At 38.3% G+C, this 72,089-nt stretch overlaps 2 protein-coding genes across 2 annotated transcripts; one reads left to right on the top strand and one right to left on the bottom strand.

The window, feature by feature from the left end:
• Nucleotides 1–6,527: 6,527 nt before the first annotated feature.
• LOC123609384 (olfactory receptor 2B11-like) lies at nt 6,528–7,664 on the top strand. Its single transcript, XM_045500398.1, has one exon. The coding sequence runs from the start codon at nt 6,711–6,713 to the stop codon at nt 7,662–7,664; it is 954 nt and encodes a 317-aa protein (XP_045356354.1). The 5' UTR covers nt 6,528–6,710.
• A 32,907-nt stretch (nt 7,665–40,571) lies between these two features.
• On the bottom strand, nt 40,572–41,516 carry LOC123609382 (olfactory receptor 2H2-like). Its single transcript, XM_045500397.1, has one exon. It carries the CDS (start codon nt 41,514–41,516, stop codon nt 40,572–40,574), a length of 945 nt encoding a protein of 314 aa, XP_045356353.1.
• Between the last annotated feature and the right edge of the window lie 30,573 nt (nt 41,517–72,089).

Below are 72,089 nucleotides of genomic sequence, written 5' to 3'. Positions count from 1 at the left end.
AGCAATGCAACAAATAAGTGATCTAGAAGACAAAATAATGGAAAATAAAGAAAATGAAGAAAAGAAAAAATAATTATGTGACATGAGATGAGAATATTCTCTATACGAGAATAGACTTAATACATTTGTATTACAGGAGTCCCAGAATAAGAAAAGAGAGAAAAGGAGACAGAAAATTTATATGAGGAAATAATAGCTGAAAACTTCCCTAATCTGGGGAATGAAACCCATATCCAAATCCAGGAAGCACAGAGAACTCCCATCAAAAACAACATAAAAAGACCAACACCAACACATACTGTAATTAAATTTGCAAAATATAGCAATAAAGACAAAGCCCTAAAAGCAACAAGACAAACAAAGTTCCTAACTTACAAGGGAAGACCCATAAGGCTGGCTTCAGGTCTGTCCACAAAAACTTGTTAAGCCAGAAAGAGTTGGCCTGATATACTAAACATGATGAATGGAAAAAATCTGCCAGGAATACTCTCCAGCAAATCTATCATTCGGAAAGGAAGGAGAGAAAAAGATTTTCCCATAACAAACAAAAACTACAGGATTTTATGACCACTAAACCAGCCTGAAAGAAATATTAAAGAGCACACTTTCAGTGGAAAGACCAAAAGTGATAAAGACAAGAAAGGACAGAGAAACTCTCCAGAAACAATGAAAAAAAAAAAAAAAACAACAGGTAATAAAATGGCAGTAAATTCATATTTACCAATAATTACTATGACTATAAATGGGCTAAATACTCCAATCAAAATACATTCAGTGTCAGAATAGATAAAAAAAAAAAAAAATGAGACCCATCAATGGTGCCAACAAGAGGCTCATTTTAGGCCTAAAGACCCCTGCAGATTGAAAGTGAGATGATGGAGAAACATTCATCATGCACACGGAAGTCAAAAGAAAGCAAGAATAGCAATAGCTACATCAGACAAACTATATTTTTTTTTTAATTTTTTTTTCAAAGTTTATTTATTTTTGGGACAGAGAGAGACAGAGCATGAACGGGGGAGGGGCAGAGAGAGAGGGAGACACAGAATCGGAAACAGGCTCCAGGCTCTGAGCCATCAGCCCAGAGCCCAACGCGGGGCTCGAACTCACGGACCGCGAGATCGTGACCTGGCTGAAGTCGAACGCTCAATCGACTGCGCCACCCAGGCGCCCCCAGACAAACTATATTTTAAAGCAAAGAATGTAAAAAGTGAAGAGGAACACTATAGCATAATAAAATGGACTATCCAACAAGATCTAACAATTGTAAATATTTATGCCATCCACATAGAAGCACCCAAATATATAACACAATTAATAATAAGCATGAAGGAACTCATTGATAATAATACAATAGAAGGGGACTTGAACACCCCACTTATATCAATAAACAGAAAATCTAAGCCAAAAATCAACAAGGAAATAATTGCTTGGAATGGCACTATGGTCCAGATGGAGATAACAGATGTGTTCAGAACATTTCATCCTAGGGCATCTGGATGGTTCATTTGGTTTAGTGTCCAACTTTGGCTCAGGTCATGATCTTGCAATTCATGAGTTTGAGCACCACATCAGACTCACTGCTGTCAGCCTGTCAGCACAGAGTCTGCTTTGGATCCTCTGTCCCCCTCTTGCTGCCCTTCCTCCACCTGCACTCTCACAAAAATAAATATTAAAAAAATTTTTTTAAGAACATTTAATCCTAAAGCAGGAGAGCCAAATTCTTTCCAAGTGCACATGAAACATTTTCCAGAGCAGATCACATATTGGGTCATGAATCAGCCCTCAACAAGTACAAAAAGATTGAGATCATACTATGTGTCTGTGGAGAATAAGTTTAGGTGTTCCCTGAGCCTGCACTGATGGGTTAATAAGGCATAAAGAATCACAAACCCATAGGATGCTCACACCCAAGTTTGGTTAAACAAGATTAGGTGTATGAGGATAGAGAAGGGGGGCTAAGTCCCCTAGAATAAAGTGGGGGGGGGGGAGGGCAAAGGCCCCCAGTACAAAGATACATGAGGTAAGCAAGATTAGGTATTCAGGAGAAAAGTGCCCACCAATTTAGTACTACAGCAGAAAGCAGCTTTCACAAAAAGGAAGGATCAAATTACGTAAACAGGTAAATAGAGCTATAGACCGCTGCCCTGTGAGTGATACTGCCGTGGCGGAGCTGATTAGCAAAAGAAAAGGTGCCTTGTTAAACCTGAGGTTACTTGCTCAGTCTTATCCCCTAGGCTAGCTAAGATAAACAGAGGTGGAGCCTCATGTCTTCCTATAAAGAACCCTCTGCCCAGCCGCCAGGCACCAGGATTTTGTTTTGTATTAACCCAAACCCCTAACCCTGAATATCTTCAAGACCCCCTTTCCCTCACATTCATGAGTTAATGTTAACAGTTTCCTTGTCTCTTTGTGCACATCCATCACCATGTTTGCAAGGCTTCTGATCCTAATAAAAACGGGGCAAGGACCCTTATTCAGGGCTCTTATCTTTTCCTGGACACGAATCATCTCTCACATTTAATCCTGCATCCTGCTTTCTTACTAGACAAGGAAGAACTCTAGACCCAGAGTTTACAACAGATGGTGACCCCCACGTGACAGAAGGAAAGGGGACACAGGCCAACATGGACAAGGAGCCGACGTGGCCAGGAGGCAGTGCGACACAAAGGACTGCAGGACATAGCAGAACAATTAAGGAGCTCCAAGAAAAAATAAAAGCAAAAAACACACTGGGTACAGTCTCTACCTGACGAGGTAAGGGATAAAGCAAAACTATATAAGGATTCGCTGCTGTGAAACTTTTTGAGAGATTTATCATGGGAAACTCCCTAGCCCTTGAACAAGAGTGCTATATTTTAATTCTTCAGTCACTAGGAGAGACAGCAGAGACAACTCTAAATTATAAGGCTCTCCTTAAATTATTGCTGGCTGTCCAACAAAATTACCCTTGGTTACCAGAACAAGGAACTTATAATCTTGAAGTATGGGAACGAATAGAGAAAACACTGAAGGCCAGGCATTCAGAAGGGGCTAATGTCCCCCCCTGAGGTAATCCTCACCTGGTCCATTGTCCCCACTACTACTCTCCCCTTGAGCTCAGATGATGTATACTATGGTATGCTTGTGAAATGAGACCTGTCACCAACTCAACCAGGACTGGGCCCTACAGAACTCTTGGTCAGCAGACATTATGTGTGCAGGGTTTGTTCTGGTCTTCTGGGCAAGGGTCTCACTGCACTTGGACTGAGGTAAGTGTAACTGAGAAGTCCCACCACAGCGCAGCAGTGTGGGGCTTCGTGTATGCAAGATAAGCAGCCAGTGTGAATAGACATTTTTTACAGAAAGATGTACAGATGGCCAACAGGCACATGTAAAGATGTTCAAAATCACTGATCACCACGGAAATGCAAATCAAAAGCACAACGAGACATCACTTTACAACTGTCACAATGGCTAAAATGAAAAGACAAGAAATAAATGTTGGCAAGGATACAGAGGAAAAGGAACCCTCCTGCACTATTGGTGGGAATGTAAATTGGTGCAGCCACTGTGGAAAACAGTATAGAGTTTCCTTGAACTATTAAAAATAGGAATAACATACGATCCAATAATTCCATTCCTGGATATTTACCTAAGAAAATGAAAACATTAATTCCAAAAGACATGTGCACCTTATGTATATTGCAGCATTATATACAATAGCCAAGATATGGAAGCAGCTTAAGTGTCCAGACAAATGTACAAGGAAGATATGGTATGTATATACAATAATTTATTAATCAGTCATGAAAAAGGATGATATCTTGCCTTCTGTGACAACATGGGTGAACACAAAGTGTGTTATACTAAGTGAAATAAATGAGACTGAAAAAGACAAATACAATATGATTTCACTTATATGTTCAATCTGAAAAAAAAAGAATAAACAAACATCAGACCCATAAATACAGAGGACAGACTGTTGGTTGTCAGAAGGGAGGGGGTTAGGGGATGGGAAACGTGGATGAAGGGGCATTGGAGGTGCAGGCTTCCAATTATGAATAAGTCACAAGGATAAAAGGTACAGCACAAGGAATATAGTCAGTGATATTGTGATAGCATTTTGTGGTGACACATGATGACTACATTTGTTGTAAACATAGATTAATGTATAGAGATGGTGACTCAGTATGATGTACACCTGAAACTAGTGTAACATTGTGTGTCAGTGTTAGTTAAAATAAAAAACAATCTTGCAAAACTTAAATTTTTCCACCCATGAGTTTTCAGCACTGTAAACTACGGCATGAGTGTTACAATTATTCTGAAGCCAAATCCACTGAGACACTGACAATAAGCACAAATATGTTATTCCCCTGTTACAATATAAGTTTCATTAAAGCGACTTTTTATCTGTTATTGATCATTGTTATGTTTTGAAGCATCGACAAAAGTGACTAACACAATGGGCACTCAACAAATACTTTTTGACTGAATAAATAAGAGAATATTTTAACTTTTTCTTGCCATTATGATTTATTATTTAACCCAAACGAGGGACTATTTTTTATGTAGTCCATGTTAGGTGAGGTAAAAAGTCTATACTGTGCGAGGCTATTTTGGAAGAAATATATGGAGACAAAAGCCCTTTGGTTCCTTAAAAATCAAATTGGAAGGTGACCACTGCTTTTTTCCCTGTATAGAACTAGAAATATTCCTACTTTTACTAGAGCAAGAATCTGAAGAAACAATAGCCTGAGGAAAGTGTAAAAAAAAGAAAATTCTATCTTGACAAGGTAGATGAGTTTTCTTGGATTCTTTTAGTCCTGAGTCCATTTTCCACAACAAGGAAAATGCCAAAATTTTTCCTTCCATTTTTATGGCAAGAAGTAAATTAGAAAGTAGTATTCCCACTAGGGAATTTGTACAGTGTTTCTTGCCAAGAGATGTCCACTGAGGTTCGTTATCTGTATGAAGAAAATGTCCCACCCCTTTATATAAAGAGAATCACTCCTTAACGAATGTTATTTTACAGGAAAATTGGTTTCCACATATAAACATATTTGGGATTTTTCAAATCAAATACACAAATTATATTAGGGAGTTAGGATATGATGCGAAGCCACTGAACACAGACTATTCAATCCTTAGCTCCAATTAACACTTAGTCCTGTTGGAAAGAAAAGATCAAGTTGGATTTGCAAGAACAGGGAGCATAAATATCAAATACCTGCAATAATGTAAGGTAGGTGTTGTATGTGGGTAGGAGTGATCTCTTCAGCTTCATGATTTTATCTTTTTGTAATTCCATGTGAGTTGTGACCTCTCTCTGCTAAGTTCTGTACTAAAAAATGTGTAAATAAATTGAAACCCTTAATAATGCAATATTATAATTTAAATCATTAAGACATGTCTCCTTTAATGAAGAATGACATAGGGACACTGTTTGCATTAGTGGGCCTTTCTATGAATTAAAATATATGTGTATTTGCATAAAATCTTAATAAAATGAACCCCTGGATTCAAGCCACATGGTAGGAGTGATTCAGGGAATTGAAGAAAAAGCAATCTTTGTGAGGCATCTATCTGGTGGGGTAAATACACTGCTAATATTTGTATGCAACCAGAACGAGGACTAATGAATCAATATGGACTCACTAGGCACTACACTTCCTAAAAGTAAGTACCACAACATTAAGTATTACACTCAGTGTAGTCACAGATACTGGGTGAATTAATCCTCACAACACAGCTGGTAAGCAATGCCGAAAAGGCCAATGTGTTAACTATCCCAGTCGACAGGATCCAGGCTCTCTGATTTCACATCCTCTTTTCTACTACGACAGTGTTTTTCAAACTTCTTATCATGGCCAATAGCAAGATACATGTTTTATATCATAACCCACATCACATATCTACACATACACTCACACATGTAATGGAAACAAATACAGTAAATACACAAAGAAGCATTGAACTGCCAAATTTGTGATAGATTTCAACTCCTGGTGTGACAAGCATGAACCCACATTACATTGTACTTTTAAGCACTGATGCCTTGCATGTCTCATATCACCATGCAGTGGTATCAATTACTATTGGTCTCATTCTTCGAGTACTGAACCTGTGGCAAGGAACCATTTCCTTTAAGCTGCATGTTTCCTGTTGGGACAAAAGGTTTGTGCTGCAATAGTCAGTTTAGGATTTGGGGCATAGGGCTAAGGAACAGCGATGTATCTTGTTTCTATGCATTCAGACTGATTCTGTTGGAGCTCAGAACGTCCTGAACTTCCCTAAATCACATCATGAATTTAAGCAGAGTGGTCTAAGGCCAGCAGATAGTGGATGAAAGAAATGAAGCTATGTGGTAAGTCAGCATGGCTGGTTCCTGAGAACCACTCCTCTGTTTTATTCTTTTCTCTGATATAAGAGCAATAGTGACTTTCCCCTTCCCTAATCACTTTTATAATAAAATTTGCTCCATTGCATTTCTTAGGCAAACACAAAGATTTGTTGCCCTTTCTTTTAGACACGCTACAAAATAACAATGTTTGGTATTGAGACTCATATTTTTTCATGATTACAAGTATCAAATGACTTCACTGGAGTTACACCACAGAGAAAAATCTCTGCATAATTCACTCTATGCAAATGAATAAACTGACCCTCAGGAAACCCCATACTGAAATACGTGTCCTCACTTTGACTTGAATCCACCAACAAGAGAAATGACAGTCATGAATCCAGGCAATGCAAGCATTCCAAAGTTCTTCATCCTATTGGGTTTCTCTGACCATCCCTGGTTGGAAATGCCACTCTTCATAATGGTGCTTGTGGCTTACATCTGCACACTAGTGGGAAACATCTCCATTATTGTTGTGTCCAAGGTGGACCCTCATCTTGACAGCCCTATGTACTTTTTCCTTTCCAACCTCTCCTTTCTGGACCTGTGTTTTACCACAACCACCATCCCTCAGCTGCTGGTGAACCTCTGGGGCCCAGATAAGTCCATCAGCTATGGAGGCTGTGTGGCCCAGTTCTATTTGTTTCACTTCCTGGGAGCCACAGAATGCATCATCTTGGCGGTCATGTCCTTGGATCGGTACATAGCCATCTGCAAGCCCTTGAGGTACCCAGCTATCATGCATCAGAGACTCTGTGTGTCCCTAGTGGCCATGGCGTGGATAAGTGGCTTGGCTAACTCCTTGCTTCAGGCATCCCTCACTGTCCAACTGCCACTTTGTGGTAACAACAAGGTGGATGACTTCCTGTGTGAGATTCCAGTGATGATCAAGATGTCCTGTGTTGACACCACTTTCAATGTAACTATGCTCTCTGTCGTGGTGACATTATTTACCTTGATTCCTTTGTCTCTTATTCTTGTCTCCTATGGGTTCATTGTAGCTACAGTGCTCAGAATTCGTTCATCAACAGGAAAGAAGAAGGCCTTCAACACCTGTGGCTCTCATGTTATTGTTGTCTGTCTCTTCTATGGGCCAGTAATGTGCATTTATGTGCAACCTTCTGGTACTAACTCCCAGGACAAGAACAAACTCATGGCCCTGTTCTACAGTCTGCTGACTCCTATGCTTAACCCTTTTATCTATACTTTGAGGAACAAGGACATGAAAGGGGCAATAAGGAGACTTCTCCTCCCATTGAGCCATCAGGGAAGAGAATAAGCACCACCATTTTATACTCCACACTCTCCATGTAGGACTCCAAAGAGCCCCTTCTCTAAATTACTTCTCAATTTTCCCTCCTCCAAAATGGTTAGTATCCCTCAGTAACTATCCAATCTACATGTATGTTTATTCACCACAGTGCTGTGATTGTTGGCCCTCATTTTGCAATGTGAACCCTAATTCCCATTTGCCTTCAATTTGCATGAGACCGAGTCCCTGTTTAAATCCTCTTAGTCCATCTAGGGATTCTACCTTAGGAATCTGAAAAGTATGCAATGAATAAATGTTCACTGACTCATTCAACATCAACCATTTATGTGTAATTTATAAAAATAATGCAAGTAATATAAACCACAGTTATCCTTCTTATTATTATGGGATATGATAAGTATGATTTGCTAATTAGCTATTTTTATTGAAGTATAATTGATATAGAATGTTGTATTAGTTTCAGGTATACAACATAGTGATTCAACAATCCTATATGTTATCAAATGCTCACCATGGTAAATGCAGTCACCATCTTTCACCCTAGAACATTATTACAATATTATTAACAATATTCCCTATGCTGTACTTTTCATCCTTGTGACTATTTTATAACAAGAAGTTTGTGTCTCTTAATCTCCTTCACCTAATTTGTCCATCTCCCTACCCCAACCCTTCTGGCAACAGTTTGTTCTCTGTATTTATGAGTCTATTTCTGTTTTTTGTTGTTGTTGCTTGCTCACTTTTTATTTTTTTAGATTCCACATATAACCAAAATCATATGGTATTTGTCTTTTTATTCCTGACTTATTTCACTTAGGATAATACTCTAATTTTCACACATGATGTTGCAAATGGCAAGGTTTTTTTTTCTTTTTTATGGCTGAGTACCATCCCATTGTGTCTGTGTGTGTATATATATATTCTTTATCCATTCATCTACGTTGGATACTTGAGTGACTTCCATGTCTTGGCTATTGTTAATAATTCTGGAATAAACATAGGAAAGCATATATCTTTTGAATTGGTTTTTTTTGTTTGTTTGTTTGTTTCTTGGGTAAATACCCAGATGTGGAATTACTGGGTTATATGGTATTTATATTTCTTTTTTTTTTTTTAATATTTAGATGCTTATTTTTGAGAGAGAGAGAGACACAGAAAATGAGAGGGAAGGGTCAGAGAGAGAGGGAGACATAGAATCTGAAGCAGGCTGCAGGCTCCAAGTTGTCAGCACAGAGCCCTAAGCAGGGCTCAAACTCCAGGACCATGAGATCATGACCTGAGCTGAAGTCAGATGCTTCACCAACTGAGTCACCCAGTCACCCCTCTATTTTAATTTTTTTAGGAATCTCCATACTGTCATCCATAGTGGTTGTACCAATTTAAATTGCCTCCAATAGAGCCAATCAAATCCCTAATGAATTACTGGCAAGACCAGATAGGATAATATCTCATACCATATAATTCAATCTTCAATCACACATTCACTGTCTGATCCTTTATAAATAACATAATTGAAAAAATAATATTTGACTCTTACTTTACTACATGTCTCCATGGGATTCCTTCCTTTTGAGTCTTTTTTAATGTTTATTTATGTATTTTGAGGGAGAGAGCACAGCAGGGAAGGACAGAGAGAGAGAGAGAGGGAGAGAGAGAATCCCAAGTAGGTTCCACACTCAGCACAGAGCCTGATGTAGGGCTCAATCTCACGACTCTGAGATCTTGACCCATCTTGAAATCAAGAGTTAGCTGCTTAACCTACTAAGCCATCCAGGCGCCCACAGATATTTGACTGAAGTAACTATTTCCACGTGTACAAAGGGAAACCTTATGGACTCAAATCTGAGAGACTTCTATAGCCTCCTGGTATTGAGAGTCGTGTAAACTTCACTGGGGAGATAATTTTCCTAGCATGAGAATATTAGGTGTATTTGGTGTACTGAAAGGATGAACTAGTTCAATTATGAATAAAGTATTAGATGTTAAGAAAGAACATGGGGGTGGTGGAAGATAACGTGGGAAGAATGGAAAATAAATTGTCTATCACATCACCAATTCTGAGAAGTGATGAAGCAGAAAGATATATGATGATGTGGGAGGGGAATTCTGTTGATTTTATCAGTAATATTAATTCATTATAACCTGTTATTTTTCATACTACTTTACTCCCTACCCTTACAAACTCTCATCTTTTAAATTATATTTGAGGTAAATTTATATTTTTCTAACAACTAAGTACTTTTTTTTTTTCAACATTTATTTATTTTTGGGACAGAGAGAGACAGAGCATGAACGGGGGAGGGGCAGAAAGAGAGGGAGACACAGAATCGGAAACAGGCTCCAGGCTCTGAGCCATCAGCCCAGAGCCCGACGCGGGGCTCGAACTCACGGACCACGAGATCGTGACCTGGCCGAAGTCGGACGCTTAACCGACTGCGCCACCCAGGCGCCCCACAACTAAGTACTTTTATGCAAGGTGTTCATACATCTGCACATCCTGGTGCATTTGTATGTTTCCACTATTCCCTTCCAAATGGCAAGAACAAAACCCACTGACTCATATTGTACAAGCCTCTAATATAGAGATATAAAATGATTACAATCACTAATTAATCAATCATTAATGTTTAATTCCTTTTCTATGCATTGCCACAAACTTTTCTCTGTAGACATGAATGGAAGGACACTATGATTCTGCTGTTGTTGGAAACAAAGAAATACACTCTTTTTGGAGGCAAGATGATTCCCTGCCGTGACCATGTGTCTGGTAAAAAAAAAAAAAATATCTGATTTCACTATGTGAACCTCTTTCATAGTACTGGCCACTTGAAACTTTGCATTACTTTGGATGACTACTATCTCAAAACAAACAAAAAACCATAAGGTCTTTTTATCTCACTTGGTAACCTAAGGAGTCAGTGCAATAGGAGCTAAAGAATAGGCTCTGAATAAATGCTTTTTTTAATGAACGAATGAACGAATGAATGAATGAAAAGTATTATCTACAGCCTCATTACCCATTATTAAAACCTGTATTATAGACTCATGTAAAATGTGTCATGTACTAAACAATGTATAATAGCAGATGTGGTTAGTAGCTGATACTTAAGGAAATACTTCTCAAATTATCTTCTGGAATGGCTCCAGTAGATCTGAACTGCACCCAGTTTATAAAAATTAATCCAGTGGTACCTGGGTGGGTCTGTCAGTTGGGCATCTGACTTTGGCTCAGGTCATGATCTCGCAGTTTGTGAGTTGGAGCCCTGCATCAGGCTCTGCGCTGACAGCTCAGAGCCTGGAGCCTGCAGCCTGCTTTGGATTCTGGTCTCCCTCTCTGCCCCTTCCTTGTTCATGTTCTGTCTCTCCCTATCTCTCAAAAATAAATAAACATTAAAACTTTTTTTAATGAAATTAAAAAAAATAATCCATATTTAAACAAATTGAGGAAAGCCATATATTATTCTTGGAGTTTGGAAAGAAAGTTAACATGTTAAATGTGTGATAACTCCAAAGTACACAGTCACCATGTTTAACACTTCTCAAGTATTTTTGTTCTGATTTTATTGGCTTCTTTTTGAGAGAAAATAACATATAGCACAGTTTGGGAAATAACTCACTAGAAAACTTGAATCTCAGAATAGAAGCAGAGATCATAGAGGAACTGAAGAAAGCAGAAAATCTCACCATTGCGGTATATGAATAAATAGACTCTTACAAAGTGTTTGTCGGGTTTTGAAATAAAGTTGCCCATAATAGTCCCTTTATACCTCCCCAAGTGTCTGAAATCTCAATACTATTTATTCCTTTAGGATATCATGTTTGCAGTCAATTACTACATTTGCAACTTCAAATCAGTATGCACTAGACTAATTATTTCTTCTTAATTATGGTATAAATATAATAGCAGCTACACATAGGACATGATAATGTAGTTAACTGCACTATAGTTTAAATATTAAAATAAAGAATATGTTTCCCTTTTTATTGAATATTTTTCAGCTAAGAATGGAACTCTTTAATATGTAGCTATCATAAAAAGCAGATGGTTCATACTTTTAGATGAAATGTACAAAAATATTAATATCCATATCTACATAAATTGTTTCTCAGCAAACATATTGAAAGAAATTTTTATCATGGATGTTTATATGTATCTCCATGTGACATGTGTGGGCACATTTGCTATAATTAGTCTAACCTGCCAGAGGGCTGCTGTTCAACCTTGATACACCTCAAAATCTTACCAAGCTTTTAAAAATCTCAAACTTGATTCCACTGCAGACTTCCTATATCAGAATTTGAGCAATCATGTCCAGAGAACTATTTTGAACATTTTTTTCAGTAGATCTTTATGTGCACCCAGAGTTCGTGAAGGCCATTGCAGGGAAAACATTTGAGATCTCCAGTAGGACAGAAGTCAGATAGGGTCCGACTAATGGGAGAAATGTAGCCCAACACAAGAACAGGACATAATCCTTGTCATAGTTGTGAAGAATTATACATGCTGCAAGCTTATACGAAAGAACTATAAACCCATTAGCCCATAAAAATAAAAATCACAACACTTGTCAAATGCTGAGTCAATGCAACAAGACTAAGCTGACACATTTGAAGAGACCTGACCTTTCCCTCTGAAGTAAATGTTATGCGAAAGTAGGGTAAATACTTCAAACAATAGTGAAACTCATACTTATGTGCAACAAAAATTTTTAAAAACATGGTTTTATAAAACTAAAATATACTACAAAAACTGAGAAATGAATAGTTACTGTTGATAACTGAAATATCAGTCTGGGGTAAGCCAATATAAGAAATATTTTAAAGCAAGAACAAAAATAAGAAAACTATAATACACCATGTGATAAAATAAAAGATGTGGAAATTGACAATAAAAGCAAGTGTGAACAATAGAAATGGTAGTTGAATTAAAGCAATATATGGAGGAGTAATAATCAAGTAGAACATAGGAAAAATATCCCTGAGTTACAAATAATTATTTGGATGCACAGGATTAAAAAAAAAAATCCATGTTAAAGCATAGTTAACTGAGGAAAAGACTGGACATGTCTTTGTGAACTCCCGAATTCTAAACATGAAGGAGATATCTTAAATGTATCCAAAAAAGACTAGATGATATGTTTGCTTAGGTCAGACAATCCCTTCCTCTAAGAGTATCTAGAAAATCTGGATAAAATACCAAAAAGAAAAAAACCACTAGAAAATATGTATGCTGTTTTGTAACATACTGAAAGAAATTTCAGACACTATGGTGTTCAGCACTTGAGGGGTTGACTGCCAGGGAAGGGAGGAACACTGAAGAGACAACACCTTTTTGAATCATATACCCTTCATAAAATTTGCCAATTCTTTAGATGTGCATAGCAAAAGTTCGAGGAACTAGGCAACAGCAGGCACTTAGGAGACATAGAAGGGGAACAGGATTTTTTGGCAACCACAAAAACCTAAGGAGACAAAAACTGGGATTCAGGGCTCCCAGGGAAGCCAGGGTAAGGAGCTAAAACTCCAGGTAGACAAGCAAAATACTTGTCATGTTTCTGTATCATCCCTACATCAGAACTGGAAGTGGCTAAGAGGCTAAGAAACAGGATTTGCTATAAGACACCATATAACTAAAAGATAGGGAGAAAAGGAATAAACAATGTGCTCAAACTTAAATGGTCATCAACTGAATATAGACTGCTATTTGCACAAGAGTTATATAAAAACCTAATGGTAACCGTATATAAAAAACACTCATAAATATGCAAAGAATAAAGAGAAAGAAAATTAAATATATCACTAAAGAAAAGGAGCAAACCACGAAAGAGAGAAGGACAAGGATCAAAGAAAAACTTTACAAACAACCATAAAACAAGTAATAAAATGACAATAAATGCATATCTACCAATAATGTAGATACTGTGAATGTAAATGGACTAAATTCTCCACTCAAAAGACATAGGGTGACAGAATGGATTAAAAAAAAGAAAAAACAAGATCCATCTGTATTTCCTAAGGGACCCACTTTAGACCTAAAGTCACCTGCAGATTGAGAATAAAATGATGGAGATACATATATCGTGTAGAGGGATGTCAAAGAAAGCTGAAGTTGCAATACTTATATCACACAAAAAAGATTTTAGGGGCGCCTGGGTGGCTCAGTCGGTTAAGCGGCCAACTTCACCTCAGGTCATGATCTCGCAGTCCGTGAGTTCGAGCCCTGCGTCGGGCTCTGTGCTGACAGCTCAGAGCCTGGAGCCTGTTTCAGATTCTGTGTCTCCCTCTCTCTGACCCTCCCCTGTTCATGCTTTCTCTCTGTCTCAAAAATAAATACATGTTAAAAAAATAATAAAAAAAAGATTTTAAATACTGTAACAAGAGATAAAGAAGAACAATATATAAAAATAAAGGGAACAATACAACAGAAAGATATAACACTTAGAAATATTTATGCATTTGACATGGCAGCACCCAAACATAACAGTTAATAACAAACATAAAGGAATTAATCAATAATAATACAGTAATAGTAGGAAAATTTAATATCCCACTTACATCAATGGACAAATAATTCAAACAGAAAATCAATAAAGTAATAGTGGCTTTGAATGACACACTATACCAGACAAACTTAACAAATATATTCAGAACATTTTATCCTAAAGCAGCAGAACACACATTCTTTCAAGGCAACATGGAAAAGTCTCCAAAAGATGTTATATATTATGCCATAAAACTAGCTGCAACAATTTCAAGAATATCAAAGGCATCCCATGCATATTTTCTGGACACATGCTATGAAACTTAAAGTCAACCACGGAAAAAAATCTGGAAAGAACACAATTACATGGAGGTTAATATACATGCTACTAAATAAAACATTGCTTAACCAGGATATAAAAGAAGAAATAATTCACATGGAAGTGAATGAAAATGAAAATACAATGGTCCAAAAATTTGGGATGCAGAATAGGTGGTCATAAGAGGTATAAAAAGTAATACAGGCCTACCTCAAGAGGCAAGAAAAATCTCAAACAACCTAACCTCACACCTAAAAGAGCTAGAAAAAGAAAAACAAACAAAACCTAAAACCAGCAGAAGGAAGCAAATAATAAAAATTAGAGCAGAAACAATATAAAAACCAAAAGATAATAGAATGTAACAATGAAATCAGGAGCCTGAAAAAAATCAATAAAATTAATAACCCCCTGGGGCGCCTGGGTGGCTCAGTCAGTTGGGTGTCCGGCTTCGGCTCAGGTCATGATCTCACAGTCCGTGGGTTCAAGCCCCACATCGAGCTCTGTGCTGACAGCACAGAGCCTGGAGCCTGCTTTTGATTCTGTGTCTCCCTCTCTCTCTGCCTCTCCCCTGCTCATGCTCTGCCTCTCTCTGTCTCAAATATAAATAAAAATATTTTTTAAATTAATAACCCCCTACCCATACTTAAAAAGAAAAACAAGAGAAAGACTCAAATAATTAAAATAATAAATGAGAGTGGAGAAATAACCAACACCACAAAAACACAAACAACTATAAGAGAATATTATTTAAAAAAACTATATGTAAACAGATCAGACAGTCTGGAAGAAATAGATAATTTCCCAGAAATATATAAACTACCAAAACTGAAACAGGAAAAAATGGAAAACTTGAACAGACTGATAGCAGCAAAATAGTTGAATCAGTAATCAAAAATCTCCCAACAAACAAAAATTGACGACCAGATGGCTTCACAGGGGAATTCTACCAAACATTTAAAGAAGAGCTAATACTATTCTTATCAAACTATTCCAAAGAAGAAGAAGAAGAAGAAGAAGAAGAAGAAGAAGAAGAAGAAAAGAAAAGAAAAGAAAAGAAAAGAAAAGAGAAGAGAAGAGAAAAGAAAAAGAAAAGGAATTCAATCTATGAGGCCCACATTGCCCTGACAAACAAAACAAACCAAACAGATAACTATTTCACTAAAAAAGAGAATTACAGGCCAATATCTTTGATGAACAGAGACACAAAAATTCTCAACAAAATACTAGCAAAATGAATTCAACAATATATTTTTAAAAAAAGTTATTAAGCAAGATCAAGTGGAATGTATTCCTGGGTTGCAAGTATGGTTCAATGTTCACAAATCAATCAATGTGATATATCAATAAGAGAAAAGACAAGAACCATATGATTATTTCAATAGATGCAGAAAAAAAAACATTTGACAAAATATAATGCCCATTCATAACAAAAACCCTCAATAAAGTAGAGATCAAGGGAACACACCTCGAAATCATAAAGGCCATATATAAAAAATCCACAGCTAATATTCTCAATGGGTAAAAACTGAGAGATTTTCCTCCAGAGTTAGGAAGAAGGCAAGAATGTCCACTCTTATTTCGTATAATACTGGAAGTCCTAGCCTCAGAAATCAGACAAAAAATAAAAAAATAAAAGAAATAAAACATCCACATCAGTAAAGAAGAAGTAAAACTTTTGTACTTGCAGATGACATGATACTTTATATAGAAAAGAATGAAGCCTCCACCAAAAAACTGCTAGAACAGTAAAGTCTTAGGATACAAAATAAACACAAATCTGTTGCATCTTTAAAAAAAAATTTAATGTTTATTTATTTTGGGGAAAGAGAGAGAGAGAGACAGAGCATGAGCCGGGGAAGGGCAGAGAGAGAAAGGGGGACACAGAATCTGAAGCAGGTTCTAGTCTCCCAGCTATCAATGGGGCTGGAACTCACAAGCCATGAGATCATGACCTAAACAAAAGTCAGATGTTTAACTGACTAAGCCACCAAGGAGCCCCTGTTGCATCTTTATATAATGATGAAGTAGCTGAAAGAGAAATCAAGAAATCAATCCCATTTACAATTGTACCAAAAACCATGAGATACGTAGTAATAAACCTAAGCAAAGATACATCAAAGATCTGCAACTGAAAACTATACATAGCTTATGAAAGAAATTGAAGAAGACACAAAGAAATGCAAAGATATTCCATGGTCATGGATTGAAAGAAAAAGTATCGTTAAAATGTCTATACTACCCAAAGCAACCTACACATTTAATGCAATCCCTATCAAAATACTACCAGCGTTTTTCAGAGTTAGAACAAACAATCCTAAAATTTGTATAGTGCTATGAAAGACCCCAAATGCCAAAGTACCCTTGAAAGAGAAAAGAAAAGCTGGAAACATCACAATTCTGGACTTCAAGATGTATTACAAAGCTGTAATATTCAAGACAGTATGGTACTGTCATAAAAACAGACACATAGATCAATGGAGCAGGATAGAAAACCCAGAAATGAAACCACAACTACGTGGTCAATTAGTCTTCAACAAAACAGGAAGGAATATTCAATGGGAAAAACAATAGTGTCTTCAACAAATGGTGTTGAGAAAACTGGACAGCAACATGGAAAAGAATGTATGGCATTCTTATACCATATACAAAAATAATTTCAAAATGAATTCAGTGTCTCACCTAAGTGTGAGACATAAAACCATAAAAATCCTAGAGGAGGGAGTAGGGAGTTAATAAGAGGATCCTGGGCTTTCTTCATCCCTCAAACACAGCTGTACTGGGTCAAATCACTTGGAACACTCAGGAAATGGACTGGCAGAAGAATCGACACATTGGAGGTAGAGAGCATGGCAGGTGCAATGTGCGTGGAAATGAATTGGGGGAGAGAAAAACAGCAGTGCCACAGACAGAAGGCAACCCTTTTCATGGAGAGAAAAAAGACAAAGAGAGGGGTTTGAGAGAGCATGGCATTGGGTCACACAGGAGGGAAACCTTTCCAGATCATGGACTGGGGAGAGAGAGGTACTGAGTGTCACAGTAGTGTGTGAAGCTCAAGTTTTGTGGTTTTGGAAGCGTGCAACTTTATCCAGAGCTGAGCTTTGGCTTACACTCCTTGGGAGGAAGGAGCTGGCCATGAAGTGTATAGTGTGGTATAGGGATCTCTGGGGGTGCACTAGGAGAGAACAGTCCCCTTACTGGAGTACTTTTGGAAGAGGGTATGTTGCCCCTTCAAGGAAAAAAGTCCCCACAGGTGCCAGCGAAAGACTTTTAATTAGCAGGGGACAGAGGCACATGCAGAGGGCAGATAACTGCTGCTTTTCTCAGTGCTACACAATAGATTCTGAGCACCATACAGGCATGGGACTGTTTTCCTTGAAAAAGGACATTAGACACAGTGAGGAGAGGCTCTACTCCTAAGGTGGGGTATGGATTCACTCAGTGCTGGGTCCTATAAAAAATACGTGGAAGCCAATGAAAATAAAAACATGAATGTCCAGACCCTTTGAGATGCAGCAAAGGTAGTCCTAAAAAGGAGGTACATTGCAATACAGACCTCTCTCAAGAAACAAGAAAGGCCCAAAATACACAACCTAACCTTACACCTAAACGAGCTAAAAAAGGAACAGGAAAAAAAGCCTAAAGCCAGCAGAAGAAGAGAAATAATTAAGACTACTGCAGAAACAAATGATATAGAAACAAACAAACAAACAAAAAACTCAGTAAAAGAGATCAATGAAACTAAGAGCCGATTTTTGAAAGAATTAACAAAATTGGTAAACCCCAAGCTAGATTTATCAAAAAGAAAAGAGAAAGGACCAGAGAACTAAGTGATACACTAAAAAGAAATAATATACGCATAATTGGTATCCCAGAGGAGGAAGAGAGAGGGAAAGGTGCTGAAGGGGTACTTGAAGAAATAATAGCTGAGAACTTCCCTGAACTGGGGAAGGAAAAAGGCATTGAAATCCAAGAGGCACAGAGAACTCCCTTCAGACGTAACTTGAATCGATCTTCTGCACGACATATCATAGTCAAACTGGCAAAATACAAGGATAAAGAGAAAATTCTGAAAGCAGCAAGGGGTAAAGGTGCCCTCACATATAAAGGGAGACCTATAAGACTCGTGACTGACCTCTCTTTTGAAACTTGGCAGGCCAGAAAGAATTGGCACGACATTTTCAGTGTGCTAGACAGAAAAAATATGCAGCTGACAATCCTTTATCCAGCAAGTCCGTCATTTAGAATAGAAGGAGAGATAAAGGTCTTCCCAAACAAACAAAAACTGAAGGAATTTGTCACCACTAAACCAGCCCTACAAGAGATCCTAAGGGGGACCCTGTGAGACAAAGTACCAGAGACATCACTACAAGCATAAAACATACAGACATCACAATGACTCTAAACCTGTATCTTTCTATAATAACACTGAATGTAAATGGATTAAATGCGCCAACCAAAAGACATAGGGTATCAGAATGGATAAAAAAACAAGACCCATCTATTTGCTGTCTACAAGAGACCCATTTTAGACCTGAGGACACCTTTAGATTGAGAGTGAGGGGATGGAGAACTATTTATCATGCTACTGGAAGCCAAAAGAAAGCTGGAGTAGCCATACTTATATCAGACAAACTAGACTTTAAATTAAAGGCTGTAACAAGAGATGAAGAAGGACATTATATAATAGTTACAGGGTCTATCCATCAGGAAGAGCTAACAATTATAAATGTCTATGCGCCGAATACCGGAGCCCCCAAATATATAAAACAACTACTCATAAACATAAGCAACCTTATTGATAAGAATGTGGTAATTGCAGGGGACTTTAACACTCCATTTACAGAAATGGATAGATCATCTAGACACACGATGAATAAAGAAACAAGGGCCCTGAATGAGACATTGGATCAGATGGACTTGACAGATATATTTAGAACTCTGCATCCCAAAGCAACAGAATATACTTTCTTCTCAAGTGCACATGGAACATTCTCCAAGATAGATCATATACTGGGTCACAAAACAGCCCTCCATAAGTTTACCAGAATTGAAATTATACCATGCATACTTTCAGACCACAATGCTATGAAGCTTGAAATCAACCACAGAAAAAAGTCTGGAAAACCTCCAAAAGCATGGAGGTTAAAGAACACCCTACTAACGAATGAGTGGGTCAACCAGACAATTAGAGAAGAAATTAAAAAATATATGGAAACAAACGAAAATGAAAATACAACAATCCAAACGCTTTGGGATGCAGCAAAGGCAGTCCTGGGAGGAAAATACATTGCAATCCAGGCCTATCTCAAGAAACAAGAAAAATCCCAAATACAAAATCTAACAGCACACCTAAAGGAAATAGAAGCAGAACAGCAAAGACACCCCAAACCCAGCAGAAGAAGAGAAATAATAAAGATCAGAGCAGAAATAAACAATATAGAGTCTAAAAAAACTGTAGAGCAGATCAATGAAACCAAGAGTTGGTTTTTTGAAAAAATAAACAAAATTGACAAACCTCTAGCCAGGCTTCTCAAAAAGAAAAGGGAGATGACCCAAATAGATAAAATCATGAATGAAAATGGAATTATTACAACCAATCCCTCAGAGATACAAACATTTATCAGGGAATACTATGAAAAATTATATGCCAACAAATTGGACAACCTGGAAGAAATGGACAAATTCCTGAACACCCACACTCTTCCAAAACTCAATCAGGAGGAAATAGAAAGCTTGAACAGACCCATAACCAGCGAAGAAATGGAATCGGTTATCAAAAATCTCCCAACAAATAAGAGTCCAGGACCAGATGGCTTCCCAGGGGAGTTCTACCAGACGTTTAAAGCAGAGATAATACCTATCCTTCTCAAGCTATTCCAAGAAATAGAAAGGGAAGGAAAACTTCCAGACTCATTCTATGAAGCCAGTATTACTTTGATTCCTAAACCAGACAGAGACCCAGTAAAAAAAGAGAACTACCGGCCAATATCCCTGATGAATATGGATGCAAACATTCTCAATAAGATACTAGCAAATCGAATTCAACGGCATATAAAAAGAATTATTCACCATGATCAAGTGGGATTCATTCCTGGGATGCAAGGCTGGTTCAACATTCGCAAATCAATCAACGTGATACATCACATTAACAAAAAAAAAGAGAAGAACCATATGATCCTGTCAATCGATGCAGAAAAGGCCTTTGACAAAATCCAGCACCCTTTCTTAATAAAAACCCTTGAGAAAGTTGGGATAGAAGGAACATACTTAAAGATCATAAGAGCCATTTATGAAAAGCCCACAGCTAACATCATCCTCAACGGGGAAAAACTGAGAGCTTTTTCCCTGAGATCAGGAACACGACAGGGATGTCCACTCTCACCGCTGTTGTTTAACATAGTGCTGGAAGTGCTAGCATCAGCAATCAGACAACAAAAGGAAATCAAAGGCATCAAAATTGGCAAAGATGAAGTCAAGCTTTCGCTTTTTGCAGATTACATGATATTATACGTGGAAAATCCGATAGACTCCACCAAAAGTCTGCTAGAATTGATACATGAATTCAGCAAAGTTGCAGGATACAAAATCAATGTACAGAAATCAGTTGCATTCTTATACACTAACAATGAAGCAACAGAAAGACAAATAAAGAAACTGATCCCATTCACAATTGCACCAAGAAGCATAAAATACCTCGGAATAAATCTAACCAAAGATGTAAAGGATCTGTATGCTGAAAACTATAGAAAGCTTATGAAGGTAATTGAAGAAGATTTAAAGAAATGGAAAGACATTCTCTGCTCATGGATTGGAAGAATAAATATTGTCAAAATGTCAATACTACCCAAAGCTATCTACACATTCAATGCAATCCCAATCAAAATTGCACCAGCATTCTTCTCGAAGCTAGAACAAGCAATCCTAAAATTCATATGGAACCACAAAAGGCCCCGAATAGCCAAAGGAATTTTGAAGAAGAAGACCAAAGCAGGAGGCATCACAATCCCAGACTTTAGCCTCTATTACAAAGCTGTAATCATCAAGACAGCATGGTATTGGCACAAAAACAGACACATAGACCAATGGAATAGAATAGAAACCCCAGAACTAGACCCACAAACGTATGGTCAACTCATCTTTGACAAAGCAGGAAAGAACATCCAATGGAAAAAAGACAGCCTCTTTAACAAATGGTGCTGGGAGAACTGGACAGCAACATGCAGAAGGTTGAAACTAGACCACTTTCTCACACCATTCACAAAAATAAACTCAAAATGGATAAAGGACCTGAATGTGAGACAGGAAACCATCAAAACCTTAGAGGAGAAAGCAGGAAAAGACCTCTCTGACCTCAGCCGTAGCAATCTCTTACTCGACACATCCCCAAAGGCAAGGGAATTAAAAGCAAAAGTGAATTACTGGGACCTTATGAAGATAAAAAGCTTCTGCACAGCAAAGGAAACAACCAACAAAATTAAAAGGCAACCAACGGAATGGGAAAAGATATTTGCAAATGACATATCGGACAAAGGGCTAGTATCCAGAATCTATAAAGAGCTCACCAAACTCCACACCCGAAAAACAAATAACCCAGTGAAGAAATGGGCAGAAAACATGAATAGACACTTCTCTAAAGAAGACATTCGGATGGCCAACAGGCACATGAAAAGATGTTCGGCGTCGCTCCTTATCAGGGAAATACAAATCAAAACCACACTCAGGTATCACCTCACGCCAGTCAGAGTGGCCAAAATGAACAAATCAGGAGACTATAGATGCTGGCGAGGATGTGGAGAAACGGGAACCCTCTTGCACTGTTGGTGGGAATGCAAATTGGTGCAGCCGCTCTGGAAAGCAGTGTGGAGGTTCCTCAGAAAATTAAAAATAGACCTACCCTATGACCCAGCAACAGCACTGCTAGGAATTTATCCAAGGGATACAGGAGTACTGATGCATAGGGGCACTTGTACCCCAATGTTCATAGCAGCACTCTCAACAATAGCCAAATTATGGAAAGAGCCTAAATGTCCATCAACTGATGAATGGATAAAGAAATTGTGGTTTATGTACACAATGGAATACTACGTGGCAATGAGAAAAAATGAAATATGGCCTTTTGTAGCAACGTGGATGGAACTGGAGAGTGTGATGCTAAGTGAAATAAGCCATACAGAGAAAGACAGATACCATATGGTTTCACTCTTAGGTGGATCCTGAGAAACGTAACAGGAACCCATGGGGGAGGGGGAGGAAAAAAGAAAAAAAAAAGAAAAAAAAAAAGAGGTTAGAGTGGGAGAGAGCCAAAGCATAAGAGACTGTTAAAAACTGAGAACAAACTGAGGGTTGATGGGGGGTGGGAGGGAAGAGAGGGTGGGTGATGGGTATCGAGGAGGGCACCTTTTGGGATGAGCACTGGGTGTTTTATGGAAACCAATTTGGACAATAAATTTCATATATTATAAAAAAAAAAAAAAAAAAGAAGAAAAGAGAAAGGACCCAAATAGATAAAATCACAAATGACAGAGGAGATATCACAACCAACACCACAGAAATATAAAAAAATATATAAGATAATACTATGAAAAATTATATGCCAATGACCTGGGAAATCAGGAAGAAATGGACTAATTACTAGAAACTCACAAACTATCAAAAGTGAACATGAAGGAATAGAAAATTTGAACAGGAATTTTCCCAAGGGATACAGGAGTACTGATGCATAGGGGCACTTGTACCCCAATGTTTATAGCAGCACTCTCAACAATAGCCAAATTATGGAAAGAGCCTAAATGTCCATCAACTGATGAATGGATAAAGAAATTGTGGTTTATATACACAATGGAGTACTACGTGGCAATGAGAAAGAATGAAATATGGCCCTTTGTAGCAACATGGATGGAACTGGAGAGTGTTATGCTAAGTGAAATAAGCCATACAGAGAAAGACAGATACCATATGGTTTCACTCTTATGTGGATCCTGAGAAACTTAACAGAAACCCATGGGGGAGGGAAAGGAAAAAAAAGGGGGTTAGAGTGGAAGAGAGCCAAAGCCTAAGAGACTCTTAAAAACTGAGAACAAACTAAGGGTTGATGGGGGGTGGGAGGGCGGGGAGGGTGGGTGATGGTTATTGAGGAGGGCACCTTTTGGGATGAGCACTGGGTGTTGTATGGAAACCAATTTGACAATAAACTTCATATATTGAAAAAAAAAAAAAAGAAAAATTGAACAGACCAATACCAGGAAAGAAATTAAATCAATAATAAAAAATCTCCCCCCCAAAAAAAAGAATCCTGGGCCAGATGGCTTCCCAAGGGAATTATACCAGACATTTAAAGAAGAGTTCATACATATTTTTCTCAACTGTTCCAAAAAAAAAGAAAAAAAAAAGAAATGGAAAGAAAACTTACAAAATCATTTCATGAAGCCAGCATTACTTTGACTCCAAAACCAAAGACCTCAGTAAAGAGGAGAATTACAGGCCAATACCCCTAATGAAACTGGATGCAAAAATTCTCAACAAGTAATAGCAAATTGAATTCAACAGTACATTAAAATAATCATACACTATGATCAACTGGGATTTATTACTGGGCTGCAGGACTCATTCAATATTCACAAAACAGTCAATGTAAGACACCAAATTAAGAAAAGAAAGGATAAGAACCATATGATTCTTTCAATAGATGGGAAAAAAAAAACATTTGATAAACTATAGCATCCACTCTTGACAAAAACCCACAACAAACTAGGGATAGAAGGAACATACTTCAACATCATAATGACCATATATGAAAGACCCAGAGCTAATATCGACCTCAATGGGGAAAAACTACATCTTTCCCTTATGTTCAAGAACAAGACAAGGATGTGCATTCTCACCATTACTATTTAACATAGTACTGGAAGGCTTAGCCTCAGCAATCAGACAACAAAGGAAGAAAGAAAAGGCATCCAAATTGGCAAGGTAGAAGTGAAACTTTCACTATTTGCAGACAACATGGTAATTCATGTGGAAAATCTGAAAGACTTCACCAAAAAAATTACTAGAACTAATACATGAATTCAGTAAAGTTGCAGGATATCAATAAATGTGAAACAATCTCTTGCATCACTATACGTCAATAATGAAGCAGCAGAAAAAGTAATTTAGGAATCAATCCTATTTGCAATTGTTTCAAACACAATAAGATTCCTAAGAATAAACCTAACCAAAGAGGTAAAATATCTTTGCTCTGAAAACTACAGAACACTTATAAAATAAATTGAAGAGAGCACAAAGAAATGGAAAATAATTTCATGCTCATGCACTGGAAGAATAAGCATCATTAAAATGTCTATACTACCCAAAGCAATCTACATATTTAATGCAATCACTATCAAAATAACACCAGCGTTCTTCACAGAGCTAGAACAAACAATTCTAAAATTTGTATGGAACCACACAAGCCAAAGCAATTCTGAAAAAAATAAAAACCAACCAGGAGGCACCACAATTCCAGATTTCAGCTATATAACAAAGCTGTAGTCATCATGACAATATAGTGCTAGTGCAAAAACAGACACGTAGATCAATGAAACAGAATAGAAAACTCAGAAATGGATCCACAGCTATATGGTCAACTAATCTTTGACAAAACAGGAAAGAGAATCCAATTGAAAAAAGACAGTTACTTCAACAAATGGTGTTGTCAAAACTGGATGGCAACATGCAGAAGAATGAAACTGGACCACTTTCTTACACCACCCTCGAAAATAATTTAAAACGAATGAAAGTCCTAAAAGTGAGACAGGAAACAATCAAAATCCTACAGGGGAACACAGGAAATAACCTCTTTTACCTCACCAGAGGAAATTCTTACTATATACATCACCAGAGGCAAGGGAAACAAAAGCAAACATAAAATATTGGGACTTCATCAACCCAAAATCTTCTGTACAGTGAAGGAAACAATCAACAAAACTAAAAGGCAGCTGATGGAACGGGAGAAGATACTTGCAAATGACATATCAGATAATAGGTTAGTATCCAAAATCTATAAAGAACTTCTCAAACTCAACACCCAAAAAACAAAGAATCCAGTGAAGAAATGGGCAAAAGACATGAATAGACAATTTTCCAAAGGAGACATACAGATGACCAACACACACATGAAAAAACATTCAATATCACTGGTCATTAGAGAAATACAAATCAAAACTATAATGAGATACCACCTCACACCTGTCAGAATGGCTAAAATCAACACAAAGAAACAGCAGGTGTTGGTAAGGCTATAGAGAAAAAAGAACCTTCATCCACTGTTGGCAGGAATGCAAACTGGTCCAGTCACTGTGGAAAACAGTGTGGAAATTTCTCAAAAAGTTAAAAGTAGAACTATCCTATGATCCAGCAACTGAACTACTGGGTATTTACCTAAAAAATACAAAAATACTAATTCAAAGACATACATGCACCCCGATGTTTATAGCAGCATTGTCAACAATAGCCAAATTATGGAAATAGTTCAAGTGTCCATCCACTGATGAAATGATATAGAAAATGTGGTGTATATATACAATGGATTATTATTAAGCCATAAAAATTTGAAATCTTGCCATTTGCAATGACATGGATGGAGCTAGAGAGTATTATGCTAAGTGGTATAAGTCAGTCAAAGACAAATACCATATGATTTCATTCATATGTGGAATTTAAGAAACAAAATAAATGTGCAAAGGAAAAAGATAGAGACAAACTATGAAACAGACTCTTAACTATAGAGAACAGTCATGATTACCAATGGGGAGGTGGTTGGGTGGATGGTTTAAATAGATGATGAGGAATAAGGAGTGCACTTTTTGTGATGAGCACTCGGTGTTGTATGGAAGTGTGAATCACTATATTGTACACATGAAATTAATATTACACTGTATGTTAACTAACTGGAATTTAAATAAAAACTTCTTTTAAAAATGAAAAGGCATTCCTTTTTTTAAAAATATTTAATTTTTGTTTTTTACTACTTTTTTATTTTTTAATTTTTAACTATTTCATTTGCCTTATTTCATTTTATTCTATTATGTAATATTTTTAGTTTTTAATATTTTCCTACCTTCTTTCTTTTCTTTCTTTTCTTTCCCTTTTTTCTCTATTCTCTCAAGCTTCTTTGAACAAGCAGACCAAAACACACCTAGGATCTAGCTTCCTTTATTTGATTTTTTCTTTTGTTTTTAATTTTTAGTTTCCTATTTTATTAAGTTTTTTTTCTTTCTCCAATATAACAAAAAGAAGGAACTCACCCCAAAAGAAAATTGGAAGAAATGACAGCCAGGAACTTAACACAGATATAAGCAAGATGTCTGAACTACAATTTAAAACCACGACAATAAGAAATTAGATGGGGTTGAAAAAAGCATAGGATCCTTTATGTGGAGATAGAAGAGGTAAATTAAAAGAATAAAGTTAAAGAAGAAGTTAAAGTTAAAGTTAAAGAAGAATAATTAAAAATGCTATAACCAAGATACAATCCTGAAAGGATGCCACCGTGGCAAGGATGGACAAAGTAGAGCAGCAAATCAGTGATACAGAAGATCAAATTATGGAGAATAATAAAGAAGAAAAAAAGAAGGAAACAACACCAAAAGATCACAATACAAGACTTAGAGAACTCAGTGACTTATTAAAAAGGAATAACATCCAAATAATAGGAGTTCCCAAAGATGAAGAAAGAGAAAAAGAGGCAGAAGGTCTATGTGAGCAAATTATTGTGGTAAACTTTCCTAATCTGGGGAAGGATGCAGATTTTAAAATCCAAAAGCACAGAGAATTCCCATTAGATTCAACAAAAACCAACCATCAGCAAGGCATATCATAGTCAATTCAGAAAATACACGGATAAGGAAAGAATTATGAAAGCAGCAAAGGAAAAAAAGTCCTTAACCTGTAAGGGAAAACAGATAAAGTTCATAGCAAACATATCCAGAAACTTGTCAGGTCAGAAAGGAGTGGCAGGATATATTTGATGTGCTAAATCGGGGGGAAAAAAATGCAGCCAAGAATTCTTTATCCGGCAAAACTGTCATTAAAAGTAAGAGAAACAAAGAGTTTCCCAGGGGGAAAAAAAAAAACTAAAGGAGTTCATGACCACTAACTCATCCCTGCAAGAAATTTTAAAGGGAACTCTTTGAGTGGAGAAAAGAGAAAACAAAACAAGGCCATATATGAGAGATCCATTCTTCTAGAGTGTACATGGAACATTCCCCAGAACAGATCGCATACTGGGTCAAAAATCAGCCTTCAACAGGTACAAAGAGATTGAAATCATTCCTTGAATATTTTCAGACTACAATGCTATGAAATTCAAAATCAACCAAAGGAAAAAAAAATTGGAAATATCCTTTCATTTGATGCATAGAAAGCAGTTGACAAAATACAGCATCCTTTCTTGATAAAAACCCTCATGAATATAGGGATAAGAAAGATCATACCTCGAGATCATAAAAGCCATATATGAAAGACCCACTGCTAATATCTTCTTCAATTGGGAAAAAATGAGAGCTTTTCCTCTAACGTCAGGAACAAGACAGGGATGTCCACTCTCGCCACTGTTATTCAACATAGTATTGGAAGCCTTAGCCTCAGCAATCAGACAACACAAAGAAATAAAAGGCATCCAAATCAGCCGGGAGGAAGTCAAACTTCCACTCTTTGCAGATGACATGATACTCTGTGTGGAAAACCAAAAAAAAAAAAAAAAATCCACAAAAAAATGCCAGAACTGATCCATGAAGTCAGCAAAGTTGCAGGATATAACATCAATGTACAGAAATCAGTACAATTCCTATGCACCAATAATGAAACAGCAGAAAGAGAAATCAAGGAATAGATTCCATTCACAATTGCACCAAAACCCATAAAGTACCTAGAAATAAACTTAACCAAAGAGATGAAAAATCTAAACACTGAAAACTATAAAAATCTTATGAAACAAACTGAAGAAGACAAACACAAAAAATGGAAAAAAACATTCCATGCTCATGGATTGGAAAAACAAATATTCTTAAAATGTTGATACTACCCAAAGCAATATACATATTCAATGCAATCCCTGTGAAAATAACACCAGCATTCTTCACAGAGTTAGAACAGTCTTAAGATTTGTATGGAACCAGAAAAACCCCTAATAGCCAAAGCAATCCTGAAAAAGAAGAACAAAACTGGAGGCACCACAATTCCAGACTTTAATCTGTACTACCAAGATATAGTTATCCAGACAATATGGTACTGGCACAAGAAGAGACAGATAGATCAATGGAACAGAATAGAACCCAGAAATGGACCCACAAACATATGGCCAACTAATCTTTGACAAAGAGGGAAGGAGTATCTAATGGAAAAAAAAGACCGTTTCTTTGGCAAATAATACTGGGAACACTGGAGAGCGATATGTAGAAGAATGAACCAAGGTGACATTCTTATACCATACACAAAAATAAATTCAAAATGGATGAAATACCTATATGTGAAACAGGAAACCATCAAAATCCTACATGAAAACACAAGCCACCTCTTTGACCTCAGCCAGAGGAACTTCTGCTAGACATGTCACCAAAGGCAAGGGAAACAAAAGCAAATGTAAACTATTGGGACTTCAAGATAAAAAGCTTCTGCACAGCAAAAGAAACAATCAACTAAACTAAAAGGCAGCCTACAGATTGGGAGAATTTATTTGCAAATGACATATAAGATAAAGGGTTAGTACCCAAAATCTTTAAAGAACTCGTCAAACTCAAAACCCAAAAAACCAAATAATCCAGTGAAGAAATGGGTAAAAGACATGAACAGACATTTTTACAAAGATGACACATGAAAAAACGGTATCTAAAAGATACATGAAAAAATGCTCAACATCACTCATCATCAGGGAAATACAAATCCAAACCACAATGAGATACCACCTTACACCTGTCAGAATGGCTAAAATTAACAACTCAGGAAACAACAGATGTTGGCAAGGTTGCAGAGAAAGAGGATCCCTTTTCCACTACTGGTGGGAATGCAAACCATTCTGGAAAACTGTATGGAGGTTCCTCAAAAAATTAAAAATAGAACTACCCTACGACCCAGGAATCACACTACTAGATATTTATCCAAAGGATACAGGACTGCTGTTCCAAAGGGGCACATGCACCCCAATGTTTGTAGCAGTGCTATCGACAATAGCCAAAGTATGGAAACAGTCTAAATGTCCACCAACTGATGAATGGATAAAGAATATGTGGTATATATACACAATGGAATATTACTCAGCAATCAAAAGAATGAAATGTTAATATTTGCAACAATGTGGATGGAACTAGAGTGTATTGTGCTAAGTGAAATAAGTCAGAGAAAGACAAATATCATATGACTTCACTCATATGTGGAATGTAAGATACAAAACAGATGAACATAAGGGAAGGGAAGCAAAAATAATATAAAAACAGAGGGAGACAAACCATAAGAGATTCTTAAATACAGACAACAAACTGAAGGTTGATGGGGGTGGGGAAAATGGATCATGGGCATTGAAGACACTTGTTTGTTATATGTAAGGGATGAATCATTAAATTCTATTCCTGTAAACATTGTTGCAATATATATTAACATGGATTTAATTTTTTTTTAATTTTTAAAAATGAAAAGGCAAAACAGTGAATGGAAGATATTTTAAATATGTCTGATAAGACATTAATATGCATATGATATAAAGAACTCATATAAACAACAATAAATAATCTGATTTAAAAGTTAAAAACCTTCAATAGACAATTTTTTGAAGAAGACATACAGGGGCGCCTGGGTGGCTCAGTCGTTGAGCAACTGACTTCGGCTTAGGTCATGATCTCACGGTTTGTGAGTCTGAGCCCCGCGTCAGGCTCTGTGCTGACAGCTCAGAGCCTGGTGCCTGCTTCTGATTCTGTGTCTCCCTCTCTCTCTGCCCCTCCCTCACTCATGCTCTGCCTCTCTCTGTCTCAGAAGTAAACATTAAAAAAAAATTTTAAAAAGAAAAAAAAGAAGACATACAGAAGGTCAACAAATAAAACAATATTCAACTTCGCTTAGTAGGGAAATGCAAATCGAATCCACAATGAACTATCACCTCATACCTTTCAGAATGGCTAGTAGAAAAGACAAGAAATAGCAAGTGTTGGTAAGGATATGGAGAAAGAGGAACCTCTTGCACTGTTGGTGGGAATGCAAACTGGTGTAGCCACTCTGGACTACAGTATGGAGTTCCTCAAAAAAACAAAACATAGAATTAACACTGTAACAATTCCATTTCTGGGTATTTATCTTAAAAAATGAAACACTGATTTGAAAAGATTATACGCACTCCTCTGTTCATTGCAGCATAATTTACAATAGCCAAAATATGAAAGCAACCAAAGTATCTATCAAGAGATGAATGGATAAAGAATATACATATACACACATACACAATGAGATATTACTCAACCCATATAAAGAATGCAATCTTGTCATTTGTGCCAAGTGAAATAAGTTAGATGAATAAAGACAAATACCATAGGATTTCACCATATATTCCAGATGTGGAATTTAAGAAGAAAGTCCAACAAGAAAACAAAAACAGACTCTTAAAGATGGGGAACAAACTTACAGTTGTCAGAGGGGACAGAGGTGGTGGGTGGGTGAAATGGATGAAGAAGATTAAGAGGTACAAACTTTCCATTACAAAATAATTGTCATGTTGATGTAAAGTACAGCATAGACAATACAGTCAATTATATTGTAATAACTTTGTGTGGTGATATATTGCTAGTAAGCTTACCATGATCATTTTGTAACATATACAAATGTTGAGTCATTATGTTATAAACCTGAAACAAATATAGCATTGTATGTTAAGTATACTTCAATGAAAACAATATTAAAAATTTTAATTATTGTTGGTAATCATCTTGTCATATGCAATGTTTAATATTAAATCCCAAATACTCAAGTGTCCTTCAAGTTTACACATCTACTCAAAGTTATTGTTAATTATATTTTTGCATAGTGCACATTGCATGTCAATTTCATTGCAAATACTTTATCTGCTTTGTAAAATTATAAAATTGAGAATTAACATTGATGAACTGTTCCGTGTCTTAACAGTTCAGCAAATATGTAGAGTGGCTCAGCTCTGTGAAATCAGGGATACTATGTGTCATAAGTGATTATTTTTAGCAATGTAATGTTTTCCAACATCAATAAATTTTGCTTTAGTGAGACAATTGGGAATAAGCGAGTCCAAAAGAAGAAAGATCCTATTCTACTATGGCAACTGAAAAGTAGGTGGGCAGTGAGAATGACCCCCTCCTTTTGATAAATGAATTGATAGACTGAGTACTTGCTAAAGGTTGGAGTTCTCCTGATAACTATATCATATCTGGAATGTTTGAAAAATACTTTGAAATCCAGGTATGTTTGGTGTTTTTTTTCTTTTTCCCAGCAATCTCTGAGAGAGCAAATTTGAAAAGGTAACAGCAAAAAGTACTCTCCCAGTGAATCAATTAATTGATTGATTTTGGTCAGGAAAGTTAAAAATCAACTTTTCATCTACAATTTCTCTACCAGGAATGGATCTTAAAATGACAAGATGACCTAGGGAAGTTAAGACCATGTTTTGAGTTCAAAGTCAAGTATCCCACTCTCCCCAGTGGATAGATTCAATGCAATCCGAGTCAATATATCCCAGCAAACTTCTTTCTTAATAATTACCAAAATTGGGGCGCCTGGGTGGCGCAGTCGGTTAAGCGTCCGACTTCAGCCAGGTCACGATCTCGCGGTCCGTGAGTTCGAGCCCCGCGTCAGGCTCTGGGCTGATGGCTCAGAGCCTGGAGCCGGTTTCTGATTCTGTGTCTCCCTCTCTCTCTGCCCCTCCCCCGTTCATGCTCTGTCTCTCTCTGTCCCAAAAATAAATAAACGTTGAAAAAAAAATAATTACCAAAATTATTTTAAAATCTACTTGGAAAAGAAAAGAATAGTCAAGACAATCTTGAAAAACAATAATAAAATTGAGATCCTAAGCTGCATGTTTCAAGACTTTTTATAAAGCTACAGTATTCAAGACAATGTGGTAGTAGGACAGCATAAAGACTCCAGAAACAGGCCAACATACAGATGGACAAGTAATATTCAACAAAGTCATCAAGGCAATTCAAAGGGAATACAAATATCCCTTCAGCATATTGTGCTGAAACAACCAGGTAACTACATACAAAGGCAGACCCTCAAACTCTAGCCCATAGAGAAAAATCAACTTGAGATGGGTCATGGACGTGAGTCTACAGAAGACCACAGAGAAGAATATCCTTGAGACTTTTGGGTAGGCAAAGGTTTCCTTGAGAACACACAGGAAGAAAAAGCCATTAAAAATGATAAATGGACTTCTTCATAACTTAAATCTTCCTCTCATCAAAATCACTATCAAGTCACTGAAATGGCAAGTCACAGAACTGTATAAAATATTTTCAGTGCATACATATGCCCAAGGATTTGTAGCTAGCATATATAAAGGATTCCCTCAACTCAGTAATGAAAAGACAAACAATTTTTAGATTGGCAAATGAACAGACACTTCATGAAAGAAAATATACAAATGGCCAAGGAGGACATTAAACAGTGCTGAACACAATTGGTCATCAGGAAAGCTAGAAGTAAAACCATAATGAGATGCCACTACAGATCCACCAGAATTAATGAAGTTAAAAATCTAACATCACATGTTGGACTGTATGTGGAGCAATCAGACCTCTCTTACAATGCTGGCATAGAAACAAGATGGCACAACCACATTGGTAAACTGTTGTGCTTTCTTTTTTTTCAGTTTACTAAACAATTAAGCATACATTTGTCCCATGATCCAGCAACTCCACTATAAGTATTTATACAAAAGAAATAAAAATATTTGTTCACCAAAAAAAAATTGAACAAGAATGTTCACTATGTAGTATACAATTCCAATTATACAACATTCCAGAAAGGGCAAAACTACAGAGACAGTGAAAGGATCACTGGTTGCCAGGAGGATGGTGGAGTAGACAGGAATAGAAAGAGGATAGTTAGGGCTGTGAAAATATTCTGTATGATGTTACAGTGATAGGTGTGTGTGTGTGTGTGTGTGTGTGTGTATACAAACAAAACATTTATACAAACCCATAGAACGTACAACACCAAGAGTGACCCTTAAGGGAAACCAAAGACTTTGGGCAGTTATAATGTGCCACTGTAAGTCCATGTTGGTTGAAAATATACCATTCTAGGGGCACCTGGGTGTCTCAGTCAGCTGGGTGTCTGACTTTGGCTCAGGTCATGAGCTCAGGGTTCATAAGTTCAAGCCCCACATCAGGCTCTGTACTGACAGTTCAGAGCCTGGAGCCTGCTTTGGATTCTGTGTCTCCCATTCTCTCTGCCCCTCCTTTGCTGGCACTCTCTCTCTCTCTGTCTTCCAAAAATAAAGAAACATCAAAAAAATGTTTTTAAAGAAAATGTACCATCCTAGTGAGTAATGATGACAAGAGGGTGAATATGGGGTGCAAAGGGGTATATGAGTAATCTCTATACCTTACTCTCTATTTTGTTGTAAACATTAAATTTATCTTAAAAGTGTCTTGAAAAAGAATGTTCATTTCAGCTCCATTTATAAAATCAAAATCAGGAAACACCCAGATGTTCATCAATAGGATAAATTAACTGTGGCACGTTTATGGAGTACGGAATATACTCAATCTCAAAAATATACTGGGGCACCTGGAAGGCTCAGTAAGTTAAGCGTCTGACTCTTGATTTTGGCTCAGGTCAGGATCTCATGGTTCGTGAGAACAAGCCCCACGTTGGGCTCTGCGCTGACAGCTTGGGATTTTCTCTCTCCCTCTCTCTCTGACCCTCCCCTGCTTGTCCGTTCTCTCTCTCAAAATAAATAAATAAACTTTAAAAATATGCTAAGTGAAAGAAACCAAGCACAAAACAAACATAATGTAAATTTATATAATATTCTAGAATAGGTAAAACTAACTTATAATAACAATGGTTACTGTTATGAGGGGTTTTTTTTTGAGTGACTGAGGAGGATAATAGAACGTTCTGGAGTTAGTGGCAATATTCTGTCTTAATATGCATTCATCATAACTGATTGCATGATATATTTAATATCTCAATATTAACTATCCATAATTATGCCACAGGTAAAGAGTTAAAAATTGTGTCCTCACAGGAATATCATGTATCTTAGATGTGATACAAGACCAGACTCAAGATCACACAGAAGATATTTGCCAATGACATATTCAATAAAGGGTTAGTATCAAAAATATATAAAGAATTTATACAACTCATCACTAAACCCACAAAAAATCAAATTTAAAAATGGGCAGAAGACAGATATTTCTCCAAAGAAGACACATGCATGGCAAACAGACACATGAAAAGGTGCTCAACATCACTTATCATCAGGGAAATGCAAATCAAAACCACAGTGAGATATCACCTCACACCTGTCAGAATGGCTAAAATAAAAAATACCAAGAAACCACAGGTGTTGGTGAGACTGTGGAGAAAAAGAACCTTTGTGCACTGCTGGTGGGAATGCAAACTGGTGCAGCCACTCTGGAAAATGGTATGGAGGTTCCTTAAAAAACTAAAAATAGAGCTACCATATGATGGAGTAATTCCACTAGTGGCTATTTACCCCCAAAATACAAAAACATTAATTCAAAAAGCTATAGAAGTCCCTATGTTTATTGCAGCATTATTTACAATAGCTAAATTATGGAAGCAACCTAAGTGCCCATTGACTGATGAATGGATAAAGAAGATGTGATGTGTGTGTGTGTGTGTGTGTGTGTGTGTGTGTGTATAACATCCATAAAAAATATGAAATCTTGCCATTTGCAATGACATGAATGGAACCAGAGGGTATGCTAAGTGAAATAAATCACAGAAAGACAAATACCCTATTATTCCACTCATATGTGGAATTTAAGGGAAAAAAAGGAAAATAGAGACAAACCAGGAAACAGACTCTAAACTATAGAGAACAAACTGATGATTTCCAGAAGGGAGGTGGGTGGGAGGATGGGTTAAATATGTGATGGGCATTAAGGAGGACACTTATTGTGATGAGCACCAGGTGTTGCATGGAAGTGTTGAATCAGTATATCATACACCTGAAATGAATGTAACACTGTATGTTAACTCTACTAGAATTAAACTTTTTTAAAGAGTAAAGGTAAAAAAAATAAATTAAAAAATTTAAAATTTAAAAATAAAGATCCTACTTGGGACAGCTGAACTGACATAACTTCTTGGCTTCACATAGGTTTCCCTCACACTGTCTTTTATTTTCACCTTTGGCATTGAAATATATGTGGATTTCTGGCGTTGGAGGAGCTCTGCATCATTATTTATTTCTCCTCAAACTCATCTGGCATCATCCTGTACAAATACCTGCATTTGGAACATACTGAGCATGACATAAGAACCATTTAAGCAAAGTTACTTCCAGACTTAGGAGCATGTTTAATTTACGTCTTCGTCTTGGATCCAAACATAGACTTCTGGAAACTTCAGAATCCTCACTCACAATTTCTACTCAATGACTTTATCTTCTGTTCTTTAAGGATTTTACATTTCTTCTACAGTTTAACTCAACAGCTATATCAATAGATAAAGCTTCCTTGGCACTGGCCCAACAAAAATGAGTAAGATGCCTCTGTCCACAAGTGACACAGACACATGCACTAATTTTGATAAAATTATCTAGGCAGTACACTGATAAAAGAGTAAGGTGCATTGAGGAGGGCATGATTCCTTTCATTACAATGAAGAATAGCAGGGAGGGGATAAGAGTTTCTAACGTTTAAATTTGATTTTAAAGTATGAGCAAGATACTAACAAATACAGAAACCCAATAGCATCCAAAGGCAGATGGAATAGTCATTGGGGTCTATTGGTGGAATAATTATATGGTTGGTGGAGTATAGTCTATCTTGGTGAGGAAGAAAGGAAGCCAAAAGGCAAATATAATGCCAGCTGGTAAAAATTGGTGGATCCCATACTCACACATGTCCCCTGGCGAGCAGTGACTTTTTGCTCCCACTGCTCTTTTCAAATGGGGCTCTTATTGGATTCACCTGCTGACCACATGAAAGGGGGCAGATAGTCATATAGTTTTTGTAATAGCCACACTCTAAGATGCTATTTCTTTCATATATATTTGAATTTCCATAGCAGCACACAGTAAGAGTAAAAGTGCAAACACACACACACACACACACACACACACACACACACACACACGTTTACGCACCAATGATGGCAAGTTGGAGACTAGTAGTGATAGGTGCCCACGACAGACTCGGACTTTTTTTATGCTTGCACATATAAGTTTGTTTCTTTTTTTTAATTTTTTTATTACGTTTCTTTATTTTTTGAGAGGCAGAGAGAGGCAGAGCATGAGTGGGGGAGGGGCAGAGAGAGAGGGAGACACAGAATCTGAAGCAGGTTCCAGGCTCTGAGCTGTCAGCCCAGAGTCCAACACGGGGCTCAAACCCATGAACCGTGAGATAATGACCTGAGTGGAAGTTGGACACTCAACCGACTAAGCCACCCAGGCACCCCCATAAGTTATTTAAGTTTTTGTTTTAATCCCAGTTAGTCAACATACAGTATTACATTGATTCCAGGTGTACAATATAGTGATTCAAACTTCCATATATCACCCGGTGCTCATCATGACAAGTGCCCAATCACCTATTTCACCCTTTCCCCCACCTCTCCTCTGGTGACCATTGGTTTAGTCCCTGTAATTCAGCAGACTCTGGGACTTACTTGCATATGTCCACAGCCTGTCACACTGAACATTACGGAAACGTGTATCCCTGTGTGAAGGGTTGGATTATAGGCTGATAGAGGCTGATATATCCTCAGAGCTTATCATAGCAGCCATCAGAAGGTTTAGTCTGCCATCATGTACACACATGTGCCAGAACATGATGACATGACACCCCAGAAATATCAAAGGAACAAAATGCCTGAACTCCTAGCACTGCCTGCAGTTTTCTGAATAAGTCGCTTACCTAATGAATTATTGGCTATTATCTAGAATGTCTATGAAGGAAGTGATCTTTTCTGACTTGTTCACCCTTACATAGCAGTGCCTGGCTCTTAGTATATAGTCCATAAATATTTGTGATTAGATTAAAAAAGGATTTTGACAAATGAGTGCACAGCTACATCCACAGCACCTCTCATCACTGTTTCCTCAGCTATCTCCCAAAATGTAAACGTATCTTGGTCATTTATATTTTTTCCATGCTGTAATTCCCATAATGGAATCCCTTTCCTTTCCCCAGACACCTGCCTTTATCCCTCCAAAACTCTCCAGTGTACCACTGGGATGTCCTGTTCCATAATTAGTAAACTCACCTCCATCCTCAATTATTTACTTGGCATTTTCTACACCTCCTGGCATTGCCTGAGTTGAATCCCCCCCTGAAGACACTATTTCATTCCCAGCTCCATAATGAGAAAATCATTCCACCTTCAGTGCCTCAGAATGTGGGGTTGAGCCAATTAGCTTTATTCTACTTCTAGATCTTTCTTCCCTTCTCTCTTATTCTTAAAATAACTGATTCATTTGAAGCTTCTGTCTCTTTGGCTGAGCAACTAGACAGGGCATTTCCCATGTATGGTGTCAGCCTGCATCAGAATCACAGCATTAAAATGCCCAGTCAAGAACACAATCAGATGTTTTAAATCAGAAATTCTCGGTATTAAACCTGAGAATCTTAATTCTTAACAAGTGTACCATGGACTCTTATGAATCCTCAAGTTGGAGGAACTTTGTTCTTCCCTGTTTTGCTGCTGTCATTTACTGGAATCTTAACCTCTGTCCTTTGTGCATTTACATCTGGCTCACGGTTTTCCTCTGTCCCCAAGACCTGCAACCACCCCAGCCTCCTTCAAAAGTAGGATAAACATTTGAACACGTTGGCATCCCTGCTTTCACCTCCAGGATAGTTACCACCTGTCAATCGTGTCACACCAGGAGCCCATCACACCCTGGGCTGCCCCTGCTCCACAGGCTCAGAGTGAACCCACAAAATAACTTTTGTTCTTGTAGTTTTCTTCTCAGTCACTTGCCTTATTCTTTGCAAATGAACAGAAGGATATAAAAATGATTTTATAAGTATTGTTCTTTTATAGACAGTGAGAAATGGTGTTGCATCCTCGTAGAAATTGTGCTGTTACTTCAGAGCAGAAAATGAGAGGTTATAGGGCCTGATCCTAGTTCCACCTACATCAGAAATTGGCAGCAGCTAAGGACTGAACACAGGTAATTAGGCAAACTACACAGCAAACTCAATAATTTATATTCATGATTTTGGTGAAAAAAACCCTAGAAGAATGGACTTTTATAAAGGAATAGTGAAAAAGCAGCAACAAATAGATCTTTGGTGGATGACATTCAAAAGTCAAAAAGCATGCACCATTGCAATCAGCCTGACACGGGAGCCAAAAGAACAAATCTCTCTCCGTTAAATAATGAAAGAATATTTCATTTAGTATCTGCATCCACCATTTGACCATACGCTCCATGATGTTGATGATTTTATGTCTTATCTACGATTATATCCCCAGCATCTAAACATGTTAGATTTATAACAAGAAATGAATACATATCTACAAGATGAATGAGTAATTGGATCTGATAAAAAGAAAGCCATTTCCAAGGATGTGGAGAAAGAGGAACCCTCTTGCAAGCTGGTGCATCCACTCTTGAAAACAGTATGGAGGTTCCTCAAAAAATTAAAAATAGAACTACCCTATGGCCCAGCAGTTGCACTACTAGGTTTTTATCCAAGGGTTACAGGTGTGATGTTTCCAAGGGCCACCTGCACCCCAATGTTTATAGCAGCACTACCAACAATAGTCAAAGTATGGAAAGAGCCCAAATGTCCATTGATGGGTGAATGGATAAAGAAAATTTTGGTGTATACACACACACACACACACACACACACACACACACACACACACACACACACTAGAGTATTACTCGGCAATCAAAAAGAATGAAATCTTTCCATTTGCAACAACATGGATGGAACTAGAGGGTATTAAGCTAAGTGAAATTTGTCAGAGAAAGACAAATATCACATGACTTCACTAATATGAGGGCTTTAAGACACAGAACAGATGAACATAAGGGAAGGGAAGCAAAAATAATAGAAAAACAGGGAGGGGGACAAAACAGAAGAGACTCTTAAATATGGAGAAGAAACAGAGGGACACTGGAGGGGTTGTGGGATGGGGATGGGCTAAATGGGCAAGGGCCATTAAGGAATCTACTCCTGAAATCATTGTTGCACTATATGGTAACTAATTTGGAGGCAAATTAAAAGAAAAATAATAATTAAAAAAAAGAAAGCCATTTCATTACAACAGAGACTCAGAATGAACTAGAAACAGAAGTCTATTCCTGTAAGTGGGGGCTTGGTGTGTCAGGGCTCAAACTAAGAACCTGGATCCAGAGACCAGTGAGTGTGGACTTCTCCTTGCTCAACACTTTGCACTGAGCAGCTTTGGGCATATGACACATCAGCAGTGGTCCTGCTGAGATGATGAAGCAACGGTGACTCAGAACCAAGACCCACCAGGTCAGAGTACTAGATGCCTCAAAACTTTAGGACTTTTGCTAGACTAGACATTTGGATGAAAATTATGGTTGAGCTTGGAGGAAAATAGCAAAGAAAAAGAAATAAATGGCAAGGCACAAAACACATTCTTGTTCTTGTATTTTGCAAGTCTGTGTTTCTTTTGTCCCCCCAGTTCAACTGTATTGAGCATTCTTTAAGACGATGGTTATTAAATCTACTCATTTCTATACCATACTGTACCTCCGTCAGCACCCTGCAGAAAGTAAGGGCCTAATCAGCTAATGATGAATGGACCTGAAATCGCAGCTTTGAATGCAACACAGCTATTTCTCCCCTACTTTTGGGTGAGGAGGTAAAGCTTCAGCCTTTTGCGATGAGGTTATTCTCTCTTCTCAGGTTAAGCAAGAGACCAACATGTGCCAACTGCTTCAGTTATTCTGCGAATCCCAAGTCCTCCTCCCCAGTCTTATTAGTGCCCCCTTGACCTCCCTGTTCCTTAGAGTGTAGATGAGTGGATTAAGTGCTGGGGTTGCAACGGTGTAGAAAAGGGTGAGGAACTTGCCCTGTTTTTGAGCATAGCGGTTCTTGGGTTGGAGATAGACAGCTGTCACTGTGCCATAGAAGAGGGACACCACAAGAAGGTGAGAAGTGCAGGTGCTGAATGCCTTCCGCTGCCCTGCAGCTGACTTTATTCTCAGCACAGCCTTAGCAACAGCCCCGTACGAGGAAAGGATGATGACCAGGGGTAGCACCAGGAAAATGATACTGGCTATAGACATCTGGATTTCATTGTAGGTTGTGTCTGCACTGGAAGCCTGAATCAGGGCTGGGACTTCACACACAATGTCATCCACCCTGCGGTGGGAGCAGAAGGGTAACTGGAGGGTGGCAGGAGACTGGACCAGGGACTGAACCAGGCCAGCCCCCCATGCAAGGATGGCCAGCTGCAGACAAAATTTGGGGTGCATGATAGCAGTATATTGCAGCGGGTGACACACTGCCACATAGCGGTCCATAGCCATGACCACAAGAAGGACACATTCGGTGGCCCCAAGCCATAAGAAGACATAGAGTTGAAAAGCACAGCCAATGTAGCTGATGGTCTTCTCTGGACCCCAGAAATTAACTAACATCTGCGGAACACAGCTGCTGGTGAAAGAGAGGTCTAGCAGGGAAAGGTTGCAAAGAAAGAAATACATGGGACTGTGGAGTTTAGGGTCCTTTGAGGAAACAAGAATAATGACCATATTTCCTGCAAGAGTCAAACAATAAAAGATCAGAACAACCCAGAAGAGTATCTTCTCCAAATATGGCTTCTCAGAGAAGCCCAGGAGGATGAAATCACTGTGGCTGTCATTGCAAACTGTGATCATTGCTTCTGGAGCAGTCACCTCTTTGGGGGAATGGTTCAAAAGTAGTTGCTCAAAAGTCTGTGATGGTTCCAATACAGAAACAGGAAGACATGTTACCTCCTTTCTACTCAAGGATGAGATTCTGCCTCCTATAGTGCAGGGAAAAATAAGATTAAGTGACTTATTCTAATCTTTGATACCCATTATTCATTATCTATTTCTCTTCCTCTTACACATCTTCATATATGATTAGAAATCTGCATTATAAATATTGAGTAAAGTGCACATTACAAACCTACTAGTGAAAATCACTTTGCTAAATATTGAGAGAGCATTCTATCTTTGCTCTCCAAAATTGCACATTTACAACATTCATCACACAGTTTTAAAAACTGTTAAACCATATCACCTTTCAGTCCTTTTCTCACTTCATTATGTTTTTCTGTGTCTTTATATCTCAATTTATCTGAATATCCTCCTCCCTTGTTCCTCTGTCTCCTGTGTTTCACTCTCCTTTTTTCTTCCTTTCTCCTTCCCACCTTCTTTTGACTTCTGAGCTTGAATTCCTCCTCAGCCACTTTATGCTATGTAATCTTAAGACAATTGTTTAAAATTTTTATTCTTACCTTGGCTCTTTCCTTATATTTTCTATTTGGAAAATAGAGAACAATCATAGAAACTACCTGTGTGTTTTGGAGGAATTAAATGTGAAAACACAAGGAAAATACTTTGAGAGGGAGTGTGTGTGTGCGTGTATTCCTGCCCCATAGTAACTGTATGATGTGTGTTAGTTACAATTATGATAATGATGACGACGATGACACTATTCAGATGTTTGTTCGAGATGAAAAACATCAAAATATATATGCAACATTTTGCAGAGAATGTAAGTGGTATCATTAAGAAAAAAAGAAATATCCTATCTCTACATTATCTCCTTTCTAAAAGAAAAGTAATAATACTCACTTATCCAACATTATAAATTAACTGTCTTTATATTGCAGAGCACGCATATGCACATTTATTGTTCTTTCCTCGGCTTAAAACCCGATTACAACACAAGTTTGGAAAATCCACCATCTTTTATTCATTTATGCAGTGGATCAAAAGAGGTTTAGGAAATACTCATTTCATTCAATCACTGGCCTTTTTACTTAACATACTAGAGAAAAGGGCCCATGGCTCTCTTTGTCTTCCATAATTTCCATGCTCCTTTTCCTGCTTCTCTGCTCCCAACGACCATACTATCTGTGTGGCATAACAGTGTGTCCTCACTCCAAGCCTGTTTATAACCACCTTGTACATTTTCAGGGTTTCCATTTACAAGAACCTTTTCCCAGGGGAGTGCCCTAGCATCACACACACACACACACACACACACACACAAAATAGGTTTTACAAATCTATGCCCCGCAGGAATCCTTCGACTGAATGTTCATTCAAAAAATTTAGATTACTGGCTCCTTTCCTTCTTCCAAATCAATATGTGTAATAAAGTCTTACTTATGCCAACACTTAAATAAAAATATTCATTTTCTGACATATTTTCCATTTATCAAATACAGAGGAATTAAACTAAGTCATCAAAATTTTAATGATGGAATCCCAGATATGATTCTCACCTCTTTGTTTACAGTTTATTCCTTTTTTCCCATATTATTCCACAAAGAGTTGAGAAAATGTACCTATAATCAATGGATAGAGAGGAATTTTAAAAATTAGTGGTCCATAAATGAAATGGATATTAATGATCAGCAGCAGAGCAGCTATGGTTGTCTGGGTTCTCATTGTGTAACTGACAATTTGCCAAATGATTAGCTTATTTAACCCTCAAAAAATTTTTTTCAGGTTATAAAACATTCTTGGTTCATCTTCTCATACTTTATCATACATTTTTCATCACTAAAAATAGTCCTAATAATGATAGGGCAAACTGGAGAAAATGAAATGTCTGGAAATGCAGCTGAAAATGTTTAAAATCCTATAAATACATAATTTGGGGTCAAATGGATTTCTCAAGCCAGGATTCTAAGAGAAATCATGGCATGACCTGATATTTACAATCTATTGTATACTCATACCTTAGGGGTGAATTCTTGACCTTAGTTTAATACATCATACAATTACTTAGCTAAAGTTTTCACAGCAGTGTTCTGGCCTTACTATTCCCTGTCTGTTCCCTTATAGCGGATCATGTCCAGCTTCAACCACACACTGCAAGTGGACCCATCAGTCATCAGTGCCCATGTTCAGGGTAGTTCTCAAACACAGTATCACTCATGTCTCGTATTTGTATTTCACAGCTATGCATTTTACAAAATCCATACATCTTCTTCCAGCCTGCGTCCTCTTTTCTGTGCCCCTTTTCCTTTTTTCTTTTTTTTCTGTACAATCTTTGCAAAGTAGAGTTGAAATGCCAGTATTGTTGATGTAAATCTGATACCTCATGTTGTAAATTTAATACTTCATGGAAGAATGCAGTTTGATGCTTCAAAGACTCTCAGAGTCTTGCAGATTTTCCCATCTTCAAAACCAAATAGTCTCCTATTCCATCCCATGACTTTCATCCACCTCCAGTAGCTGCTGGTTATGTTCTTTGTCTATTAAGATTGTTCCTCCTTCTCTGGTTTTCTGTTTTCAATAGGAATGCTTACATGTCTGTATCTATTTCTATCCTTATCTATAGATCTGTATCTCCATCCATCCATCTTATCTCTCTCAGTTCCTCTACCTTCTCATCATTGGAGATGTATGTTTTCTCCCTGGATCAACTATTCTTAAAAGTTCCTTGGGAGGGAGGAGATGGTCTTAGTTTAAGTAATACTTACTGTGCAAAAAAAACAAGCATTCTCTTCATCCCTACTTCTGTTGGCATTGTCTTCTTCCTTCAGTTATCAACTTCCCCTGTGATTTTTTCCTTTAGCTCACCTCCTCTGCCTCTCAGAACAGTATCTGGAGTTTTTCTGAGAGCTAGTGTACTGTAATTCCTCTGATGGCCAATGTGGAATACAATATTGACAATATTTCCATCTCACCTTCTTTTTTTTTTATTTAAAAAATTTTTTTCAATGTTTATTTATTTTTGGGACAGAGAGAGACAGAGCATGAACGGGGTAGGGGCAGAGAGAGAGGGAGACACAGAATCGGAAACAGGCTCCAGGCTCTGAGCCATCAGCCCAGAGCCTGACGCGGGGCTCGAACTCCCGGACCACGAGATTGTGACCTGGCTGAAGCCGGACGCTTAACCCACTGCGCCACCCAGGCGCCCCTCCATCTCACCTTCTAAGATAGGTGTCTCTGGTGCCAGTGTAGCTCACCTCCTCAGCCCACCTCTGATTTCAGCAGAGCTGCAATGAACAGTTCTGTGTCAACTCAGATTCACCCTGCAGTGACCCACCTTGAATGTGCTGTATACATCTTCCTGTCTGCCTCAAGTCCTTATCTGACACTGGGGGAGTGCACCAGGCACAAAGACAAGTGCTGCCGAGAAACTCAGGAGATTTAATGACCCTAGGGGAAATCTTCAAATGAGGGAGGATGGTAGTTAGCGGGGAAATGTCCCAGAAACCCTTCCTTCTGGTGGAAGCATACCTCCTGGATGCTTTTCAGGAAGTCCTGGGAGAACTGAGCTCCCACTGTGCACAACTTGGCTAGTACATACTTATGTTGGTTGGCTTTCCTATCTCTCACTCTGCTTCCATCACTCATTCTCCAGGAAATTAACTCCAAAATCAGGTACTTGAACCTAACTTCTTGTCTTGGGCTCTGCTTTCAGAGTACCTGAGCAGAGCTTCAACACAAGAATGCAGACTCTCAGAAGACACTTCAGGAGAGACATCACTCACAAGTCAACCTGCAACAAGACACCATTAATATAGAGTAAATGGAATTGTGGCAACTCTTAGCTTCCTCTAACATCAGCATCACTAATGGTCTTATCTGGCATGGCTTGGGAGGAGGTATGGGTAGGAGAAGCAACATTGGATATACAGTACACCTAGCCCTTGAAAAACATGGGAGTAATGATAATTAGATTACTGTCAACTTTGCTGGTTTTCATTGACTGTATTGGGAGCCATAAAGAAAAATAGTAGCATAGTCCAGTCAGCCAATTATCAACTTAGGGCTGTGGTTCTCCAACTGCTGGTTACTCAGAGTTCCCGATTCCATAAGTCTGGGGTGAGGCCCAAGAATTGACATTTCTAATAGGGTCTCAGGTGATGATGATGCAGGTCCAGTGACACACTTTGATAAGCACTTACTTAAGGAATGTTTCAAAACCAAAATAGTTTTCATGGAAGCTTGGAAGGAGATTCTTATATACTACACAGGGAAGACTGTGGAAAATCAAATCTAGGAGTTTAATGTTAGGGTCACAGGGCTGAAAAGGTGACAAAATGCTGTCTCAATATACATTTTAGGCCAAAGCCAGACCCTAATGGGGAAGTAGTCAGACAATGAGACCTGGCATATAGGGTATCTGTTTAGCTGCACCTTAAAAACATGAACTTCTAGATTTCTCTGAACCTTTGAAACTGGTGGAAGCTGTCTCCCTCTTGGTAGAGGAGAGAAAGTTCTGATGCCTGGAGATCATGTAAAGATGATATAATCCTTCTCAAAATCTCTCATTGCCCTACTCAGCACCTCTGGAGCCATGACTATGGACCCTGCTATGAGAGGAAATAGCTTATCCTACATTCTGTAGAACTTGGCTAACATGTCATCAGGAAATCTTTCACTTTTATTTAAGTTCAAGTTACTTGACATACAGTGTACTATTGGTTTCAAGAGTAGAGCCCAGTGATTCATTTCTTACATATAACACCCAGGGCTCACCCCAACAAGTGCCTTCCTTAATGTCCATCTTCCATTTAGCCCTCCCCCAACCCACCTCCCCTCCAGCAACCCTCAGTTTTGCCTGTTTTTAAGACTCTCTGACATTTTTTTCTCCTTCTCTGTTTTTATATTATTTTTCCTTCCCTTCCCCTATGTTTAACTGTTTTGTTTCTTAAATTCCACATACAAGTGAAATCATATATTTGTCTTTATCTGCCTGACTTATGTCGCTTAGCATAATACACTCTAGTTCCATTCACATTGTTTCAAATGGTAAAATTTCATTCTTGTTGATCACTGAGTAATATTCCATTGTATATATAAACCACATCTTCTTTATCCATTCATCAGTCAATGGGCTTTGGGGTTCTTTCCATAATTTGGCTACTGTCAACAGTGATACTATAAACATTGGGGTTCATGTACTCCTTCAAATCAGCATTTTTGTATCCTTTGCATAAATACCTAGCATTGTAATTGCTGGGTCATACAGTTGTTCTATTTTTAACTTTTTGAGGAACTTCCATACCATTTTTCCAGAGTTGCCACAGTTGCATTCCCATCAACAGTGCAACAGTGTTCTCCTTTCTCTGCATCCTCGCCAACATCTGTCATTTCCCCTAGAGTTCATTATAGCCATTTTACATGTGTGGGTTGGTATCTCATTGTGGTTTTCATTTGCATTTCTCTGATGATGAGTGATATTGAGCATCGTTTCATGTTTTTGTGAGCCATCTGATTGTCTTCTTTGGAAAAGTGTCTGTTCATGTCTTCTGCCTACTTCTACACTGGATTGTTTGTTTTGTGGTTGTTGAGTGCTTAAGTTCTTTACAGGTTTTGGATACTAACCCTTTATCTGATATGTCACTTGCAAATATCTTCTCCCATTCCATCAGTTACCTTTCAGTTTTGTTGATTGTTTTCCTCGTTGTGCATAAGTTTTTTATCTTGATGAGGTCCCAATATGTCCTGTTTGCTTTTCTTTTGCTTGCCTTCGACAATGTGTCTAGTAAGAAGTTGCTGTGGTAGAAGTCAAAGAGGTTGTTGCCTGTGTTCTAATGTAAGATTTGATGGTTTCCTGTCTCACATTTGGATCCTTCATTCATTCTAAATTTATTTTTCTGTATGGTGTAAAATAGTTGGCCAGTTTCATTCATCAGCGTGTCGCTGTACAGTTTTCCCACCATCATTTGCTGAAGATATCACAATCAACACCACAGAAATACAATTATAAGAGAGTACTATGAAAAATTATATGCAGAGAAACTAGGCAATCTTAGGTGTCAAGATGGAAGAACAGCATGGAAGTTTTTGGTGTCTCTCATTCCTGAAATGCAGCCAGATCAACACTAAACCATCCTGCACACCTAGAAAACTTATTTGAGGATTAACACAACAATCTGCCCAACCTGAACCAAAGAATTGGGCAGGTACATGACACAGAGAGATGAACTGGAGGAGAGAGAAGCTGTGGAGGTCAGGGAGTTGCTTGTGGAGCAGTGGACAGAGACAGGGGGACAGTATGGGAAAAGCAACTCTCCAAAAGCAGCGGGACAGAAAGTGGAAAAGTGGAAAGAGCCACACTGACTGAACAAAAAAGGGAGAAGGAAGAGGGTTTAAATTCCATCAAGACTATAAACAGTGGAGCGCAGAGTCAAAAACCCCACAGCTCAATACATGGTGCTCTGATGGGAAGGGCAAATCCCCAGAAGCAGAGAGCAAGGTCCTTGGGGTCCTTGGGCCACATGGGTAGAGGTAGTTACCCTGCTGGAAGGACATTTGGTAGAGGCTATGCAGTCAACCCACAGGCAAAGGTCCCAGTGGACCCTGGAGAACAACCAGATTCACTGGTGGTAGAACAAGGACATTAAAGGTGAAGCCAGGTACCAGATGTGTGTTGTGATTTTCCATAATCCCTGAAATGCTGCTGCTACAAGAACACAAAAACTTTTTCTGGGATAGACTGGCACCCAGCTACAGGCTCTGGGCATTGGCAACAGCACAGTCTGGTGAACATTCCTGGGGGTGGGCTGGCATCTGGCCATTGCTCAGTGAGACACTCCCCCAGAAGGTCCGAGCGGGTCAAAGTTGCAGCGCCACAGAGGTGAGTCCCTCAAAAGTCTCTCAGACTGGGTTGGGAAACACAGTCCCATGTGAGATAAAACTCATGAGGGAGGTGCTGCCTGGCTGCCTGACAGCTTGGTCACAGCCAGTATAGAAGGGGGGAGTGGATGGAAGCCAGAGACAAAGGAGGGATGCTTGATTGCTGGTCAGAGAGAGCACAGAGTTCTGATACTAGAGACTGGATAGCTGGGTGATGTCATTTTCACTCCTCCAGCACATGCACGTACATGCTTACAAGCAACACAGTAATCCACCCCAGTAAGCTAACCAGTGCCATCTGTGGAGAACACAGCCATTACACTAAACCCTGCCCAACAGGGCCAACAGCATTCTGTACAAACATAAGTCTCCCCACCTGTTTAGTTTACAGATTATTAAGTGCCTCATCACTTGATTTCTATGGGAAACCAGATGTAATTTCAATCGTACCTCACTCTGTTCACTGGTCCCTTAATTCAAATATTTTTCTTTTTTTTCTCCTCTTATTCTTGAAAACACCAACAGAAAAATATTTTTTTCTTTTCAATTTTTATTAAAAAGATTTTAAATTTTTTTCTACTATAGTTTTTGCTTTCTGATAAATGTTTTAACTTCTATTTTACTTCCATCATTTCATTTTATTCTATTTTACTGTATTCATTTTTTCAAACCTTTCTCTTTTTTTCTTTTTTTCTCTTTTTCTTTTTCTTTTGTTCCTTTTCTTATCTTTCCCTTTTTTTCTCTACTCCATCAATCTTCATTCAACAACCACACCAAAACATACCTAGGATCTAGCATCTTTTACTTGATTTCTTTGTGTTGTTTTAAATTTTTTAATTTTAGTTTTTTAAAATTTTATTAATGCCTTTTTTCCTCCAAAATGATGTAATAAAGCAATTAAACCCAAAGAAAGAACAGAAAGAAATGACAACCAGGGACTTAATCAACACATGTACAAGGAAGATATCTGAACCAGAATTGAGAATCATGATTAGAATACTAGCTGGGGTTGAAAATAGATTAGTATCCCTTTCTGTGGAGATAAAAGAAGTAAATGCTAGTCAGGATGAAATAAAAATGCTATAACTGAGCTTAATTCTCACATGTATGCCACAGCAGCAAGGATGGATGAGGCACAGCAGTGAATCAGCAATATAGAGGACAAACTTTTGGAGAATAATGTAGCAGAAAAAAGGAGGGAACCTAAGGCAAAAGAACATAATATAAAAAGTAGAGAACTCAAGACTCATTAAAAAGGAATAACATCAGAATTATAGGGGTCACAGATGATGAAGAGAGAGAAAAAGAGGTAGAAAATTTATGTGACCAAATCATAGCAGAAAACTTTACTACCTGGGCAAAGACACAGACATCAAAACCCAAAAAGCACAGAGGACTCCCATTAGATTAGACAAAAACCAACCATCAACAAGGCATATCATAGTCAAATTCACAAAATACTCAGGCAAGGAAAGAATAATGAAAGCAGCAAGGGGAAAAAAAGTCCTTATCTTACAAGGGAAGACAGATCTGGTCCACAGCAGACCTATCCACAGAAACGTGGCAGGCCAGAAGGGAGTGGAAGGATATATTCAGTGTGCTGAATCAGAAAAAAATATATCGCCATGAATTCTTTATCCAGCAAAGCTGTCATTCAAAATAGAAGAAACATAAAAAGTTTTCCAGACAAACAAAAATTAAAGGAGTCATGACTACTAAACTAGCCCTGCAAAACATATTAAGGGGACTCTCTGAAGGGAGAAAAGATGAAAAAAAAAATACCAAAAGCAATAAACACTAGAAAGGAACAGAGGACACTACCATAAACTCCAACTCTATCGGCGACATAATGGCAATAAATTCATATCTTTCAGTACTCACTCTAAACATCAATTGTCAGAGATCGTGGGAAGATGGTGGCATAGGAGGACGCTGGGCTCACTGCGCGTCCTTCTGATCACTTAGATTCCACCTACACCTGCCTAAATAACCCAGAAAACCGCCAGAGGATTAGCAGAATGGAGTCTCCGGAGCCAAGCGCAGACGAGAGGCCCACAGAAGAGGGTAGGAAGGGCGGCAAGGCGGTGCGCGCTCCACGGACTGGCGTGAGGGAGCCAGGGGCAGAGGGGCAGCCTGCCGGCCAAGCAGAGCCCGAGTCTGGCGTGCAAAAGCGGAGGGGCTGGATGGAGTGTGTTCCCACAGCAAGCAGGACTTAGCATCTGGGAGGTCATAAGTTAACAACCCTGCTCAGAAAGCGGGAAGGCTGGAGGTCAAAGGGAGGGAGAGTTGCTGAGCTCCAGGACGACAGAGCTCAGTTTGGCGGGGAACAAAGGTGCTCGCCAGCGCCATCTCCCTCGCCTATCCCCCAGCCAAAATCCCAAAGGGAATCAGTTCCTGCCAGGGAACTGGCTCGCTCCACGCAAACACCCAACGCTGTGCTTCTGCGGAGCCAAACCTCCGGCAGAGATTCTGACTCCCTCCCGCTGCCACAGGGCCCCTCCTGAAGTGGATCACCTAAGGAGCAGTGAGCTAAGCCTGCCTCTCCTGCCCCCGAGCACCTTGCCTACCCACCCCAGCTAATACGCCAGATCCCCAGCATCACAAGCCTGGCAGTGTGCAAGTAGCCCAGACGGGCCACGCCACCCCGCAGTGAATCCCGCCCCTAGGAGAGGGGAAGAGAAGGCACACACCAGTCTGACTGTGGCCCCAGCGGTGGGCTGGGGGCAGACATCAGGTCGGACTGCGGCTCCGCCCACCGACTCCAGTTATACACCACAGCACAGGGGAAGTGCCCTGCAGGTCCTCACCACGCCAGGGACTATCCAAAATGACCAAGTGGAAGAATTCCCCTCAGAAGAATCTCCAGGAAATAACAACAGCTAATGAGCTGATCAAAAAGGATTTAAATAATATAACAGAAAGTGAATTTAGAATAATAGTCATAAAGTTAATCACTGGGCTTGAAAACAGTATAGAGGACAGCAGAGAATCTCTTGCTACAGATATCAAGGGACTAAGGAACAGTCAGGAGGAGCTGAAAAATGCTTTAAACGAAATGCAAAATAAAATGGAAATAATGACAGCTCGGATTGAAGAGGCAGAGGAGAGAATAGGTGAACTAGAAGATAAAGTTATGGAAACAGAGGAAACTGAGAAAAAGAGAGATAAAAAAATCCAGGAGTATGAGGGGAAAATTAGAGAACTAAGTGATACACTAAAAAGAAATAACATATGCATAATTGGTATCCCAGAGGAGAAAGAGAGAGGGAAAGGTGCTGAAGGGGTACTTGAAGAAATAATAGCTGAGAACTTCCCTGAACTGGGGAAGGAAAAAGGCATGGAAATCCAAGAGGCACAGAGAACTCCCTTCAGACATAACTTGAATCGATCTTCTGCACGACATATCATAGTCAAACTGGAAAAATACAAGGATAAAGAGAAAATTCTGAAAGCAGCAAGGGATAAACGTGCCCTAACATATAAAGGGAGACCTATAAGACTCGTGACGGATCTCTCTTTTGAAACTTGGCAGGCCAGAAAGGCATGGCAGGAGATCTTCAATGTGATGAACAGAAAAAATATGAAGCCCAGAATACTTTATCCAACAAGTCTGTCATTTAGAATAGAAGGAGAGATAAAGGTCTTCCCAAACAAACAAAAACTGAAGAAATTCATCACCACTAAACCAGCCCTACAAGAGATCCTAAGGGGAATCCTGTGAGACAAAGTACCAGAGACATTGCTACAAGCATAAAACATACAGACATCACAATGACTCTAAACCCGTATCTTTCTATAATAACACTGAATGTAAATGGACTAAATGCACCAACCAAAAGACATAGGGTATCAGAATGGATAAAAAAACAAGACCCATCTATTTGCTGTCTACAAGTGACTCATTTTAGACCTGAGGACACCTTTAGATTGAGAGTGAGGGGATGGAAAACTATTTATCATGCGACTGGAAGCCAAAAGAAAGCTGGAGTAGCCATACTTATATCAGACAAACTAGACTTTAAATTAAAGGCTGTAACAAGAGATGAACAAGGGCATTATATAATAATTACAGGGTCTATCCATCAGGAAGAGCTAACAGTTATAAATGTCTATGTGCCAAATACCAGAGCCCCCAAATATAAAAAACAATTACTCATAAACATAAGCAACCTTATTGATAAGAAAGTGGTAACGGCAGAGGACTTTAACACTCCACTTACAGAAATGGATAGATCATCTAGACACACGGTCAATAAAGAAACAAGGGCCCTGAATGAGACATTGGATCAGATGGACTTGACAGATATATTTAGAACTCTGCATCCCAAAGCAACAGAATATACTTTCTTCTCGAGTGCACATGGAACATTCTCCAAGATAGATCATATACTGGGTCACAAAACAGCCCTTCATAAGTTTACAAGAATTGAAATTATACCATGCATACTTTCAGACCACAATGCTATGAAGCTTGAAATCAACCACAGGAGAAAGCCTGGAAAACCTCCAAAAGCATGGAGGTTAAAGAACACCCTACTAAAGAATGAGTGGGTCAACCAGGCAATTAGAGAAGAAATCAAAAAATATATGGAAACAAACGAAAATGAAAATACAACAATCCAAACGCTTTGGGATGCAGCAAAGGCAGTCGTGAGAGGAAAATACATCGCAATCCAGACCTATCTCAAGAACCAAGAAAAATCCCAAATACAAAATCTAACAGCACACCTAAAGGAAATAGAAGCAGAACAGCAAAGGCAGCCTAAACCCAGCAGAAAAGAGAAATAATAAATATCAGAGCAGAAATAAACAATATAGAATCTAAAAAAACTGTAGAGCAGATCAACGAAACCAAGAGTTGGTTTTTTGAAAAAATAAACAAAATTGACAAACCTCTAGCCAGGCTTCTCAAAAAGAAAAGGGAAATGACCCATATAGATAAAATCATGAATGAAAATGGAATTATTACAACCAATCCCTCAGAGATACAAACAATTATCAGGGAATACTATGAAAAATTATATGCCAACAAATTGGACAACCTGGAAGAAATGGACAAATTCCTAAACACCCACACTCTTGCAAAACTCAATCAGGAGGAAATAGAAAGCTTGAACAGACCCATAACCAGCAAAGAAATTGAACCAGTCATTAAAAATCTCCCAACAAATAAGAGTCCAGGACCAGATGGCTTCCCAGGGGAGTTTTACCAGACATTTAAAGCAGAGATAATACCTATCCTTCTCAAGCTATTCCAAAAAATAGAAAGGGAAGGAAAACTTCCAGACTCATTCTATGAAGCCAGTATTACTTTGATTCCTAAACCAGACAGAGACCCAGTAAAAAAAGAGAACTACAGGCCAATATCCCTGATGAATACGGGTGCAAAAATTCTCAATAAGATACTAGCAAATCGAATTCAACAGCATATAAAAAGAATTATTCACCATGATCAAGTGGGATTCATTCCTGGGGTGCAGGGCTGGTTCAACATTCGCAAATCAATCAACATAATACATCACATTAATAAAAGAAAAGAGAAGAACCATATGATCCTGTCATTCGATGCAGAAAAGGCATTTGACAAAATTCAGCACCGTTTCTCAATAAAAACACTTGAGAAAGTCGGGATAGAAGGAACATACTTAAACATCATAAAAACCACTGATGAAAAGCCCACAGCTAACATCATCCTCAATGGGGAAAAACTGAGAGCTTTTTCCCTGAGATCAGGAACACGACAGGGATGTCCACTCTCACCGCTATTGTTTAACATAGTGTTGGAAGTGCTAGCATCAGCAATCAGACAACAAAAGGAAATCAAAGGCATCAAAATTGGCAAAGATGAAGTCAAGCTTTTGCTTTTTGCAGATGACATGATACTATACATGGAAAATCCGATAGACTCCACCAAAAGTCTGCTAGAACTGATACATGAATTCAGCAAAGTTGCAGCATACAAAATCAATGTACAGAAATCAGTTGCATTCTTATACACTAACAATGAAGCAACAGAAAGACAAATAAAGAAACTGATCCCATTCACAATTGCACCAAGAAGCATAAAATACCTCGGAATAAATCTAACCAAAGATGTAAAAGACCTGTATGCTGAAAACTATAGAAAGCTTATGAAGGTAATTGAAAAAGATATAAAGAAATGGAAAGACATTCCCTGCTCATGGACTGGAAGAATAAATACTGTCAAAATGTCAATACTACCCAAAGCTATCTACACATTCAATGCAATCCCAATCAAAATTGCACCAGCATTCTTCTTGAAGCTAGAAGAAGCAATCCTAAAATTCATATGGAACCACAAAAGGCCCCGAATAGCCAAAGGAATTTTGAAGAAGAAGACCAAAGCAGGAGGCATCACAATCCCAGACTTTAGCCTCGACTACAAAGCTGTAATCATCAAGACAGCATGGTATTGGCACAAAAACAGACACATAGACAAATGGAATTGAATAGAAACTCCAGAACTAGACCCACAAACGTATGGTCAACTCATCTTTGACAAAGCAGGAAAGAACATCCAATGGAAAAAAGACTGTCTCTTTAACAAATGGTGCTGGGAGAACTGGACAGCAACATGCAGAAGGTTGAAACTAGACCACTTTCTCACACCATTCACTAAACTAAACTCAAAATGGATAAAGGACCTGAATGTGAGACAGGAAACCATCAAAACCCTAGAGGAGAAAGCAGGAAAAGACCTCTCTGACCTCAGCCGTAGCAATCTCTTACTCGACACATCCCCAAAGGCAAGGGAATTAAAAGCAAAAATGAATTACTGGGACCTTATGAAGATAAAAAGCTTCTGCACAGCAAAGGAAACAACCAACAAAACTAAAAGGCAACCAACGGAATGGGAACAGATATTTGCACATGACATATCAGACAAAGGGCTAGTATCCAAAATCTATAAAGAGCTCATCAAACTCCACACCTGAAAAACAAATAACCCAATGAAGAAATGGGCAGAAAACATGAATAGACACTTCTCTAAAGAAGACATCCGGATGGCCAATAGGCACATGAAAAGATGCTCAACGTCGCTCCTTATCAGGGAAATACAAATCAAAACCACACTCAGATATCACCTCATGCCAGTCAGAGTGGCCAAAATGAACAAATCAGGAGACTATAGATGCTGGAGAGGATGTGGAGAAACGGGAACCCTCCTGCACTGTTGGTGGGAATGCAAATTGGTGCAGCCACTCTGGAAAACAGTGTGGAGGTTCCTCAGAAAATTAAAAATAGACCTACCCTATGACCCAGCAATAGCACTGCTAGGAATTTACCCAAGGGATACAGGAGTACTGATGCATAGGGACACTTGTACCCCAATGTTTATAGCAGCACTCTCAACAATAGCCAAATTATGGAAAGAGCCTAAATGTCCATCAACTGATGAATGGATAAAGAAATTGTGGTTTATATACACAATGGAGTACTACAGGGCAATGAGAAAGAATGAAATATGGCCCTTTGTAGCAACGTGGATGGAACTGGAGAGTGTGATGCTAAGTGAAATAAGCTATATAGAGAAAGACAGATACCATATGTTTTCACTCTTATGTGGATCCTGAGAAACTTAACAGAAACCCATGGGGGAGGGGAAGAAAAAAAAAGAGGTTAGAGTGAGAGAGAGCCAAAGCACAAGAGACTCTTAAAAACTGGGAACAAACTGAGGGTTGATGGGGGGTGGGATGGAGGGTAGGGTGGGTGATGGGTATTGAGGAGGGCACCTTTTGGGATGAGCACTGAGTTTTGTATGGAAACCAATTTGGCAATAAATTTCATACATTGAAAAAAATAAATAATAAATAATAAACATCAATTGTCAATACGTTCCACTCAAAAGACATACAGTAACAGAATGGATAAGAAAACAAGATCCATTTATATGCTGTTTACAACAGACCCATTATAGACCTAAACACACCTTCAGATTAAAAATAAGGGGAGAGAAAACCATCTATCATACTAATGGTTGCTAAAAGAAAGCCGGAGTAGCCATACTTATATCAGACAATCTAGATTTTAAAATAAAGACTGTAACAAGAGATGAAAAAGGGCATTATATCATAAATAAGGGGTCTATCAACCAAGAAGACCTAACAATTGTAAACATTTATGCACCAAATATGGCACACACACATATGTAAATCAATTAATCACAAACATAAAAAAACTCATTGGTAATAATACCATAATAGTAAGAGACTTCAACACTTCACTTACAACCATGGACAGATCGTCTAAACAGACAACAAGGAAACAATGGCTTTGAATGACACACTGGACCGGATGGACTTCATGGATATATTCAGAACATTTTATGCTAAAGCAGCAGAATATACATTCTTCTCCAGTGCAAGTGAAACGTTCTCCAGAATAGATCATATACTGGGACACAAATCAGCCCTCAACTAGTACTAAAAGATGGAGATCATGCTATGCATAAATTTAGACCACAATGCTATGAAACTTGAAATCAACCACAAGAAAAAATTTGAAAGATAGAAAATACTTGGAGACTAAAGTACATCCTACTAAAGAATGAATGACTAACCAAGAAGTTAAAAGAGGAAATCAACAAGTTCATGGATGCCAAAGAAAATGATAACACCATAGCCCAAAAACTGTGGGACCCACCAAAGGTGGTCATAAGAGGGAGGTATATAGCAATCCAGGCCTTCCTAAAGAAGGAAGAAAGGTCTTAGATATACAATCTAACCATACACCTCAAACAGCTGGAAAAAGAGCAGCAGATAAAAACCCAAAACAGCAGAATACAGGAAATAATAAAGATTAGAGCAGCAATCAATGCTATTGAAATAAAAAAAAAAAAGTAGAAGAAATCAATGAAAGCAGGAGCTGGTTCCTTGAAAGAATTAACAAATTTGAGAAACCCCCAGCCAGTTTGATCAAAAAGAAAAAGGAAATGACCCAAATAAATAATCAAGAATGAAAGAGGAGAGATCACAACCACCACTGCAGAAATACAAACAACAATAAGAGAATATTGTAAGCAATTATACGCCAATGAAATGGGCCATCTGGAAGAAATGGACAAATTCCAATAAACATCAACTACCAAAAATGAAACAGGAAGAAATAGGAAATTTGAAAAGACCCATAACCAGTAAAGAAATTAAATCAGTAACCAAAAATCTCCCAACAAATAGTCCAGGGCTAGATGGCTTTCCAGGGGTGTTCTACCAAACATTTAAAGAAGAGTTAACACCTATTCTTTTGAAGCTGTTCCAAAAAATAGAAATAGAAGGAAAACTTCCAAACTCATTCCAAGAAGCCAGCATTACCTTGATTCTAAAACCTGACAAACCCCACTAAAAACAATGGTAGACCAATTTCCCTGATAAACACGGATGCAAAAATTCTCAACAAGATATTAGCCCACCAGATCCAATAATACATTAGAAGAATTATTCACCATGACCTAAATCCCAAGGATTTATACCTGGGATGCATGGCTGGTTCAATATGCTCAAGCAATCAATGTGATATGTCATATCAATCAAACAAAGGACCAAAACCACATGATCCTCTCAGTAGATGCGGAGAAAGCATTTGACAAAATACAGAACCCTTTCTTGATACAAAACCCTCAAGAAAGTAGGGATAGAAGGATCATACCTCAAGATCATAAAAGCCATATATGAAAGACCCACCACTAATATCTTCCTCAATGGGAAAAAAACTGAGAGCTTTCCCTTAAGGTCAGGAACATGACAGGGATGTCCACTCTTGCCACTGTTATTCAACATAATATTGGAAGTCTTAGCCTCAGCAATAAGACACCACAGAGGTAAAAGGCATCCAAATCAGCAAGGAGGAAGTCAAACTTGCACTCTAACCAGATGACATGATATGGAAATGTGGAAAACCCAAATGATTACACCAAAATACTGTGAGAACTGAACCATGAATTCAGCAAAGTTTCAGGATATAAAATCAATGCACAGAAATTGGTTGCATTCCTATACACCAATAATGAAGCAACAGAAAGAAATCAAGGAATCAATCCCATTTACAATTGGACCAAAAGCCATATAATACCTTGAAATAAACATAGGCATTATGTAAACCAAGAGGTGAAAATCTTTAACCAAGAGGTGAATAAACTATACACTGAAAACTATAGAAAGCTTATGAAAGAAATTGAAGAAGACACACAAAAAATGGAAAAAATATTCCATGCCCCTCGATTGGAAGAACAAACATTGTTAAAATGTCAATACTATCCAAAGCAATCTATGCATTCAATGCAATCCCTATCAAAATAACAGCATCATTCTTCACAGAGCTAGAACAAACAATCCTATAATTTGCATGGAACCAGAAAAGACCCTGAATAGCCAAAGCAATCTTGAAAAAGAAAACCGAAGCTGGGGGCATCATACTCCTGGACTTCAAGATGTATTACAAAGCTCTAATCATCAAAACAGTATGGTACTGGCACAAAAACAGACACTCAGATCAATGGAACAGAATAGAGAACCCAGAAATGGACCTACAAACATATGGCCAACTAATCTTTGATAAAGCAGGAAAGAATATCCAATGGAAAAAGACAGTCTCTTCAGCAAACGGTGCTGGGGAAACTCGACAACAACATGCAAAAAAATGAACCTGGACCACTTCCTTACACCACACATAAAAATAAACTCAAAATGGATGAAAGACCTAAACGTAAGGCAGGAAGCCATCAAAATCCTATTGGAGAAAGCAGACAAAAACCTCTTTGACCTCAGCCACAGCAACTTCTTACTCAACACGTCTCTGGAGTCAAGGGAAACAAAAGCAAAAATGAAGTATTGGGACCTCATCAAAATAAAAAGCTTCTGAACATAAAAGGAAACAATCAATAAAAATAAAAGGCAACCAATGGAATGGGAGAAGATATTTGAAAATGACATTTCAGATAAAGGGTTAGTATCCAAAATCTATAAAGAACCTATCAAACTAAATACCCCAAAACAAATAATCTGGTGACGAAATGGGAAAAAGTCATGAATAGACACTTCTCCAAAGAAGACATCTAGATGGTGAACAAACACATGAAAAAATGCTCAACATCACTCATTATCAGGGAAATACAAGTCAAATCCACAATGTAATACCACTTCACACCTGTCAGAAGGGCTAACATTAAAAACTCAGGCAACAACAGCTGTTGGCAAGAATGTAGAGAAAGAGGATCCCTTGCACTGTTGGTGGTAACACAAATTGCTGCAGCTACTCTGGAAAACAGTATGGAGTTTCCTCAAAAAAGTAAAAATAGAAGTACCCTACGACCCAGCAATTGCACTACTAGGTATTTACCAAAGGGATATAGGTGCACTTTTTTGAAGGGACACATGTAACCCAATGTTTATAGCAGTGCTATTGACAATAGCCAAAGTATGGAAAGAGCCCAAATGTCCATCAATGGATGAGTGGGTAAAGAAGATATGATTTTATACACACACACACACACACACACACACACACAATGGAGTATTACTCAACAATGAAAAAGAATGAAATCTTGCCATTTGCAACTATGTGGATGGAACTGAATTGTATTATGCTAAGTGAAATTAGTCACTCAGAGAAAGACACATATCACGACTTCACTCATATGAGTAATTTAAGATACAAAACAGATGAACATAACAGAGGGAAAGCAAAAATAATATAACAACAGGGAGGGGGACAAAACATAAAATACTCTTAAATATAGAGGACAAAAAGAGGTTTGGGTGAGGAGTTTCGGGAGGGGGGATGGTCTAAATAGGTAAGGGGCATTAAGGAATCTATTCCTGAAATCATTGTTGCACCATATGCTAACTTGGATATAAATTAAACAACAAATAAATTGAAAAAATAAAATTAAAAATAAAAACACCCACACACAAAAATCAGCAATCATACAGATACTACCAGGACTTGATTAAAGCATAGAAGACACCAGGGATTCCCTTGCCACAGAGATAAAGATCTAAAAACTAGTCAGACCAAAATAAAAAATGCTATAATCGAAATGCAAAACCCACTGGATATAGTGACCACAAAGATGGAAGAAGCAGAGGAATGAATAAGTGATATGAAAGATAAAATTATGGAAAATAATTAAGCTGAAAACAAGAGGGAAAGAAAAATGTGGGATCATGAATGTAGACTTAGGGAACTCACCTACATCATAAAGCATAATAACATTCATATCATAGAACTCCAGGAAGAACAACACAGGGTAAAAGGGATAAAGGTTTATTTGAGCAAATTATAGCTGAAAGCTTCTCCAATCTGGGGAAGAAAACAGACATCCAACTCTGGAGGCACCAAGAACTCCCATCAAATTCAACTAAAGCAGGACAGCATAAAGATATATCTTACTAAAATGTGCAAAATACAAAGATGAGGGGGAAATATCCTAAAAATGGCAAGGAAAAAGAAATTCCTAACTTACAAGAGATGACAAACAAGGTTAGCATTGGACTTATTCACAGAAATTCAGCAGGCCAGAAGGGAGTGGCATGATGTATTACATGTGTTGAATGGGAAAATATGCAGCCAAAAATACTCTATCCAACAAGGCTGTCACTCTGAATGGAAGGAGAGAGACAGAGTTTCCCAAAAAAAACTTGCATGTAATCCAAAGCACTTGCATAGCAAAGCTAATTTCCCCATTAAAATCATAGAAACTCAGATGATTGGTTCCACAACCCAAAAATCTTCATATAAAAATTATTATAACACTATAATATAATACAAAATAATAAAATACAAAATATAAAGAAAAATAAACAAATTAATCTGCACTTACGTTTGAAATCTGCACTTACCTTCATGGATGGTGTGAGGGAGACAACAGAGAGGAGTGTTATTGCATAGGATGATTTTCACCATTACTAATGGAATCACTGTTGTCTCTGGGTCAATGGAATCTTTTTCTGCATGGTAGCCATTGTATACGCTTACATAGATGTTGACTACAGTACAGTATTAATAAACTCTTGTCATATACTGTATTTAATGTAACTGGCAATAAGGCAGCAGAGGAAAGGGTCTATATCTGCCCACAGCCTAACCTAGAATGAAGCAAAGCATTCCAAATTTACTCTTGGGTAGAAAAGCAAAACCTATCCATAGGTGTTTTGAAGTGATAAAAAAAAAAAAATTCACCAGTGTCAATTGGGCCCTTCCAATGTTCTGAAAAATCACTGACTTCTGCCAAACACCATGGCCTGAGACTGAGCATCTGAGCATGGGAGACAATCACCCACAATCCTGCAGCAACAAGAGATAGAAGAACTATTGGCTCAGTTGTGATCATGTGACATTTGGCATCATGTACTACTTATTGCAGGACATCACTCATTTATCAAGTTAAAATTTATTAGAAATGTTTGTTCATTTTGCAGAACACGCACAATACAAGTTACTCTCAATCCAAGATTTACACTACCTAAAATAGTTAATAACAAGGATAAAGGAACTAATCGATAGGAATGCAATAGGAGACTTTAACATACCACTAACATAAATTAACATATCATCCAAACAGAAAACAAAGAAATAGTAGCTTTGAATGACACACTTGAACACATGGATTTAACAGCTATGTTCAGAACATTCCATCATAAAAGAGCAAAATGCACATTCTATTCAAATTCACATGGAACATTTTCCAATATAGATCACATATTAGGTCACAAACAAGACTCAACAAATTTTTTAAAAAATGAAATCATACCATGCATCTTTTCTGACCACAACACTATTAAATTAAAAACCAATCACAAGAGAAAAAATTCTGGAAAGACCAAACATACATGGAGGTTAAATAATGAATGAATGAGTCAACCAGGAAATCAAAGAAGAAATCAAAATGTACATGGAAATAAACAAAAATGAAAATACAATAGTCCAAAACCTTTCAGAAGTTTATGGCAACACAGGTCTACTTCAAGAGGCAAGAGAAATCTCAAATAAACAACTTAACCTTACACATAAAGGAGCTAGAAAAAGAACAACAAACAAAGCTGAAAAGCAGCAGAAGAAAGTAAATAATAAAGATTAGAGCAGAAATAAATGATATAGAAACTTAAAAATCAATAGAATAGATCAATGAAACCAGGAACTGGTTCTCTGAAAAGATTAACAAAATTGATAAACCTCTAGCCAGACTTACCAGAGAGAGAGAGAGAGAGAGAGAGAATTCAAACAAAATCATCAATGAAAGAAGAGAAATAACCAACACCACAGAAATACAAAGAATTATAATACTATGAAAAATTACATGACAACAAATTGACAACCTAGAAGAAATGGATAAATTCCTAGAAACATATAAACTACAGAAAACGGAAACAGGAAGAAATAGAAAACTTGAATAGACTGATAACCACCAATGAAATTCAATCAGCAATCAAAAACCTCCCAAAAAACAAAAGTCCAGTACCAGACGGCTTCACAGGCAAATTCCACCAAATATTTAATGAAGAGTTAATATCCATTCTATTCAAACTACTCCAAAAATAAAACAAAAAGGAAAACTTCCAAATTCACTCCATGAAGCGAGAATCACACTGACACCAAAGTCAGATAAAGATACCACAAAAAAAGAGAGAACTGCAGGGCAATATCTCTGATGAACATAGAAGCAAAAATCCTCAACAAAACACTTGCAAACATAATCCAACAATATAATAAAACAAATCATTCACCACAATAAAGTGGGACTTATTCCCAAGATTCAATAGTGGTTCAGTATTTTCAAATCAATGTGATAGGTCACATCAATAAAAGAAAGAATAAAAATGATATGATCCTCTCAAATGCAGAAAAGGCATTTGGCAAGATGACACCCATTCATGTTAAAAAAAAAACTCTCAACAAAGTAGATTTAGAGGGAACACACTTCAACATAACAAAGGACACATATGAAAAATGCACAGTGACATGGGAAGAAACTGAGAGCCTTCCCCCTGAGGTCAGGAACAAGACAAGGGTGTCCATTCTCACCCAATTTATTCAACATACTAACTGGAAGTTCTTGCCACAGCAATTGGACCACAAAAATAAAATGCATCTAAATTGTTAAAAAAAAAAAAAGAAGTAAAACTGTCAGTATTTGCAGATGACATGATGTTACATACAGAAAACCCTAAAGACTAAAAAAAAAAAAAAAACTACTAGAACTGATAAATGAATTCAGTAAAATCACAGGATACAAAATAAATGTGTATAAATCTGTTGCATTTCTATATACTAATGATGAAGCAGCAGAGAAATTAATAAAACAATACTATTTACAATTGCACCAAAAATAATAAAACCTAGCAATAAACCTAACCAAGAAAGTGAAAGACCTGTACTTGGAAAACTATAAAACATTGTGAAAGAAATTGAAGAAAACACACACACAAAAAAATGAAAAGACATTCCACGCTCATGGACTGGAAGAACAAACATTGTTAAAATGTCTATACTACCCAAAGCAATCCACACATTTAATGTAGTACTTATCAAAATACCAACAGAATTTTTCACACAACTAGAACAAACAATTCTAAAATTATGTGCAACCACGAAAGACTCCAAATAGCTATCATGATTTTGAAAAACAAAAGCAAAGCAGGAATTATCACAATTCCAGATTTCAAGTTATATTATAAAGCTGTAGTGATCAAAACAGTATGGTACTGGGACAAAACTAGGCAGAGATCAATGGAACAAAATATAAAACCAAGAAATGAATCCACAATTATGTGGTCAATTTATCTTCAACAAAGAAGAAAATAATACACAATGGGAAAAAGACAATCTCTTCAACAAATAGTGTTGGGAAAACTGGACAGCAACATGCAAAAGAATGAAACTGGACCACTTTCTTATACCAAACTCAAAATGGATTAAGAACCTAAATGTGAGACCTGAAAACCTAGAAATCCTTCAAGAGAGCACAGGTAGTAATATCTCTGACATTAGCCATAGCAATGTTTTTCTAGAAGTGCCTTGTGAAAACCAAAAATTAACTATTGGGACTACATCAAAATAAAAATCTGTGCAGCAAAGGAAATAATCAAGAAAATTAAAAGGTAGAATACAGAATGGGAGAAGATATTTGAAAATGACATATCTGATAAAGGGTTAGTAACCAAAATATATAAAGAAATTATACAGCTCAATGCCACAAAACAAATAATCCACTTGAAAAATGGGCAGAGCAAATGAACATTTATCCACAGAAGACATCCAGATGGCAAAGAGACACATGAAAAGATGCACAACCATAATCATCATCATGAATGCAGATCAAAGCTACAATGAAATATCATTATCACAACTGTCAGAATGGCTAAAATTAAAAAAGAAAGAGTAGGAAGAAACAGTAAGTGTTGACAAGGATGTGGAGAAAGGGGAACACACCTACACTGTTCGTGGGAATGCAAACTGCTGCAGCCATTCTGGAAGACAGTATGGCAGTTCGTCAAAGAGTGAAAAATAGAACCCTAAAATCCAGTAATAGCACCAGTGGGTATTTACCCAAAGGATATGAAAACACTAACTTGAAGGGATATATACATCCCTGTTTATTTATAATAACCAAATTATAGAAGCAGCCCAAGTGTTGATTGGAAGATGAATGGATAAAGATGTATATATATATATAATGGAATATTACTCACCATAAAAAGAATGAAATATTTTAATCATTTGTAATGGCATGGATGGAGCTAGAGAGTATTATACTAAGCAAAATAAGTCAGTGAAAGAAAGATAAATATCACATTATTTCACTCATATGTGGAATTTAAGAAACAAAGCAAATAAACAAAGGAAGAAAAAAGAGACAAACCAAAAACAGAGTCTTAACTACACAAAACAAAGTGACAGTTACCAGAAGGGAGGTGGGTGGGGGAACAGGTGAATTAAGTGAAGGGGATTAAGAGTACACTTATCCTGATGATCGTGGAGTAGAATCACTATATTGTGCACCCAAAATACTATAATACATATGTTAACTACCGTGGAATTAAAAAAAAAATAAAATAAAAAAGCCTAGAATATCAATTACTATTCTTTCTGCACTGGTATAAATAAAAAAGTTATGTTTATTGAAACTAGACTTAATTTGCAAACAAATTAGTCTTACTGTGGTTACTGATGATAGAAATGTGAGTAACTGTTGAGAAGAAAAAATATGTTTCTACTGTGGCTATAATACATACTTTTTCATGTTAAATTCTATTTCTGTTCATTGTTTTTGAGGTTTTGTTTTGTACCCATACACTAGACTAGACCCTGAGTTCTCCTAAAGTCTCCAATGTCATCCTACAACCCTCCAAGCTAACATTTCCAATTTCTTCCATCCTTTTGACTTGAAGCCCCTTGAATGTTCAAACTGCCTTTTCCTGAGGCCTTGAAAACTGAATATAAATGAAATGCTGTAAACATCAGAGATATCAACAAAAAGCTCATATTGAGATGATCTCTAAGACTGTTGCTATGTGTGCCACTCATAAAGATCACCAGAAATAGTCCCACTGCAAACCAAAAATTTTTCTCTGCATGCCATTTCCCCTTTACTCCATCCAAACATGCTTCAACACGGACATCTAGAATTCTTGATGGCTACCCTCAGAACTCATAAAATGGTTTATAATATGCTCCACTCATTATCCATTATGTTCTTTTATTTCCATGGAAATTCCTCTTATTTAATACCTGATTATTGAGCCATAGGCCTAACTTGGGAACACATCAGCCTCACCACCTACTGAAATGAATGTAACCAAACTAGACCATTTTTCAGGATGAAGAATTGGTTCTGTGAGATAAAATATATGATCACCTCAGCTTTTAGGATGTGAAGGCTCAGAGATACATTTATATGCAGGGTGCATGCCTCCCTTTCCTGGATACAGGATGCAAGCCAGGATTGCCTCATAGGGACACTGGAGGCCATAAGTGGTCTCATGTTGAGATCACTATTCAGCAGTTCTCCAGAAACAAAGATATCTGGTGGATACTGGAGCTGGACATACTCTAATACAGGGTGACCCTCACAAGGTTTCTGGCACTGTCATTGCCATAGATGGTTATAGAGAAGAAATAATTATTGTCAGGAAGGTCCTTTGACACTGGAAATATGGCATTCTGCCCCACCCACACTGAGAGCATGAGGTTTATATCTCTCCAAGACCACAACATACGGGGCATAGATATTCTCCAAGGTCAGATTCTGCAAACTTCTATTGGTGAACTCCACCTCTGGGTTCCAGTGATCAAACCAGTGCCGAGGGGAAATGGGAGCTGGGTGCCAGTAAGTCCTCTACACCTATGAAGAGTGGGAACTGTCAAACAATATGGGTTGCCTGGAGGGCATAAGGAGACAGGTGAAACTATCCAAAAACTACACCATGTGACTACCATAAGCACCATCCCTGATAGTTTCAAGAGCCCCATACACCAATAAACAGCCAGATGGCTCATGGCAGATGATGGTAGTCTACAGACAATTGAACAAGGTAGGATCCTCTCCCATTCCATGAGGCTGGACTCAACACTGACACCATCTCTAATACCTTGCTCATGGTCCTAGGAGTGTACCATGCTGTGCTGGACTTAGCAAATGCCTCTTCAGTATATCCCCAGTTACTGAGTCACAAGATCAATTTGCCTTTAGGTGGGAGGGGGTAACAATGGGCCCATCAAGTGCTTCCCCAAAGTTACCTCCAGAGCCCCACCACATGTCATGGCATCATAGCCTGAGTCTTGTCCCTGTTGTACATCCCAACATCAGTAAAACAGGTCCTTATGTTGATGATATAATGTTAACAGGTGAAGTTTGATTCTGCTGCATGTTTGTCCTGCAATCTTTTTGGAGAATTTGTGAGGGAGAGGATGGGCAGTGAAACCATAAGAAACTCAAGGCTCAGACACTACCATAAGGTTTTGGGAGCAGTCTGGTTGGATAAAAACGTGTTATCCCAAATTCTATAATTGATAAGGTGCACAACTACTCAACCATTAAGAATGTGAACAAAATTCAAGACTTCATAGGGACTTGTAGTCTTTAGAGGACTTTTTTTTCTTCACCCAGCACAGTGCCTCTGTCCTTTATAGCACCTGGTAAAGAGCAAGCCTGTAGAGGACAGGGGAGCAAAACAGCAAACCATTTTTGAGAAGGTAAAACAACTAGTGAAGAAGGTTGTAGCCTTGGGCACCTTTCAAGCAGGGCTACCTTCTGAATTAGATGTGTCTGTGACTCCAGATGTTATGGGCTGCCAGCGTGGCATAAACAAGAGAGTACCCCTAGGACTTTGGTCTCAGCTCTGGGAAGGGGCAAAAGGCTGATAAAACCCCATCGAGCACCAGTGCTTAGCAATATACACAGCACTTCTCCAAGTACAGCTTCTCACTAAGGAAGAGCACATTGTGGTAAGAACTTCCCTGACTGTCCAAGTGTTGAGTGAGAATGTGTTTAATCAGTCCACCTCTGCCATATCTTAAATACTCATTGTGATGAATGGCCATGCCAGCTTTTAGTAGAAGAGCAACCTGTCTACCAGCCCACTATTTCTAGAAATGTGGGTGCCACTAGGGCCTCTAGAGTATGTAGATCCTCTAGATATCCCGGCCCTTGTTCCTGGAGCATCGGTTTGAGCTTGTAGAGAGGGAGCGAAGGAAATTCTGGCTGATGCTTGGTGTACAGATCGATCCTCTACCTCGACTGTGGTCACTACTCAGCCAACACTGACACCATCTGGATAGAAAGAAACAAGTACAAACCACAGCAGTCAGTTTGGCCAGAGCTAAACTCAGAGCTTCTTGATGGGTGATCACTCATGAGCCCTGGCTGGTAACCCACTGCACTACAGTGAAGCTCTTCTAAATGAATGAACCCGGTGGCATGGACAATGGGCATCCAAGGCTTGGATGATCATGAATAAGCTCATTGGGGTCAGGATATGTAGAAAGACCTTGGGGTCCAGCTGCAAGAGCTTGAGGTAGTCTTCATTGTCATTCAAATAACTGCTCAAAAGGGCACTGACAATTCCAAGCAATCAGGAAGCAGATGCCCTAGCTGTGGTATGAGCCCTAGCAATGGACTCTTCAGTAGATACAACAGACTGTCTGCAAAGACCAGTGTGCATCCAGTTCCTGGATGGGGTGGCATATTGCCATGGATGCTAGGTTGTGATTGAAGTACAGGTACTTGGTTAATGCAATAATACCACATCCTGAGTGTTTTCAACAATGCAAAAGGAAATTACCAAAGGAGTCTAAGACCATCCACTGAAGTTCCCAACCAGAGTGGAATAGGCAAATTGATTGTACTGCCCACCCCTCCTCTAAGTGAGAGTTCTAAATATACCTTAGTTTGTGTGGACACTGCATGTAGCTAACCCAGGGTTTCCTCTGTCACCATGCAAGCCAATCTGCTACCACTAGAGGGTTAGATAGGTTGAGTACCCTTGTATGGATATCCTCACTGAATAGACAGTGATCAGAAGGCTCACATTTGAAAGATCATAATGTGCAAGATAGGGGAAAAGAATGTGGCAGTGAATGGAGGCTCTATCTTTCCTATAACCCACAAATAGAAAAGTTGGTAGGAAGTAAAAATGGACAATTAAAGCAGATTAAATTACTAACAGCTAAAACCACCTTGGTCAGGTGAACTAAAGTACTGTCTAGATCTTAATACATTCAGTTGGTCAACCAGTATGGCCTGTTGCTCCAAATTCAGATGGGAAACCCCAGCTGAGGCACCCAATACTGTAAAGGTACAAAAGTTGTAGTACATAGCCATTTCCCTGACTCTCAGGATCCACACACTATGCTGCTGGAAGCAACAAGCCCATAACACCTGGAAGGGAGTTAAGTCCTAAAATTTTCAGTGGTGAAGTCCCTCCAGGACAGGTGAGTTATTACACATCCCCTGGATGATGGGACACCATTCAATCCCACTGTCTTGCTGCAGTGCAGTCGCCTAATGAAGCACACTATACCTGGAATGAAATACACACCATCAAAAGAGGGGAGGGGTGCCTGGGTGGCTCAGTTGGTTGAGCATCAGCCATCAGCTCAGGTCATAATCTCACAGTCCGCGAGTTCGAGCACCACATCAGGCTCTGTGCTGACAGCTCAGAGCTTGGAGCCTGCTTCGGATTCTGTGTCTCCCTCTCTCTCTGCCCCTCCCCACTTTGCACTCTGTCTCTGGCTCTCAAAAATAAATAAACATCTAAAAATTCTTTTTAAAAAGAGGGGAGAAGGTGGGAATTCTGGTCTGCCATATCTGGCCCACAGTCCACATCGTCATGCCTGACAGGCCTGCTTCCCATGGTCAATATGGTTGGCTTGCACAGCCTGGCCAAATTCCTAAAGACACAGCTACATTAACATCTAAAGATACTGCAGGAAGCATCATTTTTATAGCAGAGGAAGACCTCCCCTTGCAAGCTCTTGCTAAATATCTGTCTTTTTGACCTCAGACTTCTGCTCTTGTGGTGTCCAATCACAGGAAGGTTACCTGGAGTATATACCTTTCTATAGTGGGCTCGCTCATTTGCCATACAAGGAAATCAATCCAACTGCTGAGTATGTGGACGCTTCTCTCTCTAGCTCTTTGGGATTGCCATGGTGGGTATTGCCCCTCCAGGGGAGAAATTGGAAGACATTAAACAAGAACAAGATAGCATCAGTACTCTTGATTCATCTGATATTATCAATAGTGTATCAATAACATTGAACATGGGTATTTCTCCCTGTCAAATTTTATAAAGGTAATCCATCCAATAGCTCACTGTAAAGTCCTAGAAAGACTACCAGCAGAGTCACAGAGGTGGCTATGCTTAGATTAGGAATGGGTTTATGTGGTTTACTCCAGATCATGGACCTTTAAGCATCCAGTCACCCCTATGTTGGGAACAGAAAAATCACTCCCCACAAAATCAACCCAATTGTGCCAGAAACGTGGAATGGATACCACTGGAACTGCAGCCATCCTTCCCTATGAAGGGACAGCAACTGGTTGGCAATGACTTGGCCACACCACCCAGGTACTTATTAGGTAGCCCCAAATGGGGCCCTTTAGTTTTGTGGCACAAATCCTTGGTTATGGCTCCCACCTGGGTGGTTTGTCCATGGTGCCTGGGCTTTCCTTAGGCACAGGGGATAACTTCATGGAAGCAGTGATGAGCACCTCTCCTTGAGACCAGAAGGGCATACTCTGTCTTTGATTGGTACTGTCATTTAGCTCCTGTCTTTGTTTCCTCCATTGGCTTTGCATACATTGCAGCATGTATAGCCCTTGTGAGGTTCAGTCATTAAGCCTTGAAGGCTATCCAAAAAACCTGTCCTTATTGAACACTGAAATGTCTCTAATGAGAAAAGTTGTCCTACAAAACACAATGGCCTTAGATATCATTTCTGCTTGGTGAGGAGACCTCTGGGCCATTATCCAAGCTTAGTGATGTGTGTTCATGCCTGACAAGTATACTTATAATTCATATTTCTTAAATCACATAAGGACACAGTGAGTGCCCTGAGTGATCTGAACTCTAGCCTTGGGGATCATGGGCCTCTCAGTGGAAAAAAAATGGCACTCCTTTTGGAAATCATTGCCTTAATCTGTACTTTCTCTTGCATGTGCCTGTGTTATTGCTGTAACCTCTTCCTCCAGCACAGCCAGACAGCTGCCACAGGAGCCATCTCCATGCTAGTGAAAGCTCAGGGCACATGCAGAAGAAAGACTGATGCGAGATTGTAAGAGACAGTCACGGGGGTTGGAGTTTGGAACAAGTCATCTAAAGGATATGACCACTACTTGCCATAACCTGGACCCAGGCAATCGGAGGCTCAACACCCTCCCTTGTCCTTGGAATGCGGGTTTTGCTTGACTTCCCTGCTCCCAGAGTCTGTTCCAAGAATTTGGCCATGAGATGGTGATTTGATATTGAGACTACCTGGAAAGTATGAGTTACTGAACTCACTTAACACCTTTATATAAACCTCCAGGATATGGCAGGCAGGTATGGAGACCTACTCTTTGCTGCTGCCTAAGTTGTCTTCCCTCACTTATTATACCTGCTATGTACCAATCTGAAGTGGCCTGACCCTTTGTTTGGTCTCTACTTTCCCTCAGAATAGAGACCAGGTTTGGATCACTTCTGGGAAGCCCTTCAAAAGCTTGCAAATCAACAGTAACTGACTAGATCACTAAAAACAGACCCAAGGACATTATGTCCAGACTTTAGCAGAAAAAGGACACTTTGGAAACAGCACTTAACACAAATCATCCTTGGTGATATATATCAGTCTTCAATTTTATTTATCTATTATATAAATATATAAATATATATATTATATAAATATATAGTAAATATATAAATATGTTTTAGGACCAATCTCAAACACAGATGTCACACTAGCTGTCAGTGTTGAGTACACAGATGGATAATATAAATATATAGTAAATATGTAAATTTGTTTTAGAACCAATCTCACTTAAACACAGATGCCACACTAGCTGTCAGTGTCGAGTACACAGATGGATAAAACCAGCAGTGTGCTGCAAAGTATAAATGTACTTTACATGGAAGTAAGTAAACGAAGCAAAGAAAATTCCAC

This window comes from Leopardus geoffroyi, chromosome B2, assembly GCF_018350155.1.
Source record: "Leopardus geoffroyi isolate Oge1 chromosome B2, O.geoffroyi_Oge1_pat1.0, whole genome shotgun sequence".
Classification (NCBI taxonomy): Eukaryota; Metazoa; Chordata; class Mammalia; order Carnivora; family Felidae; genus Leopardus; species Leopardus geoffroyi.
Note: the sequence above shows the minus strand (reverse complement) of the source record. Positions and strands in the feature narration are given on the sequence as shown.

Coding starts and splice junctions, on each gene's coding strand:
- LOC123609382 (XM_045500397.1), bottom strand. CDS start 41,516: ATGATCACAGTTTGCAATGACAGCCACAGTGATTTCATCCTCCTGGGC.
- LOC123609384 (XM_045500398.1), top strand. CDS start 6,711: ATGACAGTCATGAATCCAGGCAATGCAAGCATTCCAAAGTTCTTCATC.